The 66,124-nt window shown below is 41.9% G+C and overlaps 1 protein-coding gene across 3 annotated transcripts; it reads left to right on the plus strand.

Moving 5' to 3' along the window:
- The first annotated feature begins 23,556 nt into the window (after positions 1-23,556).
- BPGM (bisphosphoglycerate mutase) lies at positions 23,557-54,706 on the plus strand. Of its 3 annotated transcripts, none has more exons than XM_044946882.2 (4): positions 23,557-23,716; positions 37,041-37,702; positions 52,601-52,677; positions 54,082-54,306. In XM_044946882.2, exons 2-3 carry the CDS (start codon positions 37,102-37,104, stop codon positions 52,633-52,635), a joined length of 636 nt encoding a protein of 211 aa, XP_044802817.1. In that variant the 5' UTR covers positions 23,557-23,716; positions 37,041-37,101; the 3' UTR covers positions 52,636-52,677; positions 54,082-54,306. The 3 variants fall into 3 exon arrangements, 2 of the variants coding, with proteins under 2 accessions (XP_044802817.1, XP_006079931.1); XR_006552939.2 differs by lacking the exon at positions 52,601-52,677 and adding an exon at positions 46,540-46,707; XM_006079869.4 differs by lacking the exon at positions 52,601-52,677 and having other exon boundaries at positions 54,082-54,706.
- Positions 54,707-66,124: the final 11,418 nt, after the last annotated feature.

A 66,124-nucleotide genomic window follows, 5' to 3' on the forward strand; every position in this document is an offset into this window, starting at 1 on the left:
CCTATGCATAAGAATCAAGGTGTCTCAGACAGAGATGTAACTAGCAAAGAAGTGAAGAGGGAAAGAAAGAGCTGTACATGTGTGAGGTGGGTCAAGTTGGGACCTAAAATCCTAAAAGATGGATATGCTTAGCTGATTTGGGGGAGGTTTTGATGAAGGGAAGACTAAATGTGTACTGTCTTTGTCTACTTTTCCACCTCCCTTTAGGGTGAGGCTGAGTAGAATTGGATTGGAGTTTCTATAGTGATTTATTTAGTAAAAGGCTGCCACACAGTTGAGGGTTTGCCTGTAGCACTATAAACTTCCATTAGACCACTGACTGCTCAGTTGTTTTATGTAATGTTAGGAATCCAAGATGATATATACAGGGTATCTTAATTTTCTTCCCCATAACAGAGGTGAACTATGGGGGCAGGGTAGGGAGGATGTATAGGATAGACACAGCTGGGCTCAATAGAGCAGGGACCCATGAAAGACAGGTGTATGTAAATATAGGTGAGAAGAGCAAGAGATGTGCAACATAATGACAACTCTCCACGCTCAAGAAAGGTTGTCCATAGCTCACAGATCACCTAGAAAGGAATTACACCTGTTTTGTTACTTAAATAGTCCCTTTGGGCCATTGATGGATACAGCAGGGAATGATAAAAGATGCGGTGAATACATGGAGAGAGAAGGTGGTTAGAGTGGGTATGGGAGACTAGTCAGGAGCTGCAACCCCATGTACTGTAGCCCACCAGGCTCCTCTGTCCATGGAATTCTCCAGGCAAGAATACTGGAGTGGGTAGTCACTTCCTTCTCCAGAGGATCTTCCTGACCCAGGGATTGAACCCGGGTCTTCTGCATTGCAGGCGGATTCTTTACCATCTGAGCCATCGGTAACTTCAGCCAAAGTAAAATGATACCAACTTAAATAACAAAAGGGTTATAAGTACAGTCAAAAAGATATTTGAATGTTCTAAGAAAACATTACATAAAACTTAGGTGCCACAAACTTGAAAATCTAGATGAAATGAATGTTACATACGAAACATGAATTACTGATACTGACCTAAGAAAAAGAAAACTTCAGTAGACTGGTTTGTACCAGGGGTGAGAAGTGGGACTGAGGAGAGACATCTTTACATGCTTTTTACCACTTCATTCCCATCTCTCAAGCTAGGATGATTAACCAAAAGGATTCTATCAAATATTCAGAATGAAGGTAATATGTATGATATTCACATTTTTCCAAAATCAGAAAAGAAGGAATTTTCCCAATTCATCTTACAAGGTTAGAATAACCTGGGGACCAATATCTCACCAAGAATCATTCAAAACTGTAGACCAACCTCTTAAAATACATAAATAATAAAATATAACAACTGGTTGTAATGCCATATTTGTAAACTATATTGTGCCCAAATATGCTTTATTTCAGATATGAAAAGTTATTTAAATACTAGAATATGTATTTATTAATAGAATAAAAGATTTAAAAAGCAGAAGGCCAAGAGCCAGTCATTATAGCATAAATCAGAGGCTGAAGAAGAAGCCAGTGTGGGCTCCAGTCAAGATAGGTAAAGAGGATTATTCTAAGCAATGAAGAGGGACAGTGAGTCAACTGAAAAAAATAGGTTGAGTCTGTAAATTAGAAATTTGGTGATCTTTCCTGTTTTTTTTTTTTTTTTTTTTTTTTTTCTGAAGGGTCCTTCAACTATAATAGGAAGGTCCATCGCGTTGTGTGCTCAGTCGCATCCAACTCTTTGAGACTCCGTGGACTGTAGCCCACTAGGCTCCTCTGTCCATGGGATTTTCCAAGCAAGAATACTGGAGTGGGTTGCCATTTCCTACTCCAGGGAGTCTTCCCCACCCAGGAATCGAACTGACTCTCTTGTGTTTCCTGTACTGACAGGCAGATTCTTTACCACTGAACTACCAGGAAAGCAGGAAGATCCTCCCTAAGCACAAATAATTCAAGCTCTTTAGTATTCCCCATGAGGCTCCCACTGGTGTGTTACCAGTAAAGCTGGAATTTAAACACAAAATTAGTAGTATCTAATAAAATCACAGATTTATTTGTGAAGTTGGCTGGTGATGAGAAGTCATATCAGCTCAGAGATTACACCTGCGAGATGTAAAGATCTCTCAGGAGAACTCAGTTCAGCAACAGACAATTGGGTTAGATAATACATATGGGCTTTGGCTGCAGATGGCCCTGAGGAGGAAATTGGCCCTTGTCACTCATTTGGTGACCTTGGGTCATTTACTTCAACTGTCCAAGAGTCTATATTCCCATCTGTAAAGTGGGGATAATATGACATATCTCTCAGGGCTGTTATGAGCATTAAATGCGATTGTGAAAATGAAGAAGTTAAAACAAAGTCTGGCATGTAGTAAGGCATAGTAGCCCTTACCTTATACAGATTATCGTTGCATTTGTTGAAACTGAGGCTGACGGCCAACCTTTCTCGTGTGCTTTCTCCTCTGACCACCAGGGAGCACACTGAAGTTGCCCTTTCCAGGTGAGAAACACCTTAGTTCTCCAGTCTGAGACCTCAGAAATGCTCTGGGTAAGTCGCTCAGAAGAGCAAACCAACCTTCTGGAAAGGCATAAGCAAATATCTGCTTTCCTCCTGATATGTTAGTTCAGCAAGGAGTGTGCAGGATAGACGTTAAATAGTGGCTGAATAAAATATTATATATAAACATCAAGGTACACTAGATTTCTCGCATTGGGAAGCAAGGTGATTTGAGGTATTAACTTTCTTTTTCTTTTATATTTCAGAATACTTTATTACTTCTTTGAAGTACTATTCTACACGTAGTTTCATTTTCTCCCTCAAAAGGACACTGTGAGGCACACAGGGCAAAGAACAAATTTTACCTATTTAACTGGTATGAAAACGGAGGCTCTGAAAAGTTTAGTGACTCACTCAAAGTCAAAGAGGTATTTGGTGTCAGAATCTGAACCACCCAGATCCTAAGATATCATGTTCAGGAATGCTCTTTTCTTTCTTTCCCTACCTCCGTCCATCCCTGTTTCCTTCCCTCCCTTCTTTTTCCTTCTTTTCTCTTCCTTCCTTCCCTCCAGCTCCTCCCCTTTTCTTCTTCATTATGCAGTATTTCACACATACATATGTCTGATCTAAACAAAATGAATGCCAATTAATCCACCATCCAGCTTAAGAAATATGGTACAACCAATACTTGTGAAGCTCCACACATTCCACCCCTAACTGTAATCACTCTCCTGGGTTTTGCCATAATGGTTGCCTTTTCTTTCTAGTTCAATCACCTTATCATTTATGCATCCCTACAATATCTATATTGCTTTATTCTGCCTATTGATGAACTTTCTATAAATGGAATCATACAGTCTGTATTCTTTTTGGCTAATATTATACATCTGAGATTCATTCCTGTTGATATGTACAGCTGTAGCTCATTTTCATTGCTTTAGAATTCTCCATTGTATGAATATACCACACTTTATTCATCTGTTTTCCTACTGATGGGCGTTTGGGTTGTTTTCCATTATGTGCTAGTCTAAACAAAACTGCATACAACTCTTGTACATGTGCAAGAGTTCCTCCAGTGAAATTACTGACTCATGGAATGTACCTACCTACGCTTTAGTGGCTAATGAAAAATTGTTTTCCAAACTGCTTGCACCAGTTCCCATAAGCCTATGAATTTCGATTAGTCCTTATTTTCATCAACTTGAAACTGTCAGAAGTTTTAGCCAATTTCACACCTTGTGCTCATATGTTGGATTCTAAACTCTGCTCTCTAATAAAAGGAACCAGAGTTTCTTGGAGAAATGGTTGATTCCAGGGTCAAGGCAGGTAATATAAAGATGAGCTTAGAATATCTTTTCCCAGATGGTAATAACATGCTCCAAAAGCAAAACAAAATACAGGGGCCAATCCAAAGTAGCTCCTAAGTGCCAGAGCTGGAACAATTTGAGCAGTAAAATAATTATAGACTTAGATTATAATTCATAAGTATAATAAATGAGCCAATACTGATAAAATAATCAAATAAATAAATGGTAGAAATAGGACAACTCTTCCTTATGATAGAATTTGAATTAATATAAAAGGAAAGAAAAAAATAAAATCACCATGCAATACCACAAAAATAACTTGAAGACAAGTTGCATCAATAGACGATAAAATTGGTGGGTAAAAGTTTGAGGAGAAGTAAAGTCTGCATGATTACAAAAAATCTCCCCCAACATACTTTTTAATTGCAAAGGGAAAGACATGACTTTATGGTGGAGAAACTTGGCAGAAACCATATTAACACCACCAATAATAAGACATATCAACGTCATGAACCCTGTGATAGATGATGCACTGAGGATAATAGTATTTCATGGTATTCTCACATTACCAGAGAACCTCAGTCCAATCATGAAAAAACATCAGGCCAACTCAAACTCATAGACATTTGGCAAAATCACCTACACTCTTCAAGAATATCATGGTCATGAAGAACAAGGAAAGACTGAGGCTCTATTACAGACCTCAGGGAACCAAGGACAATTAACAATGAAATGCAATGTGAGAGCCTAGATAAAATCCTGGAATAGAAAAAGGACATTAGTAGGAGACTCGTGGCAAACTTTTAATAAGCCCTTCAGTTTAGCTAGTAGCGCTGTACCTATGCTAATTTCCTGGTTCTAATGGTTATAGTATGCTTGTGTCAGATGTTAACATTGGGGGAAGCTGGGTGAAGGATACGTGAAACTGTACTAATCTGCAACCTTTTCTATCAGTCTAAATTTAGCTCAACATAAAAAGTTTTTAAGATGGTTCTTCACTAGTCCAAATTTGTAAAATTGGTAACTAATCACGATGGTGTGATCACTGACCTAGAGCCAGACATCCTGGAATGTGAAGTCAAGTGGGTCTTAGAAAGCATCACTACGAACAAAGCTAGTGGACGTGATGGAATTCCAGTTGAGCTATTTCAAATCCTGAAAGATGATGCTGTGAAAGTGCTGCACTCAACATGCCAGCAAATTTGGACAACTCGGCAGTGGCCACAGGACTGGGAAAGGTCAGTTTTCATTCCAATCCCAAAGAAAGGCAATGCTAAAGATTGCTCAAACTACCTCACAATTGCACTCATCTCACATGCTAGTAAAGTAATGCTCAAAATTCTCCAAGCCAGGCTTCAGCAATATGTGAACCGTGAACTTCCTGATGTTCAAGCTGGTTTTAGAAAAGGCAGAGGAACCAGAGATCAAATTGCCAACATCCACTGGATCATGGAAAAAGCAAGAGAGTTCCAGAAAAACATCTATTTCTCCTTTATTGACTATGCCAAAGCCTTTGACTGTGTGGATCACAGTAAACTGTGGAAAATTCTGAAAGAGATGGGAATACCAGACCACCTGACCTGCCTCTTGAGAAATCTGTATGCAGGTCAGGAAGCAACAGTTAGAACTGGACATGGAACAACAGACTGGTTCCAACTGTGGGAAATTCTGAAGAGATTGGAATACCAGACCACCACCTGACCTGCCTCTTGAGAAATCTGTATGCAGGTCAGGAAGCAAGTTAGAACTGCACATGGAACAACAGACTGGTTCCAAATAGGAAAAGGAGTACATCAAGGCTGTATATTGTCACCCTGCTTATTTAACTTACATGTAGAGTACATCATAAGAAACGCTGGACTGGAAGAAACACAAGCTGGAATCAAGATTGCCGGGAGAAATATCAATAATCTCAGATATGCAGATGACACCACCCTTATGGCAGAAAGTGAAGAGGAACTCAAAAGCCTCTTGATGAAAGTGAAAGTGGAAAGTGAAAAAGTTGGCTTAAAGCTCAACATTCAGAAAACAAAGATCATGGCATCCGGTCCCATCACTTCATGGGGAATAGATGGGGAAACAGTGGAAATAGTGTCAGACTTTATTTTTCTGGGCTCCAAAATCACTGCAGATGGTGACTGCAGCCATGAAATTAAAAGATGCTTACTCCTTGGAAGGAAAGTTATGTCCAACCTAGATAGCATATTCAAAAGCAGAGATATTACTTTGCCAACAAATGTCCGTCTAGTCAAGGCTATGGTTTTTCCTGTGGTCATGAATGGATGTGAGAGTTGGACTGTGAAGAAGGCTGAGCACCAAAGAATTGATGCTTTTGAAGTGTGGTGTTGGAGAAGACTGTTGAGAGTCCCTTGGACTGCAAGGAGATCCAACCAGTCCATTCTGAAGGAGATCAGCCTGGGATTTCTTTGGAAGGAATGATACTAAAGCTGAAACTGCAGTACTTTGGCCACCTCATGCGAAGAGTTGACTCATTGGAAAAGAGTCTGATGCTGGGAGGGATTGGGGGCAGGAGGAGAAGGGGATGACAGAGGATGAGATGGCTGGATGGCATCACTGACTCGATGGACGTGAGTCTGAGTGAACTCCGGGAGTTGGTGATGGACAGGGAGGCCTGGCGTGCTGCGATTCATGGGGTCGAAAAGAGTCGGATACAACCAAGCGGCTGAATTGAACTGAACTGTGAAAAGAAATAGATATAGGTGTATGAAACAGGTGTATGAAAATAAAGGTAGAAACAGAATATCATCTGTATGCTTGATTAAGAGCCTTGTGATGAGGATGAGAGAGTGGAAAAGCTGGCTTAAAACTCAACATTAAAAAATGAAGATCATGGCATCTGGTCCTATCACTTCATGGCAAATAGAAGGGGGAAAAGTGGATTTTCTTGGACTAAAAATTCACTGTGGATGGTGACTACAGCCATGAAATTAAAAGATACTTGATCCTTGGAAGAAAAGCTACAACCAACCTAGACAGTGTATTAAAAAGCAGAGACATCACTTGTCAACAAAGGTCCATATGTTCAAAGCTATGGTTTTTCCAGTAGTCATGTATGGATGTGAGAGCTAGACCATAAAGAAGGCTGAGTGCTGAAGAATTGATGCTTTTGATCTGTGGTGTTGGAGAAGACTCTTGAGAGTCCCTTGGACTGCAAGGAGATCCAACCAGTCCATCCTAAAGGAAATCAGTTCTGAATATTCACTGGAAGGACTGATGCTGAACCTCCAATACTTTGGTCACTTCATGCGAAGAGCTGACTCATTGGAAAAGGCACTGATGCTGAGAAAGATTGAAGGCAAAAAGAGAAGCAGGTGGCAGAGGATGAGATGGTTATATAGCATCACTGACTCAATGGACACGAGTTTGAGCAAACTCTGGGAGATAGTGAAGGACAGGGAAGCCTGGCATGTTGCAGTGTATGGAGTCACAAAGCGTTGGATATGAATTAATGACTGAACAACAACAATGCTTGAAAAAGTTGTTAGATAATGTGGCTCAAGTATGAATAGGGCAACAGTAAGCTTCTTAATTGGAGAAGGAAATGGCAACCCACTCCAGTGTTCTTGCCTGGAGAATCCCAGGGACAGGGAAACCTGGTGGGCTGTCGTCTATGGGGTTGCACAGAGTCAGACACGACTGAAGCGACTTAGCAGCAGCAAGCTTCTTAATACCATCCCCAAACCTAGACAGACTGACTATACACCTAGACAGGCAGCACCAGAACCTAAGATCTATCCAGCAAGGGCAGTGCCTTTATAAATAAGGTCACTCATGCACTTTCTCTCTGAAACAAGCCAATTAAAGGAGGTCGAGGCCAGGGGCACTCAAGCTTATTCCTCTATATTTACTAATGAGGCAGTTTGTCCCCATTCCCCTGAAGGTAAGTAACCTTGAGAGCTAGACAGATGCCAGCTATATTAGGCCAACACAGTTCCTTCCACATGGTAGCAAATATCAAGCACTAGGAATAAGCATTTCCTGCAATCCTCAGCTACAGAATGTTCCAGGTCAGTGATTTTGGTAGGGGAAGATTTTATACTGTAGATTCCATTCCTTTATTGATTATGGAATGATTCAGGTCTTCTATTTCTTCTTGAGTCAATTTTAGTAACGTGTAGTTTTTATATACTTTTTCATTTAATCTGTATTTTCAAAATGTATTGTCATAAAATACCACCACCTCTGCCCCATCTCTGGAAGCAAGTGTCACCTTCTGGGCCTGGGGAGGCAGGGGATGGCCAGTGGTGAGCATTTTATCTTTTGCCACCTATGATGATGGCTATTCCTATCCCCACATGGGTGGCAAGCTGTGGCTTGACCTCACAGACAAGAAGAGAGCCTCTAATAAGAGACAGGATTGGGGAAATAGGAGATCCCAACATCTGTATGTTTGAAATATTACATAATTTAAAAATTCTAAAAAATAAAAGAATGATTAAGGGTTAATTAAGTGAAGGAGGTAATAAACACATCGCAGGTGGAAAGAGCAGCGTGTGCAAAGGCAAGGAGAAATATCATTGGAAGTATGGGTAACATGCTTGATGAAGGTGCTTAGCAAGCAATGGAAGAAGAGAAATGGGAGAATACTGGGGGAGAGGGGAAACCATGTAACTCAGACTGGGACTTGAACCTACAGTCCTTTAATTGCGATCACACACCTGGTTCCAGGACTTAATGAAGCTCAGGTTCTTGAGGTCTCATTTATAGGAAAAATTCAGGGAGAGACAAAGTTGTAGGTAAGAAGTCACATTATTTAGAAAGAAACACATTCCACAGAATGTAGGCCATCTCAGAAGGTGAGAGCGGCCCCAGGGTATGGGGTTGTCAGTTTTTGTAGGAGTGAGTAATTTTATAGGCTAATGTGTGGGAGGAAAATTCCAGCTATTTGGGAAAGGGGGTGGAGATATCCAGGAATTGGGCCACCACCCCCTTTTTGACCCTTGCGGTCTGCTTTGAAACTCTTCTTGCACCTGTGGGTATGTCATTTAGTTTGCTGATATGTAACAATGATTGTATACTGAGGTTCAAGTCTAGTGGAAGACAATTCATCTGCCATCTTGGAGCCATTTGGTTCTAGTCAGTTTATGTGGTGTCATCAGGCTATATAATTCTTTTTTTTTTTTTTTAACATTATTTATTTTTGGTTTCACGTCCCCACACCCGAGGCCAGGGGCGGCGGCCGGGAGGACCAACCCCACGTCCAAGGAGCGGTGGCTGCACGGGCTCAAGAGGGCCTAGAAAAGCTATCCCACACTGAAGGTCAGGAAGGGCGGCGGTGAGGAGCTACCCCTGGTCCAAGATAAGGAGCAGTGGCTGCGCTTTGCTGGAGCAGCTGTGAAGAGATACCCCATGCCCAAGGTAAGAGAAAGCCAAATAAGATGGTAGGTGTTGCAAGAGAGCATCAGAGGACAGACACACTGAAACCATACTCACAGAAAACTAGTCAATCTAATCACACTAGGACCACAGCCTTGTCTAACTCAATGAAACTAAGCCATGCCCATGGGGCAACCCAAGACGGGCAGGTCATGGTGGAGAGATCTGACAGAATGTGGTCCACTGGAGAAGGGAATGGCAAACCACTTCAGTATTCTTGCCTTGAGAACCCCATCAGATCAGATCAGATCAGTCACTCAGTCGTGTCCGACTCTTTGCGACCCCATGAATCGCAGCACACCAGGCCTCCCTGTCCATCACAAACTCCCGGAGTTCACTCAGACTCACGTCCATCGAGTCAGTGATGCCATCCCATGAACAGTATGAAAAGGCAAAATGATAGGATACTGAAAGAGGAATTCCCCAGGTCAGTAGGTGCCCAATATGCTACTGGAGATCAGTGGAGAAATAACTCCAGAAAGAATGAAGAGATGGAGCCAAAGCAAAAAGAATACCCAGCTGTGGATGTGACTGGTGATAGAAGCAAGGTCCGATGCTGTAAAGAGCAATATTGCATAGGAACCTGGAATGTCAGGTCCATGAATCAAGGCAAATTAGAAGTGGTCAAACAAGAGATGGCAAGAGTGAAATTCGATATTCTAGGAATCAGCGAACTAAAATGGACTGGAATGGGTGAATTTAACTCAGATGACCATTATATTTACTACTGCGGGCAGGAATCCCTCAGAAGAAATGGAGTAGCCATCATGGTCAACAAAAGAGTCCGAAATGCAGTTCAGTTCAGTTCAGTCCCTCAGTCATGTCTGACTCTTCACCACCCCATGAATCGCAGCACGCCAGGCCTCCCTGTCCATCACAAACTCCCGGAGTTCACTCAGACTCAAGTCCACTGGGTCAGTGATGCCATCCAGCCATCTCATCCTCTGCCATCCCCTTCTCCTCCTGCCCCCAATCCCTCCCAGCATCAGACTCTTTTCCAATGAGTCAATTCTTCGCATGAGGTGGCCAAAGTACTGGAGTTTCAGCTTTAGCATCATTCCTTCCTAAGAAATCCCAGGCTGATCTCCTTCAGAATGGACTGGTTGGATCTCCTTGCAGTCCAAGGGACTCTCAAGAGTCTTCTCCAACACCACACTTCAAAAGCATCAATTCTCCGGCACTCAGCCTTCTTCACAGTCCAACTCTCACATCCATACATGACCACAGGAAAAACCACAGCCTTGACTAGACGGCCCTTTGTTGGCAAAGTAATGTCTCTGCTTTTGAATATGCTATCTAGGTTGGTCATAACTTTCCTTCCAAGGAGTAAGCGTCTTTTAATTTCATGACTGCAGTCACCATCTGCAGTGATTTTGGAGGCCCCCCCCCCCAAATAAAGTCTGACACTGTTTCCACTGTTTCCCCATCTATTTCCCTTGAAGTGATGGGACCGGATGCCATGATTTTTGTTTTCTGAATGTTGAGCTTTAAGCCAACTTTTTCACTCTCCACTTTCACTTTCATCAAGAGGCTTTTGAGTTCCTCTTCACTTTCTGCCATAAGGGTGGTGTCATCTGCATATCTGAGGTTATTGATATTTCTCCCAGCAATCTTGATTCCAGCTTGTGTTTCTTCCAGTCCAGCGTTTCTCATGATGTACTCTGCATGTAAGTTAAATAAGCAGGGTGATAAGACACAGCCTTGACGTACTCCTTTTCCTATTTGGAACCAGTCTGTCGTTCCATGTCCAGTTCTAACTGTTGCTTCCTGACCTGCATACAGATTTCTCAAGAGGCAGATCAGGTGGGTCTGGTATTCCCATCTCTTTCAGAATTTTCCACAGTTTACTGTGATCCACACAGTCAAAGGCTTTGGCATAGTCAATAAAGCAGAAATAGATGTTTTTCTGGAACTCTCTTTCTTTTTCCATGATCCAGTGGATGTTGGCAATTTGATCTCTGGTTCCTCTGCCTTTTCTAAAACCAGCTTGAACATCAGGAAGTTCACGGTTCACATATTGCTGAAGCCTGGCTTGGAGAATTTTGAGCATTACTTTACTAGCATGTGAGATGAGTGCAATTGTGCTGTAGTTTGAACATTCTTTGGCATTGCCTGAGGACCCCATGCCCGAAGGGCAGCGGCCAAGAGGAGTTACCCCATGTCCGAGGTCAGGGGCAGTGGTTTTTCCTGTGGTCATGTATGGATGTGAGAGTTGGACTGTGAAGAAGGCTGAGTGCCGGAGAATTGATGCTTTTGAAGTGTGGTGTTGGAGAAGACTCTTGAGAGTCCCTTGGACTGCAAGGAGATCCAACCAGTCCATTCTGAAGGAGATCAGCCCTGGGATTTCTTTGGAGGGAATGATACTGAAGCTGAAACTGCAGTACTTTGGCCACCTCATGCGAAGAATTGACTCATTGGAAAAGAGTCTGATGCTGGGAGTGATTGGGGGCAGGAGGAGAAGGGGATGGCAGAGGATGAGATGGCTGGATGGCATCACTGACCCGATGGACGTGAGTCTGAATGAACTCCTGGAGTTGGTGATGGACAGGGAGGCCGGGTGTGCTGCGATTCATGGGGTTGCAAAGAGTCGGACACGACTGAGCAAGTGAACTGAACTGAACTGGGGCATGTGAAATCTTAGTTCCCTGACTAAGGATCGAATCCATGCCCCCTGCATTGGGAACACAGAGTCTTAACCACTGGACCACAAGGAAGTCCCTATGGCATTTTTTTTTTAAAAAGGTTGTGCTCTGTCCCCTTCTCTCCTGTTTCAGGAGGGGGTTTCAGATTCAAATTCTACTGAAAAGAAGTCAAAAGAAGCTATAGCTGCTGCCAAACCATTTAAAAAATAGAGCAAAGAGAGGTGTTTGGTAGACAGCACATATGAACTTTCATTAAGCATCCCAGTGAGAGGGAATATTTCATACTGAGCATAATAATGTAGCAGGAGCTTTACATACTCCATCCCATGTAATCTTTGCAACAACCCTGAGCTAGAGAGAGTAGATCATCATTCCTCCTTCACACTGAGGTTAACTAACTTGACCAAGATCACACAGCTAGTAAATTACAGAGCCAGGAATCTGTCCACAGGTATCTGTTTCTAAAGCCAATGTTCTTAATAAAAAAATATATATATCATAAAATTCAGCCATTTTTGGCATATAATCCAAATGAGTTTCAGTGAGTTTAATACAATTGCGAAACTATCTCCACAATCCAGTTTTGGATTCTGGCTAGAAGTCTACTCAATTTTTTTTAACACTGCTCACTTTACCTCTTCCCCTGTGTATTTAAATTTCTCACATCCCATCGACTCTTCTCACCCCTAACCCCTCCCCTCACACATTTAAGAACTCCCCCCCCCCCCCCCCACCAAACACCTTGAGTCCTCAATAATTGCACTTGCATTTGCTGGACTGTAATTCATAGTTCATGAGTTCTCTCTTACTGGGCCATGCTCCTTGAGGACAAGGACTACGTTTCACTTTATTTCTCTTGCTCCTGGTGCAGTTTATGGTCGGTACTAAAAATACTGTTAATTCTCTTTCTTCAAAACTTCAAAATTAGGAAGTTTAAGAACTTCTTGGGTTTCCCTGGTAGCTCAGCTGGTAAAGAATCTGCCTGCAATGCAGGAAACCTGGGTTCAATCCCTGGGTTGGGAATATCCCTTGGAGAAGGGATAGGCTACCCACTCCAGTATTCTGGTCTGGAGAATTCCATGGACTGTATGGTCCGTGGGGTCACAAAGAGACAGACACAACTGAGTGACCTGCACTTCACTTCAATTCAACAATGTTTTAATACAATCTCTTAAACACTAGGTGACATTCAATGACTAATTGGTTACTTTTTAGTTTGATTTGCTATTTAAGACCAGATCCTGTGTATTTCTGATGGTTTCACTTGTTTTCTCCTTCCTTTCCTATTTTTGTTCTTCTTTCTCATCTATTTTAGAGAAGGCAGAAAAACAAAGCATAAAGAAATTAAATGTTTTTAGGCAAAGAGAAATATATATACATACACACACACACACACGATTTTTGGATAAAAAAATGAATCATCTACCATAATATTTTGTTAAAGGTTGGCCTGTTATTAATATCCTGCCTAATATGGTTGGATCTGAGAACACAGGTTTTTTTTTTTTTTCCCTCAGTTTAGTTCAGTCACTCAGTCGTGTCCGACTCCTTGCGACCCCATAAATCGCAGCACGCCAGGCTTCCCTGTCCATCACCAACTCCTGGAGTTTACCCAAACTCATGTCCATTGAGTTGGTGATGCCATCCAGCCATTTCATCCTCTGTTGTCCCCTTCTCCTCCTGCCCCCAATCCCTCCCAGTATCAGGGTCTTTCCCAATGAGTCAACTCTTTGCATGAGGTGGCCAAAGTATTGGAGTTTCAGATTCAGCATCATTCCTTCCAATGAACACCCAGGACAATCTCCTTTAGGATGGACTGGTTGGATCTCCTTGCAGTCCATGGGACTCTCAAGAGTCTTCTCCAACACCACACTTCAAATGCATCAATTCTTCAGTGCTCAGCTTTCTTCACAGTCCAACTCTCACATCCATACATGACCACTGGAAAAACCATAGCCTTGACTAGATGGACCTTTGTTGGCAAAGTAATATCTCTGCTTTTCAATATGCTATCTAGGTTGGTCATAACTTTCCTTCCAAGGAGTAAGCATCTTTTAATTCCATGGCTGCAATCACTATCTGCAGTGATTTTGGAGCCAAAAAAAATAAAGTCTGACACTATTTCCCCATATATTTCCCATGAAGCAATGGGACCAGATGCCATGATCTTAGTTTTCTGAATGTTGAGCTTTAAGCCAACTTTTTTACTCTCCTCTTTCACTTTCATCAAGAGGCTTTTGAGTTCCTCTTCACTTTCTGCCATAAGGGTGGTAGCATCTGCTTTTCTGAGGTTATTGATATTTCTCCCAGCAATCTTGATTCCAGCTTGTGCTTCTTCCAGTCCAGCGTTTCTCATGATGTACTCTGCATAGAAGTTAAATAAGCAGGGTGACAATATACAGCCTTGACTTACTCCTTTTCCTATTTGGAACCAGTCTGTTGTTCCATGTCCAGTTCTAACTGTTGCTTCCTGACCTGCATACAGATTTCTCAAGAGGCAGGTCAGGTGGTCTGGTATTCCCATCTCTTGAAGAATTTTCCACAGTTTATTGTGATCCACACAGTCAAAGGCTTTGGCATAGTCAATAAAGCAGAAAGAGATGTTTTTCTGGAACTCTCTTGCTTTTTTTTCCTACTGGTCCTAAAAATAATTTTCAAGGGAAGTTTTAGCAAGCTATAGATGCCTGGCCTTCATACACTTGCTTAACATTTCAAAGGTGAAGAAACTAGGTCATTTGGCATTGTAGTTCACCTCAGCTGTCACTGAGTGACCATGGCTCACAACCACCTGAGTTTCAGCACATCATCTCTCCAAGAACCATCAAGTGGTAGAGCCTTTGCCATAACTCATAAGTCTAATAATAGTCTACGAACACCAGGTATGAGGATAGCTTTTCTTGCTAATTTTTACATCCTGTGGCCTACAACAGGTGATTTACCTATTCCCTCCTCTTATCTGACCTCACAGAGAGATGGTGGCAGAGACTAGTCAGGAGATTCAATGGGCATAACGAGGTCAACAAGTGGCTGGAACTCACTCATGGTTACCAAACTCATAACAAATTCTGTATTCTCATTATTTTTTACTTGAAAACTCACTAGTAAGTGAAGCCAGTAAAACTATTTTCTAAATTTAATTAATAAAGACTCTGTGAGGCATTAAATGGGGGATACAAAGAGCTTTGTCTCACTCAGGTTGGAGTCTCAGATCCACAGTAAGTAGAGAGAAATAGGAGAGTAGTAAACAGAAGAGTAGCTTCTCTCCTCTAGGTACAAAATAGTACCTAGAAGTAGCTAGAAATGATGGATCTCAAAGCTGCCAGAGAACATTCTGGTAAGAAGTTCTGGGACCTCAGATAGCCTCCAAAATGTTTATCACATAAGTAGAAGATATTTTACATGATGGGGCTTAGTTGAGAAGCTGAAACTGATTTCATCTGTAAATATATTATCTTTTTGCCTGCTGTTGTGATTTTTTAAATTTCTTTTTTTTCCTTGTGTGTTTCTTAACCCCCTTTAGGCTTCTTCATATTATCTCAGTTCACTGGTATCTGTGGCCTGGCACCTGTTCTGACTAAGTCATCACATGTCTTTCGCTACATAGTGCAGCCCCTGAAGCCTTATCTGCTAGGACCAGCCTTTGGCTGCCCTGGGAAGGCCTCCCAGTTGCTTGCTGTATCTGTTTTTCTCCAGAAGAAAACAAGAGAAAATTAGCAATGTTGATTTTACCTTTCACATAAGGAATTATATTGGGGCCTTCATTTATTGTTGAGACTTTAAAAAATTTACTGAGTTCTTTCCATGTATTAACTTATTTAAATAGTATAACTTTATGAGGTAGATACCCTTGTACGTGTGTGCTAAGTTGCTTCAGTTGTGTCTGACTCTTTGTGACCCCATGGACTGTAGCCAGCCAGGCTCCTCTGTCCATGGGATTCTCCAGGGAAGAATACAGGAGTGGGTTGCTATGCTCTCCTCCAAGATACCCCTATAGTGGCCCATTATATAACAGAAGAAATAAAGCAAGGGTGTTGAAAAAAATTTTTTGCCCAATATCATGTGGTTAGTACAGGATAGAACCAGGACTGGAATCCAGGCAGACTGACCCCAAAGCCCACACTCTTACCCACTGTGCTACTGAATTTCCTTTGAACCTCCAAATCATATTTTCCCCCTGCTGGATAACAACAAATCCCCAGGAACACACTTATGTTAGAGATTCAGCCTGGGAATTATGAAACTTGGATTCATCTTCTGCGCTTTAACTACCTGTAAAGGAAGAACATTCTAGGTAGGGAAAATGCTCCTGTAAAGGTCTAATGGCCATAGGGGAGAAGAAAGGCCAGTATTAGGGACAGTGGGAAGCAGCTGTGGTATTTCAAGCTGGGGGAAGGAGGGGATTAGCTGTACCACAATGACAAAGCTCACCCTGTCTAGCTAAAAAGAAGCAAAAGTGGATTCCGGGAGATTTGTTACTGATAAAATCCAGCCATGAGGCGATGGTAGCTTGGGTTAGGGTACTGCTTTGATGTGTGTGGCGGGGTGGGGGTGGGGGGCCCAAAAAGCTATCTTTTTTTTTTTTTTTTTTTTAAGTATTTATTCAGCTGCACGGGGACAGCTTGCAGGATCTTTAGTGCAGCATTTGAACTCTTAGTTGAGGCATGCACGATCAAGTTCCCTGAGGGTCTGAACCTGGGCCCTCTACATTGGGAGCACAGAGCACTACCCAGTGGACCACCAGGGAAGTCCCCCAAAAGTTGTCTTCCTGGTTAAAACTGTGATTTGATGATGCATACAGCCTTTAACAAAACATTCCAGAAATTACACTTCCAAATATGTGTTACTGCCTTCAAAGTGTCATATTGGGAGGTGATACATCCATTTTAATGATGCTGCATGGCTCTAAACAATTTTGTAAAGCCTCTTTTAGAACTTCCTTCAGAACCAGTTTATAACCAAACCAAAGAAAAAGACTTATTACTCTCTATACAGTCATACTTCATAACTCCCCAAAGCTAAGGGAACTATGTAACATTGTTAAACTGATGCAGCTTGAAAGAACTTCCCTTTATGAGTCTGACTTCCCAACATACATAGTGAGAATGCTTCAGTAAGAAAACAAGCAAATATATGGGTGGGAAAAAGGTAAATTGTATGATTCTTCATCAAAGAATGAGGATACATTCTTTAGGCAAAGAAGGAGCCAACTTGGGAAACTCAGAGGCAGAAGAAATTCTTGGACAGTCAGGAGGGAATTTTTTTTTTTAAGGGAGCAGATAACCAATAAATCTTAGGAGACTGACAACACATTTCTCACAGGGGAAAAAAAAAAAAAAAGAATGAAGTTATAGCCATCAGTTTTTAGAAGAAATAGGAGCTTGGTGGGGAAGAGTTCAAATTTCAGAACCAAGTCCAGGAATCAAACTCAGATGCTCTAATTAGCAGGTTTGCATAGATTCTCTCTGTGCCCTACTTTCCCCATCTGTAGAATGAAAACACATATGCCAGGAGTTGTGTAAGGTTTTATTAGCGGAGCCCAAGTCAATCACTCCCCCAATTTCTCTCATCTCAACACCTTTTCTTCAGGTTAAAGAATAGGAAACTTGGGGGAGGGAGGCAGGGGTGAAGGGGCAACCCTCCAGGAACCTTCAGGCTTCCCTGGCTTCAGCTTTCTTAGCTCTGCAGTGCCAGGGCACAGAGAGAAAAATGCCTGGCAACTTTATCAGCCTCTTTTCAGCAGACATTCCCAGAGCACCCTGTTATTTAAGGAAAGTAGCAGCCCATTTAAGTCCCTGAAACTTTGAAAGTAACTGAAACAACCTCAATGCACAAGAGTAGGAGACTGGTTGAACTGTAAGACGGAATACCCAAAGGTAGTCACATGATGGAATTGTAATTAGAGACTATTAAATGACATGGGGAGATGTTCATAATGAATTAAGTAAATATTGCCATGAAACAGTATATATACTATAGATTCCCCTCTTTAAAATAATTGGTTTATAGCGGAAAAATTAGAAGGAAATAAGAAATGTTAACAATTTAACATGTTAAATTTAAAGAATTTTAACAAATTCTAAGTGGTAGGAATATGGATGTTCAAAATTTTTTCCTTTATAAGCCTTGTACAATGAACATAATATTTTTAACATACAGTATTATATGTAAATCTGATATGAAATTTGAAAAACAACTCTATAGGGAGAAATTATGACCACTTTGTTCACCCTACGATGCTCCAGTTGAGACATATAATTCAGACTTCCTAATACCACAGGCTCCTGGCCGCACAGTGGGTTTGTACCCTCTTCAGCATTCACATCTTGACAGTTACCTCTCTGGTTAGCGGCAAGATTAACAAAGAAAATTCCTGTCCTATAGCCTCTGCAGGAGGCCAGATCTCCACTTGAGTAGACAGTGGGAAAGGGGAGGAAAGCATATGGCCCAGACTTTCTTGAGTTTGTAAAACAGGAGTATAGCGTGAGTAGTTAAAATACATTTTATCACTGCTAAGGCAATGGCACCCCACTCCAGTACTCTTGCCTGGAAAATCCCATGGACGGAGGAGCCTGGTAGGCTGCAGTCCATGAGGTCGCTAAGAGTCGGACACGACTGAGTGACTTCACTTTGACTTTTCACTTTCATGCATTGGAGAAGGAAATGGCAACCCACTCCAGTATTCTTGCCTGGAGAATCCCAGGGACAGAGGAGCCTAGTGGGCTGCCGTCTATGGGGTCGCACAGAGTCGGACACAACTGAAGCGACTTAGCAGCAGCAGCATAGCTGTTAAGAATAACTACCATTTACTGAACACTTCGTTTGTGCTGGATGCCTCCTGCATCATCTAATTTTCATGATGGCCCAGTAGGTATTATCCCTATTTCACAGATGAAGACACAGATAAAGAGATCAGACAATGTGCCTAAGTTCCCAGTGTGAGGAAGTAGCAGACGTAAGGTGCTTTGGAGATTGCAAAACTGTTTCAAAATGGCCTCCATCATTCTTTGCACTACTCTGTGAGATGAGCATTCTATGATTTAACTTGAGAAATGAAGGGACAGATGGCTTCAAAGGCCTTTCTGAGGTTCTTCATGATATGGGGAGATGTTCATAATGAATTAAGTAAATATTGCCACGAAACAGTATATATACTATAGATTCCCCTCTTTAAAATAATTGGTTTATAGGGGAAAAATTAGAAGGAAATAAGAATTGTGATTGATCCCAAAGGCCATTTCCAGTTTTTGGCTTCAGTAGAGGAGTTGTGTACTGACTGGATCAATGGTGAAGCCAAACATTTTGGGTATGTTACCCCAGATGATGAGAAGCAGCTTGTAATCTGACCTTGAAGAAGGCACGGTATGGCAGGAGACCAGCAAACAACCAGATCATGGTGGTAAGATTGCTAAGAAGATAATCCTGTACAGAGGATATAGGACCAGCTACTTTGGAGCTTGCTGGAAGAAAGGAGAGAGCTAAAGCAGAAGAGCCTAGGTTCTTGAATGAATTTGATGATTGGTGCACCAGCTCAACCCTACCTGTAAAAGGTAGTGGCTCCATTCACATAGCGGTGAAATTATTTTGGCCCAGTGTGTAGGTTACTATAAAACTATATTTTATTCAGGTCCTGAATAAGACACTCTGCTACTAATTCTTAAAGTACTATATGTGCTAATACTGACTTTTTGATATACTCACATAACAGAAAGAAAGACAACATGGCTATAATAATTCACTGCATTTTCATTTCTTATTTGAGACAACACCAAACGTTGTTTGAAGTAGTGAACTGGTACATTGAGTTATTTACATACTATCTATCAGATCAGATCAGATCAGTCGCTCAGTCATGTCCGACTCTTTGTGACCCCATGAATTGCAGTATGCCAGGCCTCCCTGTCCATCACCAACTCCCGGAGTTCACTCAGATTCATGTCCATTGAGTCAGCGATGACATCCAGCCATCTCATCCTCTGTCGTCCCCTTCTCCTCCTGCCCCCAATCCCTTCCAGCATCAGAGTCTTTTCCAATGAGTCAACTCTTCGCATGAGGTGGCCAAAGTACTGCAGTTTCAGCTTTAGCATCATCCTTCCAAAGAACATCCAGGGCTGATCTCCTTCAGAATGGACTGGTTGGATCTCCTTGCAGTCCAAGGGACTCTCAAGTCTTCTCCAACACCACAGTTCAAAGGCATCAATTCTCCGGCACTCAGCCTTCTTCACAGTCCAACTCTCACATCCATACATGACCACAGGAAAAACCACAGCCTTGACTAGACGGCCCTTTGTTGGCAAAGTAATGTCTCTGCTTTTGAATATGCTATCTAGGTTGGTCATAACTTTCCTTCCAAGGAGTAAGCGTCTTTTAATTTCATGGCTGCAGTCACCATCTGCAGTGATTTTGGAGCCCCCCAAAATAAAGTCTGACACTGTTTCCACTGTTTCCCCATCTATTTCCCATGAAGTGATGGGACCGGATGCCATGATCTTCATTTTCTGAATGTTGAGCCTTAAGCCAACTTTTTCACTCTCCACTTTCACTTTCATCAAGAGGCTTTTGAGTTCCTCTTCACTTTCTGCCATAAGGGTGGTGTCATCTGCATATCTGAAGTTATTGATATTTCTCCCGGCAATCTTGATTCCAGCTTGTGCTTCTTCCAGTCCAGCGTTTCTCATGATGTACTCTGCATAGAAGTTACATAAGCAGGGTGACAATATACAGCCTTGACGTACTCCTTTTCCTATTTGGAACCAGTCTGTTGTTCCATGTCCAGTTCTAACTGTTGCTTCCTGACCTGCATACAAATTTCTCAAGAGACAGATCAGGTGGTCTGGTATTCCCATCTTTTTCAGAATTTTCCACAGTTTATTGTGATCCACACAGTCAAAGGCTTTGGCCTAGTCAATAAAGCAGAAATAGAAGTTTTTCTGGAACTCTCTTCCTTTTTCCATGATCCAGCAGATGTTGGCAATTTGATCTCTGGTTCCTCTGCCTTTTCTAAAACCAGCTTGAACATCAGGAAGTTCACGATTCACATATTGCTGAAGCCTGGCTTGGAGAATTTTCAGCATTATACTATTTATTATATAAGAAGTAAATGCTCATGACTGGCCTTAATGAAAGTAAATTTTCAAAATTTTTGTTGTTTAGCTGTTAAGCTGTGTCCGACTGTTTTGCAACCTCATGGACTGTAGCCTACCAGGCTCCTTGGTCCATGGGATTTCCCAGGAAGAATACTGAAGTAGATTGCCATTTCCTTCTCTAGGAGATCTTCCTGACCCAGGGATTGAACTCACATCTTCTGCATTGGCAAGTGGGTTCTTTACCACTGAGTAACCAGGGAAGCCCCAAATTTTCAAATTAGTGATCTTGGCAAATTTTTTTTTTTTTGATCTTGGCAAATTTTCAACTTAGTAATCTTGACTTTTTTTTTTTAAATTGCTTTTTGTGTGTGTGTGTGTTAGGAGAGAGGGAGAGGCAACAGAAGAGGAAGCATTTTCCCAGAATCATGAATTAGCAACCTTGGATCCTTGTCACTCCAGTATTCTTGCCCAGAAAATCCCCTAGACAGAGGAGCCTGGTGGGCTATAGTCCATGGAGTTGAGAAAAGTCGTGTTGGACTGAGCATGCACGTGCAGATCCTTGTCTAGGCTCTGCCCTCAGCTAGCTAAGTAATTCTGAATAAATCTCTTAATCTTCAGATTACTCACCTGTACAATGAGATTCTAAAAGGCAGGTGATGTTTGGTGTTGTTAATATTCTGTGTGACAAGCTAGCATTCCACAGGTATCCATAACAACAGTAAATAGACTTTAAGTCCAGAGTAAGTATCCCTAAATGTCAAATGCTATAAGACAGACATTTGTGAATGGCTGTCTTTATTCTCCAGGGTATGGATGGTGGGCACTCTAGAGAGCTTTGATGTCAACCTGTAGGAAAGTTTCCCCTCACTCTGTCCTCACCTGGTGTGGAGAAAAGGAAGAGGAAGTGGGTAAGAGTATAGGATTTGGAAGCTACATTCTTGGGAGTCTGGGCTGGAAGTCACCTCCTCCAGTTGCTCAGACCTGACTTCTAGTTAATGACAAATACAAGCTGAATTCAACTATCCCTGGATGTTATCAACCCCTTGCTGGGATTTGTCAAGCCTTGGATTTGTGCTCTCCCAGAAGGATCTGTTCTTTGAGATCCTAGGAGAAACTGTTATGCTCTAAGGATAAATGAGATAATAGAACTAACTACAAATGCTTAGGTCTTAATTCAATATAGTGGATCACAGAGTTTAAAATGTGGAAATTACCTTTTCAAATGTATGTTTAATTATTCTGAGGATCTGGTTGCCTGTCAGATATCTACTGGACTTGTTCTGAGGATGAAATAGGAAAAACTCAAAAAGAAGACACTAAACACTAGGAAGGACAGCTTTCAGAAATACAGGAAGGGAAATTTCCCATGTGGTCAGGCAAACACACCAATCCTTACTATCTTTCTTGCCCACCTAAAAGCTCTGACAGTTATGCTTCAGAGACTTGTGTGGTGGTTCAAGCTTACTTAGAAGTTTACAGGGCCCTATGCTAAGCTTCTGGAGAAGGCAATGGCACCCCACTCCAGTACTCTTGCCTGGAAAATCCCATGGACGGAGGAGCCTGGTAGGCTGCAGTCCATGAGGTTGCTAAGAGTCGGACACGACTGAGTGACTTCACTTTGACTTTTCACTTTCATGCATTGGAGAAGGAAATGGCAACCCACTCCAGTATTCTTGCCTGGAGAACCCCAGGGACGGGGGATCCTGGTGGGCTGCCGTCTATGGGGTCGCACAGAGACGGACACGACTGAAGCGATTTAGCAGTAGCATGCTAAGCTTCGGGTATTTTCATAGGTTCTTCTTGTTCAGTAATTGTGGCCTCCAAATTTATAACTGTCATTTCACTCCATGCTCCCTTCATCTGTCCTCTAGGCTCTCAAGTGCCTTCCACGAAACATTTTTCTACCTCCAACCAAAACAGTGTAAGAGGACTGCCTAAGTGAAAGCGATAGTCGCTCAGTCGTGTCCTGACTCTTTGCAACCCCATGGACTGTCCATGGAATTCTCCAGGCCAGAATACTGGAATGGGTTGCCATTCCAGTCTCCAGGGTATTGTCCCAGCCCAGGGATGGAACCCAGGTCTCCTGCATTGCGGGCGGCTTCTTTACCAGCTGAGCCACAAGGGAAGTCCCTGAGTGCCTACGGGGAATCTACAAAAGTATTAGGAGAGAGTGAGGACCAGTTACTGCCCATAAGTCGGGCACTTTAAAGGCTTTTACTTTAATCACCGTTTAGGATTTAAAACACCAGGAAAGCAGGAGCTTTCCTCCGCGAGGAGTGCCCACCTTCATCCCCAAGCTGCAGTTTCACATGAGTGATCACCTCATCACTTCAAGATTCCGTCGACACTTCACTAGCTTGGCAGATAGTTCCTTTTCGACGCTTTCAAGCACCCCAGCCTAAGAGTTCCTGAGGTTTACCTATTGCCCAGGCGACGCGCCGGGTTTTGTTTTTCTACTTCCCCGCCGGAACAAGCCCGCCCACTAGCGTCAGAGCTAGCTCCTCACTGGTCCAGAAGTGTGCTCGTCTCCTCAAAGAGCCAATCAGAGCCTCACTTTCTACTCAGGGGATTTGAAAAACGGAAAAGACCTTGACCTGTTCCTGGGAGTAGGGCGGGGGTGTGAATGATTGACAACTCGACTCTCCAATAGTCAGAGCCTTAGGACCTGCCCCTTCTGGCTCCGGGGCTAGAAAAGAGAGTCGATGCCGGGCCGCAGTGATGAGCCCTGGGAGACGCTGGCTGTTAGGTTTTCCGAGGAGCGGCTGCTACTGGTGGCCTTTTTGCAGGTGAGTGGTTGCTGTTGTTAATAGTGCTGTTGCGAAGGTTTTCCATTTGTCAATGATGTGGTGGTTTATTTCAGCGCGCTGGAGGGCCAGTTTCTTTCCTCCCCAGGTTCAGTCTGTGGTGGGAGTCTGGCACTCGCACGCCCACCCCTCAAGCCCCGACCCTCACTTATCCCGCAGGTCCCGTTCAGCTGTCCCTTTCTCAGAATAAGCCTGTCTAGTCTGCCAACGGAAAGGAGGACCCCGAGTTGTTTATTCTAGCCGTCAAGAAACCTAGAATAAACAGAGAGTTGAAGGGAGTGATAACTCTACTCCCCTGGACGTCTCAGGTACCGGGTGTCAGTCAGCCCCGTTCATCGTAGGACTCCCCCTGAAAGGGCGCTTCGGTGTGTTTTCAGGGCCTTGGCGCTATATTGAGGGCGATGGCAGACTTGGCCCTTGAAGGCTCAGTAGATAGAAAAAACCTGAACGTCATGAAAGGAGAAAGGTAAATATCTGCAGTGGTTTCATGGAGGGTTCAAATCTGGAACTAAATCACAGGTTCTTTGAACCACTACAAATGAAAAAGTAAGTGTATTTCTTCTTCTTTCCAAGGCATGAGCGCCATGTTACTGGAGAAAGAGTAGGAATGCCGAATGGAAGTGAAATTCACAGTTGAGTTTTGAGGAATAATTGGTTGTTGGCTAACTTACTATAACTCTCATTACCTTACCGCCTCCCAAATTATGGAGGCTTAATGGCTTATAAGTGGTATCAGAATGTTAACTGCCCACTTTGGGGGGGGGGGGGGTCGGAATCTGATGCAATCTTTCACCAGTAGTTTCTAGGGTTTTCTATAATGAAAGCAGAACACATGTCATTTTGTCTTTTAAAACTGCCTCCCCTGAGGCCAAGGGACTAGGTATGTTCCATCCTTGTATTCGTATGCACCTCACATACCACAGATGCTACTCAATTGTGGTGGGGTTTAGAGAGGCATAATTCAATCAAATGGTGTTGTGGAAGGAGCTCTGAGTTGGCAGTCAAGACACCTGGGTTTAGTCTTGAAGTTGTGTGATCTTAGTGAAGCGAAAGTCACTCAGTCATGTCCAACTCTTTGCAACCCTGTGGACTATACAGTCCATGTAATTCTTCATGCCAGAACACTGGAGTGGGTAACCTTTCCCTTCTCCAGGGCATCTTCCCAACCCAAGGATCCAACCCAGGTCTCCCACATTGCAGGCGGATTCTTGACCGGCTGAGCCACAAGGGAGGCCCAAGAATACTGGAGTGGGTAGCCTATCCCTTCTCCAGGGGATCTTCCTGACCCAGGAATCAAACCAGATTCTCTTGCATTGCAGGCAGATTCTTTACCAACTGAGCTACCAGGTGTAATCTTTCAATTCTCTGACTGTTAACTTCTGCCTCTTTAAAAAGTGGATGTTGCATTAGATTATTTCTGAGGTCTATGCCTGTGTTCAAAGTCTGTTTTAAACTAAAGATTCTTAAACATTTTCCACCACAAGTACATCTGCAAAATCTCATTACAGTAAATTCCTAACCAGTCTGTTAGCAAACAAAAGCTCCCAGCTACAAGGGTTGTACCTGGTTCTTTTGTGTCCACATTTAAACCAAACCAAGTGGGTCATTGTAGAAAATTTGGTCGTTGTCCAGAATGAACATTGTACAGAAGTAAAACAGAAAATGTCATCCTTTATTCCACTACTCAGAGACAGCTGCTGTTGGTGTCTGGGTAGATCTTTCAGTCTCTCTTCCTCTTTTGCCTTCTATGGTTGGTTGAAATTAAGTGGCACATTTCATTTTAAATTTATATTAAGTAATGACATCTAAATTCAGCCACACCTTCATCTTTGTCTTATGCCTAGAGCATAGAGGACACGCCAGTGTCTGAACTGATGATGGGTCACTTGAACATCCTTGGAATGAAATCTGGTGTGAAGGGATATTTGTATGGGAAAATAGGACTAAAAGTATCACTGAATAACAAAACTCTTTAACTGAAACGTGGCCACAAATATGAAAAAAAAACATAGTTTATAAAATGTAAAATAAATGTTAGCCACTTTACCAAAGCATGTGAATTATAGAATATCACTTAGTATTTGGTATGCTTCTAGGACTGTATCTAACCATCAACACCCCTGCCCTGAAACACATACAACATTTGATTGCATTCCTCCTTCCCCTATCTAATTTAACCTTTTCTCCTTACCCCCACCCTCATTATATTTTATCCCCAGCTTTTGTTTCTGCTCAAACCATCAGCAAGGTAGGATCACTTTCAAGGGCCTGAGGTCTGTATCAGTCTTCATGTGTTAGTCAAAGTCTGCGCCATTCAACCCAGAATACCTTGCATTCTTTGGTAGGGTGCTTCACCATCATCTCATTTAGTATTCCTCATAGCCCCTTGAGAAACAGTAATTTCATTATCCTCATCTTTATGGACAAGAAACCTGACGTGCAGCAGATAACTTAGTCAAGATGACACTGTCATTGAGTAGCAGAGCTGGGACTAAAGTCTAGGTTTCTTCACTTCACACTTTTGGGATTTGGTGGAAATGGTTTGTTTTGACACAAATGCTACTACTGTAGGGGAATAAGTAACCAGAGATAGGAAGGAGACGTCTTGAATGGGTATGCCACACATGAGTGATGCCATGCCAGCTGGAACAGGCCACATGCCCCACGCACACACATCTCGTTGCTGGACACTTCCCTGTGAATAAGGGTCTACCTGCTATGGTTTGTTACCTCTGTAACATGGGGTCAGTCAGGGCTGTTAGCAGGTATAGAGTTGGAGAATGACAGGGTAATAGTGTCTGGAAAACACCTATAAGTAATAGAGTTTGCTCCTGGTAAAACAGTTGTTCTTATAATGCAAATACAAATGGAAAAATTACCATCAAGCTTTTGGAAAAGTAATAGATGAGGAACAGGAGGTACTTTTGGATACAGGCATGTTTGAACTTTTCATATTGAGCTGGGCTTGGAGAATCTTAGGAACTGAGCTCCAGATTTCATTTCCCTTAAGAACTGTTCCTTTTTATCAGAAACTTGATTAACCTCTCTTTTTCCTGTCCTCAAGTCTAGCCAGTCTGTCTTCTGTAGAGCTAGATCCCTAATGCAGTGGGGGTTGAGAGTCATTCAAAGCTGCATCGTGAGGATTTAGACCTCCAAGTGGTGCAAACATGGAAACACCCAAATGGTCTAGGGTAGCATTTGAATATTTATTATCGAAGAGAAAGCTTTGGATCAAAGCAACTCTGGTTCTGTATTCCTTATTTTATATTGCTTCAACATTCTATCATTGATCACATTTCTTACTCAATTTTTGGAAACAGAAAACAAGCTGAGACTGGACTTTATCCTATAATTTTCCCCACCTGTTCATGAGTTGCCAGTTCAAGTTCACTTGAAGTGTGAAGCACTGTGACAATTTATAAAGATGTCTAATAAAAGTAAAGCATGTCAAAATGACATATTTTTGAAGTTGGTTAACAAGATGAATAATTTTTTTCCTTATTCTGTCTTGAACCCATTATTAAGTAATTTGATGAAGCAAAATAAACTACTCAGACTGATGTAAATGTGCTCAGTATTGTCTTATGTGAAGGATTAAAAACAGTTATGAATGGGATTCCATTATTCAAAGTACTTGCAGTGCTGGCCAAGAATAAAATAAGGTGATTTTAATAATGTAGGGATTATCCTATGACAGGATGCTTAAATGTTCAAAATGCTGATGTGATTAGTAGATCTGAGTAATCTCAGCTAGACCAGGGTTTAGGAAGCTAAGACCTTCTGGCCTACTATCTTTCCAGCCCACAAGCTATGAATGGCTTTTACATTTTTTTAATGGTTGAAATAAGTCAAAGAATAACAATATTTCATATGCATGGAAATTATATGAAATTCTCATTTCTTTATCCATATGTAAAAGACAAAAAGTTCCAATATGTTTATTGGAACATAGCCTTATTTGTTCATATATGCATTGGTTATGACTGCTTTCAGCTACAGTGGCAGAATTGAGTGATTTTAAGAGCGACCATATCACTCACAAAGCCTAAAAAATTTACTCTTGGACCTTTTACAGAAAAAGTTGCCCCCCCCCCTTTTTTTGCCTCCAGCTAAGCTGGAGTGTCTCTCACATCATTGCCTTCATCCCATTTCAACAGCAATTATGCTGCCCCAGGTCTTCATTAAATGTTGCCAGAATAGTTGCAAAAGATTCATACATTTCTCTTACTTGTAAATGCTGCCTGATCCTCCTAAAATACACATTATTAAAGCTTTAATGATGTCCCAGTACTTGCAGAATAACTTATGTTCTTTGGCACAATGTCCTTTCAAGGCCACTGTTCAGCCTTATCTTTCTAGACTGCTGTCCTCCTACTTCCTTATTATACCCTATACTTAGTATAGGGTGATCATATAATTTTCTAGATGGGACTTTCAAGTGTGACAGGGGCCCTATAATAATTATGTTGGGGAAACAGGTCTAAAGCAAGACTGTCCTAGGCAAACCAGTTTGAATGGTTCTCCATAAATACCCATTCCCTTACCTCTACTCACTCTTCCCTTAGACCAGAATTCCTTTTCTTTTTTCTATAAATCTTAAACATCTTTTCAAATCCAGCTTAAATAGTGCCATGTCCACGAAGCATTATTCAAAAAAAAAAACAAAAAACAAAAAACAACTCCTTTTCCGTCTCCCTTATACATCAAGTGCTTTCTCGTGCTGTGGATTACTTTCTGCTGTTGTGATACACACACGTCACTTTTCCCCCATTAGTCCCTTGGAGGCATCATTCAAGTTTGATTCTCTGTTCCTCTCAGGCCTAGCTTTATGCCATGTTCAAATGAGATTTGCAGCATATGTTTGAAGAATGAGTTGTTTGACCAGACTGGGCAGACTGATGAGTATCTGGGGCTGTCAATGGATACATCATCCATTTTAATGTAATTAAAGTCATGAGAAAAGTTGGGTTTCCCGGGTAGGAAGACAGAGCCTTGGGTGCCAATATGGTAGTAAAGCAGAGTGGGTCAGGGCATATGTATAGGCACTGCGGTCCAGGCTGGCCTGATATTGAACTCCTGCTCTGCCACTTACAGTCTTTGTCCTCTTGGGCAGGTTAGCCTCTCCTGAGTTTCTGCATCTATAAAATAGGAGTAATTGTAGTAACCTGTCCATAGAATGGTGGTTGAGAATTCAAATCGTCCCAAGCACACGATGAGCACTCCAAGAAAGGTAGCGGCCATGGCGTCATAACTGGCTTCCCTGGTGGCTCAGATGGTAAAGAATCTGCCTGCAGTGCAGGAGACCCAGGTTCAGTCCCTGGGTAGGGAAGGTACGTGATGATACATGCTTCACCATCCTAGTACTGTTGCCAACGGGTGGGCAGCACCAGGACGTAACAGTAGAAGAGGTGGGAGAAATGCAGCCCTGAAGTCTTAGAAGAATTTTTCTTCCCATGATGGAAGTGCTTGGCTTCAGAGGGGTCAAAGCAGTGGGAGTCCTGAGTGAAGATGGTCTCCACTTACTAAGAAGTGACTAATCAGCAGTCTTTTGAGACTGTTTCAGTAGAGTGGGCAAGGTACAAGGTAGGTGTCAGACGACTAAAAAAAATAATGGCCAGAAGGAAGGGAAAAACAGCCAAGAGGAAGGGGCAGGAAGAGGAGATGCAGAGTCATGTAAAAGATATGTTTGCTTAGTATTTTTTTCCTTTGAGCCACATCATATTTTAAAAAGGAAGGCACCCTGAAGTGTGGTCACTCAGTGACCTGTGTGGCCCCTTGGGGGTATGAAGTAAATCACTGACTAAAATCAGCGCTTAATTCAAGTGCCAATAACCCTTGTTGAGAGGATAAATGAGCACCTTTAAAAAGAATAGTTTTTAATTCTTAGCATGGCCCCTCTTTCTAAGTTGGCGGTGTCTGGTGCCTGATTCGACATTGTGCCTTGAGGTTCTCACGAGCAGTCACATGCTGAGCCCTCCTTTATACTCACCTTGTTTGTGAGCATCTCATGAAATGTCTGCCTGGGTTGGAAAGACAAGCTGTGACTGGAGATGCTCCTGTGAAGTGAAGCCAAGTGAGCCTACATGCTCACACCCAGACTCGCAAGTCTTCCATGATGAGGTAGAAAGAGCATGGGTGTCAGAGGCACAGGGCCTGGATGACAGCTCCAGTCTCATTTAGTGCCTCTGTGTTTTTGAACAAATCAGTCTCTTTTCTCTGTGCATATTGTTAAGGCCATTTAGGAACGTACTAAACTGTAACAGATACAAAAATATGATGGATGATTGTTCTTGGCTCTGCCTTTGCCATCAAATACATTGGAATTCTTGAGTTAAATCTTCCTAACATCTTGGACCTGCCAACTAACTGTTGATATGTTTTTTTGGCCATACCGTGTGACATGTGAGATCTCAGTTCCAACCAGGGATGGAACCCACACTGCCTGCAGTAGAAGGGTGGAGTCTTAACCACTGGATTGCCAGAGATGTTCCCCGCTGACTGTACTATGCTTTGGCAGTTACCACAAAAACTATTGGACTTCCCAGCTGGCATAGTGATAAAGAATCCGCCTGCCAATGCAGGAGATGTCAGAGATGTGGGTTCAATCCCTGGGCTGGGAAGATCCCCTGGAGTAGGAAATGGCAACCCCCTCCAATATTCTTACCGGGAAAATTCCATGGGCAGAGGAGCCTGGCATCCAGCAGTCCATGGGGTCCCAAAGAATTGGACGTGATTCTGAATACTCATTGCACCACGCTTAGCCTTATTACACAGTCTAATCATTTTTGCTTGTCTTTGATTCAGTCAACACACCTACTAAGTACCTAGTATGTGTCAAGAGTCATGCTGGGTTCCAGAGATAGGCAGTGAGTCATCAGCTCTAATGCAGGTTACAGGGCACATGGACGGGGAACAAGCGATCCGTCACAGTGGCCTATCACAACTGTACCCAATGTCATAAAGCAGGGGGCCTTGGGAAGGCACCTCACCACTTTCAATGGGTGAGAAAGAAGGACATACACAGAAGTCTGAAAGCATCATCCTTAAACCAGCAGCATCAGCATCACCTGGAATCTTGTTATACCCACCCCAGACCTACTCATTCAGGCTGTGGAAATGGGGCCCAGTAATCTGAAACAGTTCTCTTGGTGATTCCAATGCACATCAAAGTTTGAGAAACCACCAGCCTAGAGGAAATAACATTTAAACTAAGCGCTATAGTCACACCATTCAATATAGTAACCACTGGTCATGGGTGGCTATTGAGCCCTTGAAACTTGGCTAGTTCAAAGTGAGTTGTGCTTTAAGTATAAAATGCAGATCAGGTTTCAAAGACTTACTAAGAAAAAAAAATACCTCATTAATTATTTTATATAGATCATATGTTAGAATGATAATCCTTTGAAACTAAAGGGTTAAATAAAATGAATTATTAAACTTTCACCTACTTTTTTCTGCTTAATATGACTTTTAGAAAGTTTAAAATTACCAACTTTAAAAAGCTGATTATATGTGGCTTGAATTACATTTTGATTGGACACAGCTGATGACTAGTGGGTCCAAAAAGCAGAGTGGGATTGAAGTGGCAGACTAGTGGGTCCAAAAAGCAGAGTGGGATTGAAGTGGCAGTCGGAGGGGAGGTGATGATGGGTAAGGGTTCTGTGTAGAATACAGAGTATGCAGAGTTCCTGAGGCCAGAAAGAACATGGTATGTTAAGGAAATAAAACCAAAGCCTTACTGGTCACATTAAGGATTTTGAGTTTTGTCCTAAGATCAACAGGAAGTAATTTGAGGGTTTTAAACAGGGTACTCAATTTTCAGGAAGTTTGTAGCTAATACATGAGGGTAAGATAACTACGGCTGAATATTGCACAACTCTCAGAATCAAAGCTCCCTGCTCCTGCCCAGAAGATGGTGAGGGTGGAGGCATTTGGTCAGGCGGTACCATCAAGAGGGAAGGAGCAGAACCCTGACCATCAGCTGCCTCCACCCCAGCATATGAGGCAGAAATACCCCTGCTAAAGGGAAAAGCAGACACCTGCGAATAGTTTTGTGCTCAGTTCATTTTCAGCTTGGTCAATGTTGAGAGCTGGAGGAAACATTCCAGAAGAGTCCAAAGTTGAGTAGGAGTTTGATTACAGAGCTGGGACTCTGCAAGGCACTGGCAAAGGTTTGGTGAAGGGAGGGTCGGATACAAGGGAGCCTGGCATATGTGGGGATTAGCAGGTCTGTCCTTTGAAAAAGTGCACTGGACAACCACAGAGAAAGGGCCCAGATTAGAGCCTGGAGGCCTGGGCTCTGACCAGCTCCAGGAGGTGGGGGTGGGGCTTCCCATTCACCTGTGACCTGGAGGAACTTCCCCTTTAAGTCACAGGTCATACACTAGCAGACTCAAGCTACCCTCAGACAGGTCTTGTTTAGCTCATGTTTTTTTAAATGTATTCTAGTTAGTTGCTAGTATTTGTATCAGATATCACATGAAATTACATTTCCAGTTCTTTTGAAAATTGGAAAATTGAGGACCTCAGTTCCTCAGTCTCACAGAGAAATGGGCTGGAGCTAAGTAGTAGTTACTCCTTTCATTTTTCCTATGAGCTTTTAAGCTGAAATGATCATGTTACCAAAAAGAAAAAAAAAATTATTTATTCTTCAAAACAGAATCCACAAGTTTTTTCTGGTCTGAGTCTTGCATTCTCTCCAGTCTTCTGTTTCCAGCAGCCCTCAGCTTCTCTTTGTTCTCCAGAAAAGTTCTAGAATGGTACCCTTAGCTCAGTGAGACTAGATTATACAGATGCTCCATCCATGTGTCAATGTGCATGAGTTGCATCCATCAGAGAAGCACATATGTTCTCTGCAGTTCAGCAATGTTCCCACTATCCCTGCAGCCCCACACAGATCTTCAGCCTCTGCCTGAAACTTTAAATGAAACTGCAGTGTTGTATTTGTTGGTAAACACTTGGCATACCAGCTCCCACAGATTGAATCATAAAGATTGCAAACTTTAAACCTCAACAGCTCCTTTGTAAATATCCAGCCATTAATTAAATGGCAAAGGTCAGTTGATAGCAAGGAGGAGAGAGGGAAGGGACTTCCTTGACCTGAAGTAGATGCTCCAGTTCAGTATCTTACCCTGTGTTTGCCCTCTGTGCACCATAATAAGGGGCTGGTGTATTTGTAGAGTCTTTGTGGCTGTAGCACTATTTCTCTGCTCCAGTGTATATATTTTGAGAGGGAAGAAACAGAAAGTGTCTTATTTCTTAAAGTAAACAAATAGAGCTGATTAAAATACTGTAAAGCTTCGTGATAGGTGCCTGAGTGTTTATGATATTGCTATGCTTTTTTCCCCCCTCAGAATAGTTCATCATCAAAAGATGATGAAGAGGGGCATCTGCCTACAATATTTGTGCATCACACTCTTCATTTGAAGTGAAAAATAACTTCTTTGCTATAAGGAGCTTCTTGCTTGACAAGACACAGTAAGGGCTGAGGTAGAGAACCATTGACAGCTTCTCTTTTCTCCATCCCCCTCCACCACCACCACCACCACCAAAAACAGAGCAGTAAATAAAATGTTGCATGGGCATGAATCCAGTTTTTGATGGGCCAGAAGCTTCTAGCACTTAGTGGATTGGGGTGGGCTGTTCAAAAAAACAATACCCAAGTGTCTTTCTTTTGCTGATTAAACACACATACACGTTCTCATCCATGTGAATTCATTAATTGGTCTCTCCCAGCACCTTAGAAGTAGCTTGTTCAAGTGAGGGGCCCTAAAGCTTGAGCTTCATTCGTTTCATGAATACTCCACTTCCAGGTACCAGTAATCACCTAGCCAAACACTGCCTAGCTGCCTTTCATCCCATTTTGAGTTTTCTGCCCCTTGATGCCCATCTGGGTTGAGGGGAGAGGCATTGTTCTCCCTCTGGAAAGTCTCAGCTCTGCAAGGTACCTTCAGCTGCGTCCTGAGCCCAGGCTCTTCCAATAACCTGATGCTTCCCTGTTGCAATGCACTAAATGAAGGTCAGACTTCACTGACGCCCGATGAGAAGGGAAGGTCATAAACCTAACTGCTGTCACCTTTCAACCACTTGCAGATCATCTCCATCTGCTTCCTCCCTTAGGTCCGCTCTTGACCCTCTGAAATTGGAAGCTTTGTTGTAAAGACTTTCCCCCCACTTCAGAATCTCTCGGAATTAACTAAAGAAAGGAAGAAATTAGATCCAGATTCCAATTAACTTCATCACTGATTATTATATAACTGTGGGCGAATCACAGTTTAAGTGGGACAGAGTATCTCCAGTTCATGGAAGTTGCCAAGAATGGCAGAAGACCAGGCCCTGATGTTTGTATAATCTGTGCCCCCTGGTGTGGAAAGTGCTGGGTGCACAAACCGAGTAGCATTTGTCAGTGTGGATGTGTCTGGTAAAAGGCCAGCAAGGCAGGCTGGTGCAGCCAGGCTGCAGATTTTCTCCAGGGGACTGAGTGGGCCCAGATTTCTGGGCTAGCAGCTTCAGCTAGGGGGTTCAGAAACACTCCAGGGTTGCCTGTCCCACCTTACTAGAGTCTTCCTCTGTGATGTGGCTGGCATGGATAGGACAGCTGAAGGGTTGCGAGGAGGAGCTGTGGCCTCCCTATCTGTGTGCTCCTCTCACTCCTGCAGACCTGCTTCTGGTAATCTGTTCCTACAGGCAGCATCTCTCAGCTGCTTGATTTGATAGCTGGTTTTGTATCCAGATTTATTTCTGCCAAAAACTGTCATCTTGAGTCAGGTGAGAGATTATTTAAGTGACTACCATATTGAATGCTAAGGTTGATTGAAATCATCTTCAGTTCAGTTCAGTTCAGTCGCTCAGTCGTGTCCGACTCTTTGCGACCCCATGAATCGCAGTACGCCAGGCCTCCCTGTCCATCACCAACTCCCGGAGTTCACCCAGACTCACGTCCATCGAGTCAGTGATGCCATCCAGCCATCTCATCCTCTGTCATCCCCTTCTCCTCCTGCCCCCAATCCCTCCCAGCATCAGAGTCTTTTCTAATGAGTCAACTCTTCGCATGAGGTAGCCAAAGTACTGGAGTTTCAGCTTTAGCATCATTCCTTCCAAAGAACACCCAGGGCTGATCTCCTTCAGAATGGACTGGTTGGATCTCCTTGCAGTCCAAGGGACTCTCAACAGTCTTCCCCAACACCACAGTTCAAAAGCATCCATTCTTCGGTGCTCAGCCTTCTTCACAGTCCAACTCTCACATCCATACATGACCACAGGAAAAACCATAGCCTTGACTAGACGGACCTTTCTTGGCAAAGTAATGTCTCTGCTTTTGAATATGCTATATAGATTGGAATTGAGATTGCCGGGAGAAATATCAGTAACCTCAGATATGCAGATGACACCACCCTTATGGCAGAAAGTGAAGAGGAACTACAAAGCCTCAATGAAAGTGAAAGTGGAGAGTGAAAAAGTTGGCTTAAAGCTCAACATTCAGAAAACAAAGATCATGGCATCCAGTCCCATCACTTCATGGGAAATAGATGGGGAAACAGTGGAAACAGTGTCAGACTTTATTTTTCTGGGCTCCAAAATCACTGCAGATGGTGACTGCAGCCATGAAATTAAAAGACGCTTACTCCTTGGAAGGAAAGTTATGACCAACCTAGATAGCATATTCAAAAGCAAAGACATTACTTTGCCAACAAAGGTTCGTCTAGTCAAGGCTATGGTTTTTCCTGTGGTCATGTATGGATGTGAGAGTTGGACTGTGAAGAAGGCTGAGCGCCAAAGAATTGATGCTTTTGAACTGTGGTGTTGTAGAAGACTGTTGAGAGTCCCTTGGACTGCAAGGAGATCCAACCAGTCCATTCTGAAGGAGATCAGCCCTGGGTGTTCTTTGGAAGGAATGATACTAAAGCTGAAACTGCAGTACTTTGGCCACCTCACGCGAAGACTTGACTCATTGGAAAAGACTCTGGTGCTGGGAGGGATTGGGGGCAGGAGGAGAAGGGGATGACAGAGGATGAGATGGCTGGATGGCATCACTGACTCGATGGACGTGAGTTTGAGTGAACTCTGGGAGTTGGTGATGGACAGGGAGGCCTGGCGTGCTGCGATTCATGGGGTCGCAAAGGGTCAGACACGACTGAGCGACTGATCTGATCTAGGTCGGTCATAACTTTCCTTCCAAGGAGTAAGCATCTTTTAATTTCATGGCTGCAGTCACCATCTGCAGTGATTTTGGAGCCCCCCAAAATAAAGTCTGCCACTGTTTCCCCATCTATTTTCCATGAAGTGATGGGACCGGATGCCATGATCTTCGTTTTCTGAATGTTGAGCTTTAAGCCAACTTTTTCACTCTCCACTTTCACTTTCATCAAGAGGCTTTTGAGTTCCTCTTCACTTTCTGCCATAAGGGTGGTGTCATCTGCATATCTGAGGTTATTGATATTTCTCCCGGCAATCTTGATTCCAGCTTGTGCTTCTTCCAGTCCAGTGTTTCTCATGATGTACTCTGCATAGAAGTTAAATAAGAAGGATGACAATATATAGCCTTGACGTACTCCTTTTCCTATTTGGAACCAGTCTGTTGTTCCATGTCCAGTTCTAACTGTAGCTTCCTGACCTGCATACAAATTTCTCAAGAGGCAGATCAGGTGGTGTGGTATTTCCATCTCTTTCAGAGTCATCCTGGTATTGTTTAAATGTTGAAACTTAGATTTTTTTGTGTGTGTGGTGTAGACTATGGCATTGAAGAGCCAGTTTTCTCTACTCGGTGATTTACATACCAGCTGAATGTGGTTTATTGAATTAGCATGTTTAATAACTTCTATAATAAGATGAGACTGTAAATATTTCTTTCTTCACCAGAGGGAAAACAGAATGAGAAGGTGTTCCTTCAATCTTGAATCAGCTTCTCAAAGCTGGGAATTCCCAGCTACAAGTCATCATTTTAGACACGTACAACTCATTCTATTAAATCGTCTCTTCTGTAAGCAGGAACTGCCTTTTTATTTGATGGAAATGTAGCATGCCATTAGAATGAAGTGTTCTGTTGTTTTATGTCATCCAATTAACGTATACTATCTAACCATCAGAAAATTTAAGTCAGCTAACTAGGTTCCATGTAATTATCTGTAGACTCTGCCCGTATGTGCCATAGTGTGTATGAGTTGCTGGATGCCTGATGTCAAAACAGTTCAAGGAAGCATTCCAGTATATTTTAGAAACTGGCTGTTGGAAAGTTGTGCTTCCACTCCCAGGTAGTCATTTGAATGAAACATATAACTTTTATACTTCTTGTTTCTTCTCCATCTAGATATATTGTTGTCACTGAACTCTGGCCCTTTGGAAAGCCCTAGAGAAGCTCAGCCATCAATATGTCCAAGTACAAACTGATTATGTTAAGACATGGAGAGGGTGCCTGGAATAAAGAGAACCGCTTTTGTAGCTGGGTGGATCAGAAACTCAACAGTGATGGACTGCAGGAAGCGCGGAACTGTGGGAAGCAACTCAAAGCACTAAACTTTGAGTTTGATCTCGTGTTCACATCCATCCTGAACCGGTCTATCCACACAGCCTGGCTGATCCTGGAAGAGCTGGGGCAGGAGTGGGTTCCTGTGGAGAGCTCCTGGCGTCTCAACGAGCGTCACTATGGAGCCTTGATCAGTCTCAACAGGGAGCAGATGGCGTTGAATCACGGTGAGGAGCAGGTGAGGCTGTGGAGAAGGAGCTACAACGTGACCCCTCCTCCCATCGAGGAGTCCCATCCTTACTACCATGAAATCTACAACGACCGGAAATATAAAGTGTGTGATGTGCCTTTGGATCAGCTGCCACGATCCGAGAGCTTAAAGGATGTTCTGGAGAGACTCCTTCCCTATTGGAATGAGAGGATTGCTCCTGAAGTTTTGCGTGGTAAAACCGTTCTGATATCTGCTCATGGAAATAGCTGCCGGGCACTCCTGAAATATCTGGAAGGTACCATCTTCATGCTATTACTAACCAGGTCTTAGTCTAGAAAGAACATGGTTTCTAAACGAATAATGCACAGTTTACATTATAGACTTTCCTTCCCTATCACCTTCTGTCACTTTAGCCATTTAAGGATTGTTTTGTTCTATCAGAAATCCTGGGTATTTTATGTTTGTATTATTTGCTCTAACCTCAGGAAGCCTCAGAATCACCTGAAGGGAGGGAGCATTTGGACCACCCCTGGTTTCTGGCCCCATTCTTGGAGCCTGTAGGCCCGGGGTGTGGCTCCATAATTTGCTTTTCCAAAGAATTTCCAGGTGATGCTGATACTGCTGCTTGGGCTTCTCCAAGTGCTTGAGAAGCACTGATTTAAAAGATTATGTGTCTTTTGTAGTAACCAGGTAAGAGGAGGCTGGGGAGGGAAGAGGTTTCTGTAGAAATGGTATGCAAGGTACTTTTTTTTGTTGTTGGTTGTCTAGTGTTTCACGATAAGTAAAATTATATAGATTTTAGTCTTGCTCATGTTCTTCCAGCTTTAAACAACCATTGCTGTATTTTCAGACGTAGTTTTCCTGGATAATTGTTTTGTTCCAGTCTTCTCTTTCCAGACCAGATTTAGTCATTGACTGGGAGAAAGTTCAGGAGAAGGAAAAGAAAATGATGGCTTATTAGAGATAATCAGTAGCTTTAATTTTAATTCCTTGATGTTGTGTTGTAGAAAGTACTGTTGTTACCTATCTCTTAAGTAACATGAACTCTTCGGAGGACTCGAGCTCACCAGTTTGGGGCACCGTGATTGCACTGTAACATCTTCAGGGGTTTTCTCTCTCCTTTCTCCCTTCACTCAACAATCCCATTGTTCAGTCGAGTCCGACTCTTTTTTCGACCCCATGGACTGCAGCACTCCAGGCTTCCCTGTCTTTCACCGTCTCCTGGAGCTTGCTCAAACTCACGTCCATCGAGTTGGTGATGCCATCCAACCATCTTGTCCTCTGTCGTCCCATTCTCCTCCTGCCTTCAATTTTTCCCAGCATCAGGGTCTTTTCTAATGAGTTAGCTTTCACATAAGGTGACCAAAGAATTGGAGCTTCAGCATCAATCCTTCCAGGACTGATTTCCTTTAGGATTGGCTGGTTTGATCTCCTTGCAGTCCAAGGGACTCTCAAGAGTCTTCTCCAACACCACAGTTCAAAAGCATCAGTTCTTTGGTGCTCGACCTTCTGTATGGTCCAACTCTCACATCCATACATGACTACTGAACAAACCATAGCTTTGACTATATGAACCTTTGTTGGCAATGTCTCTGCTTTTTAGTACACTATCTAGGTTTGTCATAGCTTTTCTTCCAAGGAACAAGCATCTTTTAATTTCATGGCTGCAGTCACCATCTGCAGTGATTTTGGAGCCCAAGAAAATAAAGTCTGTCACTGTTTCCATTGTTTCCCCATGTATTTGCCATGAAGTGATGGGACCAGATACCATGATCTTAGTTGTTTGAATGTTGAGTTTTAAGCCAGCTTTTTCACTCTCCTCTTTCACCGTCATCAAGAGGCCCTTTAGTTCGTCTTTGCTTTCTGCCGTAAGGGTGGTATCATCTGCATATCTGAGGTTATTAATATTTCTCCCTGCATTCTTGATTCCAGCTTGTGCTTCATGCAGCCCAGCATTTTTTTCATGATGTGCTCTGCGTGTAAGTTAAATAAGCAGAGTGACAATATACAGCCTTGATGCGCTCGTTTCCCAAATAATCCTGATGGTTGTGTGTTTTGTGTGATGGGCTCTGTCTGGTGTTTTCCTGTCTCTTGTCACTGTCAGCAGTTAGCTCACTGGCATTAGAATGTATTTCTCCAACATCCTCTTTTCATTCTGCTTTGCTTTTCTATTCAAGGCTGTGAAAAATGAAAAGGTTGACATTGCACATGAAATAAATGAAAATAGGTTATTGTTAACAAAATGAAGTGATCTTTATGAGATTTTAATGTAAACCTTTAGCATGTGTTTTTTTCCCCTCTAATTTTTATAACATGGCCAAGAGCCAAGTCATAACTCGTATACCTGACATCCATTCCTTGTGCAGAGATCTGAAATCTATAGACTTTATTAGCTGTTAAAAACTTTATTGGCCAGGCATGGTGCTTGATCTGTTTATGTGTGGGTATGTGTGTGTATCTTATTTACTCAACTGTATAAAGAGTTTTATTCTTCCTTGTTCAGAATAGTCAGATATTTGATTAAATATGTATATATAACTTCATCATTACTGGGTTTATTATAGTACTTTATTGTTTGAAGAAGAGTTGAGGCGCCTTTCAGAAAAACAACAAACCAAAATTCAGAATTTCAAAGTTTCTTCCAGAAGATATATTCTCTTCTCCCCAGACTAATTTCTTTTTTCCAGAGATGGAATTTAGATCTTTCTGTGGGCAGATTCCCTTCGTTCAAGAAACTGCCATCATCTCCTTATGGATCCTCTTCTCTTCCCCATCTCAGCTTGGAAATCCTCCTTTTAAAGACAATTTCCTGCTGTCTGGTACTACTTACTCTTTGCCTGTCTTAATGTTTAGAGTGCTTAGATTATTCTACAGCCCCAACAGTAGCTTACTCTAATACCCCCTTCTATTAGTGCATTGGTAATTTAACCATTTGTTATTATTCTTTTTTGAAAAATATAGGAAGGCTTAATAAATGGTGGTTAGGAGGAGTGCCATCTTGGTGGGGTTGGAGACAGAATTACTTGTCAAGGGCAAAGTAACACACAGAAGAGCTGACTGTATTTGAGGGAGGTTTTGAAATCACTAATAATTTATTGAAAACAACCAAATGATACAGCTTTTTGAGAAAACAATCTGGCAGTTCCTTTACGGTGAAACAGTGATCCAACAGTTCTACCCCTAGATACATTCCTGTATTCATTTCCTAGGGTGACTGTAACAAAGGGCTGGTAACTGGGTGGCTTAGAAAAACAGATAATAATTGTCTCACAGTCCTGGGAGCTGAAAGTCCTAAATCAAGTATTGGCAGGGTCCTGCTCCCCCTAATGGCTGTAGGAGAGAATCTTGTCTTGCCTCTTGCATTTTCTGGTGTTTGCCAGAAATCCGTAACATTCCTGGTTTGTAGATGCATCAGTGCAACCCTCCATCTTCACTTGGGGTTCTACCTGTGTGTCTCTGCATCTTGTCCAAATTTTCCTGTTTATAAGGATACCCAAAATATTGGACTGGCGCCTAACCCAGTGACCTCATTTTAACATGATTACCTCTATAAAAACTCATTTCTAAGTGAGATCACATTCTGAGGTGCTGGAGGTTACCTTCAACATATGTTTTTGGGGGAAATACAGTTAAGTGCATAACAATACCTAAGAGAAATGAAAACATATGTCCAAACAAAAACTTGTACACAAACTTTCAAAGCAGCATTATTCATAAAAGACAAAATGTAGAAGCAACCCAAATGCCCATCAGTGGGTGACTGGACAGATGAAATATGTAGTATGTCCATACAATTAAATATTATTCAGCATTAAAGAATAACTAGTGAACATGCTATAATGTGGATGAGCTTCAATAACATTATTACATGAAAGACCGCAATCACAAAGGATCACATATTGTAGGATTGTACTGGTATAAAATCTCCAGGATAAGCAAATCTATATAGACATAAAGTAGATTGTTTGTCTCCTGGGACTGAGTTGGAGGGGAAAAGGGTGGAGTGAAGAGTGACTGCTTATACATGCAGGGTTTCTTTTTGGGGTGTTGAAAATATTCTAAAACTGATTGTGGTGATGTTTGCACAACTCTGAATATGCTAAAAGCCATTGTATACGTTCCATGGGTCAGTTGTATGGGTCAGTTGTATGTGAATTACTAAAGCTACAAAATAATCAATGAGATTTAAAAATGAGAGGATTTGATATAGCCCTGAAAAGCAGTAGTTAGGGGCAAATACATGGAAGTGACAGGTAACAAAGGAGAAGTGCATGGATGTGGAGTATAGAATAAATAAAAAAATTAAAACACGGCTTTGACCATTGGGGCAGAAATGGATTTATAGGCATTACTGAGGCTTCCCTGGTGTCTCAGATGGTAAAGAATCCACCTGCAATGCAAGAGACCTGGGTTCAATCCCTGGGTTGGGAAGATTCCCTGGAGAAGGGAATGGCAACCCATTCCAGTATTCTTACCTGCAGAATCCCCATGGACAGAGGAGCCTGGTGGGCGACAGTCCATGGGGTCACAAAGAGTCCAGACACGACTGAGTGAGAAATTAGTGGGCATTTGTTCTTAGGCTTCAGTTAACTTTTCTTGTGAAGGGCTTTCTTCCTTTAATATGGATTGTATGGAACTAACTTACCTTTCAGTGGAAACAGTGTCAGACTTTATTTTTTGGGGCTCCAAAATCACTGCAGATGGTGACTACAGCCATGAAATTAAAAGATGCTTGCTCCTTGGAAGGAAAGTTATGACCAACCTAGATAGCATATTGAAAAGCAGAGACATTACTTTGCCAACAAAGGTCCGTCTAGTCAAGGCTATGGTTTTTCCTGTGGTCATGTATGGATGTGAGAGTTGAACTGTGAAGAAAGCTGAGCACTGAAGAATTGATGCCTTTGAAGTGTGGTGTTGGAGAAGACTGTTGAGAGTCCCTTGGACTGCAAGGAGATCCAACCAGTCCATTCTAGAGGAGATCAGCCCTGGGATTTCTTTGGAAGGAATGATGCTAAAGCTGAAACTCCAGTACTTTGGCCACCTCACGCGAAGACTTGACTCATTGGAAAAGACTCTTATGCTGGGAGGGATTGGGGGCAGGTGGAGAAGGGAATGACAGAGGATGAGATGGCTGGATGGCATCACCAACTCGATGGATGTGAGTTTGAGTGAACTCTGGGAGATGGTGATGGACAGGGAGGCCTGGCGTGCTGCGATTCATGGGGTCACAAAGAGTTGGACACGACTGAGCTACTGAATTGAACTGAACTTACCTTTCAGAGATTAATGAAGTAGGAGCAACTTTAAATTTTAACTCCTATCCCTATCACTGTAAACAGGCTGTATAAAAAATGTTTTCATTTGGGGAATAACTGATTTAAAACAGCAGTGTTCATGCTCAAAGAGGTCAGTTATACAAAGAATTGAAGGTATGTGTAGAGAATGGTATAAGGCTGGCAGGTGTCTGCAGGAGAAGAGAAGGGAGGTATATGGAAGGGAGATAGGGAAGGTAGAAATGGTAGGGTTGGTAACCAGGAAGTATGGCAGGCATTCAGGGGGAAAAAATTGGCAGAAAAACCAGAATATACCATTAGGCACAAGCCAATAGCTGGGGAAGCAAATGAGTGAAGATTGCAGTTTGTCCATAGGAAGTCTTTTTTTTTGTTAATTTAATTATTTATTTTAATTGGAGTCTAATTACTTTACATTGTTATGGTGGTTTTTGCCATACATTGACATGAATCAGAGGAAGTCTTAAGAATGGTTTGTGATCTTGGCTCCCTGATCTTTGGGAGGAGAACAACTTTGTTCCCTTTTGGTCTATAGTACCCCCTGGTGGTACTGTTGTTAAGATTCATCAAGGTTCTTTGCTGTTGCTAAGATTCCCTGTAGTAACTTCCATGCCTAACATGGAAGAAAATGACTTCATGTGCTGGAAATAGACTGGACTAGATTTTAGGATCACATCATAAATTATTTGTTATCTCTTGTTTTAGGAATCCTCTAAATGCTAATTCCCTCTACTAAAATTTCTCTTATAGTGTATATATATATTTTTCTTCTTACAGTGTATATTGAAAAATAAGATCCAAGTATTCTATGCCACAGCTCCAAGAATTAAGCATAAGTCACTTTTTAAAGATCAGAAGAAAGTGTTTATTTCTTCCATGTCATTTCTGATAATTTAGTGAGATCATAGCCCTTTAAAAAATTTATTGTAGATGTATATGCTCACTGGAATAGGAATACCAACATTAGTTATTTTATATGTCATTAACCTTCATGAGTTCATGTATGAAGGCTACATGTGTCGTGTTAGTCGCTTCAGTCATGTCCAACTCTTTGTGGCCCCATGGACTATAGTTTTCCAGGCTCCTCTGTCCATGGAATTCTCCAGGCAAGAATACTGGAGTGGGTAGACATTGTTTTCTCCAAGGGTTCTTCCCAACCCAGAGATCTAACCAGGGTCTCCTGCTTTGCTAGTGGATCTTCTTGGAAGGTAAGGAAACCTAATTTTCATGTGGTACTTGATAAATTCTCAATCTAAAAAAAAAAAACATTCTATTGAATTTGGAAAATATCTTGATTCTGGGAAAGATAGAAGGCAGGAGAAGGGGATGACAGAGGACAAGGTGGTTCGATGGCATCACCAACTCAGTGGACATGAGTTTGAGCAAGCTCCCGGAGGTGGTGCAGGACAGGGAAGCCTGGCGTGCTGCAGCCTGTGGGGTCACAGAGGCGGACACAACTGAGCTCCTGAGCAACAACAAATTGAATTCAGATACTGACTTTCCAAGATTCCAAAAATTAAGTGAATCTTGCTTATTTAAAGGGTTTCCCAAGGGGCACAATGGTAAAGAATTCGCCTGCCAATGCAGGAGATATAGGAGATGAGGGTTCAATCTGTGAGTCAGGAAGATCCCCTAGAGTAGAAAGTGGCAAACCCGCTCCAGTATTCTTGCCTGGAAAACTCAATAGGCAGAGGAGTCTGGTGGTCTACAGTCCATGGGATTGCAGAGACTCAGGCATGACAGCAAGAGGCACACACCCCCTTACTTTAAGGGGAAAATACAAGATTTTTCTAATAGAAAAAGATGACTGGCCAATTTATTTGTGTTTATTGTGTTAAAAAAATGTAAAGGACTTCCCTGGTGGTCCAGTGGTTAAGAATCTGCCTGCCAGTGGAGGGGACATGGGTTCAATCCCTGGCCCAGGAAGATTCCGCATGTGGTGCGGGCAACTAAGCCCATGCACCACAACTGCTGAGCCCATGTGCCTAGAGCCTGTGCTCTGCAACAAGAGAAGCCACCACAATGAGAAGTGTGTGCACCAAACCTAGAGAGTAGGTCCCACTTGCTGCAACTAGAGAAAGCCCTCACGCAGCAGTGAAGATATTTTTTTGAAAAATCATAAAATTTGCCATCTTAATTGCTCATTTATTTTTTCTGTGAATTTATATTACTATACATCCCCCTGTTTTTGACTAATGTCTATTACCCTAGTACAGTTATTCACAGCATCTCCTTTCACTTTCTAAAGTGCCCCATCTTGGATGATAAATTATATGGTCATCTTATTATAAAGGTTATTCACCTGTATTAAGAATGAATCTTTGAAATGGGTGTGACCCAATTCCATATTCCCTATAAGTACAAAAGTTGCTAAATTCTTTGCATTGGTCACAGAGGTAAAAATGAATGTTGTTGTAGACTGATCTGATTCCTAGTCCTGTTTTCTAGATATGTTTATGTAAAATTCTCCCCTTCAAACAGGATCTTTCAAGGAAGTGGGCAGTTTTCCCCCATACTGTTCTTAAATTGTTTGACACACTTAAAGCATCTTGCCTTCAGTTGGGCAGAGTACGGTAACTGAGAGAATCGATGACAGCATACTGTCTTATAGAAATACCTGATTGTAACTTTGGATTGGAAAGAGTGATAAGCCAGTCACGGAACTAATTGGGAAATTGGTCTGCCCTGAAGTCTCCAAGGGCCTTAAGATCTTTTGACTAACAATATACATGTGTTACTCATCTACTCTAGATTGTACATACCCCGATAATGGAGAAAGTTCCTAAGATGTTATTTTGTTTCTCAAATATTTGGTGCTAAGTCGCTTCAGTCGTGTCCAACTCTGTGTGACCCCATAGACGGAAGCCCACCAGGCTCCCCCATTCCTGGGATTCTCCAGGCAAGAACACTGGAGTGGGTTGCCATTTCCTTCTCCAATGCATGAAAGTGAAAAGTGAAAGTGAAGTCGCTCAGTTGTGTCCGACTCTGTGCGACCCCATGGACAGCAGCCCTCTAGGCTCCTCTGTCCACAGGATTCTCTAGGCAAGAATACTGGAGTGGGTTGCCACTTCCTTCTCCTGATTCTGTCCTAAAGTCGGTCAAATCCTGCCTGTGGGAAAGAAGGCAGGTGCTGTTGAATTAAAGTAAAACCCAGACAGACCTCACGGCTTAGCCATGACCATGATAAGTGAACAAAGCCCAAACCCAGTTCAGTAAGTCTCCTCTTACCACCTGCTGCTGCTGCTAAGTCGCTTCAGTTGTGTCCAACTCTGTACAACCTCGTAGATGGCAGCCCACCAGGCTCCTCTGTCCACAGGATACTTACCACCTGACCTCTTTTAATTTTTTTCCTGAAAAGTAGCCCTTCCCTTGATCTGTTCTGTTTGGAATACTGTTATGAGAAGCTGACTTGAGTATCTTTGGCAAGTAAAGTATAAAAAGGTAATTTCATGCAACTAATTGAGTCTTACATTATTATGGTTTTACATTGTGGTCTGTGAATGACACTCCCTGGTACAGCTATACGAGATGGACCTTTTTTGAGTGCGTTCTGTGGGCTAAACACAGTTCTGGGCATTTTGCATACATGTTTCTGGTAGGAATTAGAACAAGTGTTTGAACTTACTGGAAAACTGTGGTTTGCTATTTTGTTTTGCTTTGTTTCTATGTCTTACTCTGCTATTTAGTATAGCCAAGTCATGTTTTTTTTTAATTTTTAAAATGTATTTTTGGCTGTGCGGGGTCTTTGCTGCTACATGGGCTTTTCTTTAGTTGTGCGAGAGGGGGCTGCTCCCCAGTTGCAGTGTGTGGGTTTCTCATTGCGCTGCGTCTCCTGTTGCAGAACACAGGCCCAGGGGTGCGTGGGCTTCAGGAGCTGCAGCACGTGGGCTCAGTTGTGATGCATGGCGTTAGTTTTTCCACTGCATGTGGGATCTTCCCAGACCAGGGATTGAACCCATGTCTCCTGCACTGGCAGGTGGACTCTACCACTGAGCCACCAGGGAAGCCTGTAAGTCATGTTTTTAAATTTTCATTTGAACAATCATTGATTGTTTTCATTTGTTTTGTTTGTTTGGTTTTTTAGATTTCACATGTGAGATCACATGGTATTTGTCTTTCTCTGCCTGATTTCACTTAGCGTAATACCCTCTAGATCCATCCGTATTGTCACAAATGGCAAGCCATCTTTTTTATCACTGAGTAATGTGTCATTGTGTATATGCACCACATCTTGTTTATCCATTAATTTATCAATGAATAGTTAGGTTGCTTCCATTTCTTGACTATTATAAATAATGTTCCAGTGAACATTGGTTTGCGTGTATTTTTTTTTTTTTTGAATTAGTGTTTTTGTTTTCTTTGGATAAATACCCAGAAGTGAAATTACTAGAGCAACCCACTCCAGTGTTCTTGTCTGGAGAATCCCAGGGACAGGGGAGCCTGGTGGGCTGCCGTCTATGGGGTCGCACAGAGTCGGATACTACTGAAGTGACTTAGCGGCAGCAGCAGCAGCATAGTGGCTCTATTTTTAATGTTTTGAAAAACCTGCATATTGCTTTCCATAATGGCTGCACCAATTTACAGTCCTGCCAACAGTGCACAGGGTCCCCTTTTCTCCACCTTTGCCAGAAGTGGTTATTTGTTGCCTTTCTGATGATAGCCACTCTGAGAGGAATGAAGTAGTATCTCACTGTGGTTCTAGTTTGCATTTCCCTGATGTTTAGTACAGCTGAGCATCTTTTTATGTGTCTGTTGGCCATCTGCATTTCTCCTTTGGGAAACATCTATTCAGGTCCTCTGCCCATTTTTTAATCAGGTTGCCTTTTTTTTTTTTTTTTTAATGCTGAATTGTTTGAATTCCTTGTCTACTTTGGATATGAACCCCTTATCGGATGTATCACTTTGCAGGTATCTTTCCCCATTCAGAATGCTGGCCTTTGGTTTGTTGATAGTTTCCTTCTCTGTGCAAAGGCTTTCTGTTTGGTATAGTGACATGGACTGCTTTACTTTGAACTTTATAGTAGTTCTTAATTCCTTCAAAAGAAAGAAGACTTAAATATATGAAATACTATATAGTAAGAAAACCTCTATATGAAGGACTGCTTTATTGATTTTTAACAGCATAAACAACTACCCATGCTGTACTAAGAAGTCAAGATTACAGCAGGGCCCACCTCTCACCAGCTACTACCACGATGACTCCTAGCCCAGGCTTAGTATCTAATAGCTCCCTGTTCCTTCGCATTCCAGACGGGTGTGTGTTTCTTTCTCTGTGGTTGGCAGAGCCACTTCCTGTTTGTTTCCTGAAGGCCCACATTGGAGGAGAAGCGAGGTAGTGAACTGAAGCATTGGATGTAGTCTGCATGTTACCAGCGGAAGTGGATTGTTTAGTCTGGGTTCAAGAAAGGACTAGGCAGTTTCAAGTTTGGAGTAAAAGTGGCATGCAAGATAGGCTTGCCCCACTGAAGAACTGTGGGCAGCTGCACACGTAACAAGGCAAAGAAGTGAAATTAGAGACTTAAGGAGGAAAGGTCAGCTGGGACTTGCTGTGGGGACAGGGACTGACCAATCACCTTTGGCATTTTGTGGGATATTTTCAGAAGTAGCAAAGTCAGGCCTCTCTTCTGTGAAGCAAATGCTTATCTAGCGGTATGGTTACGCTTTCTCTTATTGATTTATAGAAACCTTCCTTTTTTAAAATTGTAAAGTATTTAACTATAACATTAAATGTAGGATGGATTCTACTCTCTGCCTTATTCTAAATCAGAGGCTGTTATGTTATCATCATGTTACACTACTCAAATAACCAATTTCTAATTCTCCCCTGGCCAGTCTTTTAAGTTGTACATGGATAGCATTCAAACCTAAAAGAAATAAAATTAAAAGTAGGTGGAACATATATGAAATTCAGAATCTTGTGTCAGCTCTTATTTTGGCAATAGAAGAATACAGAACTCGCATCACAAGTCCCCGTCAGTGGGGTTTTAATTGTGACTGATGTGATTGGGAAAAGGAAGCAGGGCACGGCTGGCACCTCACATTTGTATAATTTGATCGGAGTTTTGCCCTCTTTATCTAATTCCCAAAAATATGCATCATGTAATTGGGGTTTCCCAGGGCTTCCCAGGTAGCGCTAATGCTAAAGAACCCACTTGCCAATGCAGGAGACACAAGAGACATGGGTTCGATCTCTGGGTCAGGAAGATCTCCTAGAGGGGGACATGGCAACTCACTTCAGTATTCTTGCCTGGGAAATCCCATGGACAGAGGAGCCTGGCAGGCTACAGTCCACGAGGTCACAAAGAGTCAGACACAACTGAAGCAGCTGAGCACGTACATGCACGTTGTCCTGTATAGATCTGTCTCCCTAAACATCTTTTCTCTTGTTTCCTGATATTCAAAGATTTTGGGCAAACACTTTGGAGAAAACCAAAGAAAATATATAGAAGACAAATTTAATTTCAGTTGTTTGCTGTTCGTGCACTAAATACAAATGACTTTTTCTTCAACCTTTTTGACCGTCTCTTTTTTTTTCCTTAAAAAGGTAATAAAGGAATCACAATCTTTAGTGAGAGCTTCAACAGTAAGGGACTAGATTTAATTTGAAAGCTTAGAGAGTTCAGGTTCATTCATTTCGGCCATGTGCCAAGGGTCCATTAAGTCAGGTGCCGTATATTCTTGGTACAAGGATGCAGCACCTGGACTTGGACATGCAAAGTCTGTACTTCTGAGGCACACTGTGAGTCTCCGTTTCGATCTCCTGAAATTTGGCCGGTACTGTACCTCCGACATAGTCCTCTGAGGACTATATGTACAGACTATATGTCTTAGAGTTTTTGTTAACATTCTATTCCTAACAGCCTTTACTTAATTCATATAGTTGTAATATCAGATCATTAAGCTAAAAAAATTTCTGGATTCTAGCAGCCAACACATGATAAAATTCCTTACAGTTGAACAAACATTACTAAATTCTTGCATAAGGCCCCATTCAAAAGCATGAGCATCACAAGAGTGGCTAAAACATTGTCTTACAATCCTGGTGGGAGAAGTGAGTATTTGCTCAGCCACCGCTGATAGAAGGCAGAGGGGTAGTGCTGTATATCTGTGTGGGGATCTTCATGACTGTCCATGGTTCCTGTTCCTGCTCAGTGGTCAGGGGAATCATTGTAGATACAGTCTTGATTTTTTGAAGTCGGTCCTGTGTGCAGAGAAGTAAGCTGTTTAGATTTCTTCCCATATTGGCTTTGAGTTACTCCTTTGACTTACTATCAAACTTTCATTGTTTCTTAGTTGAAATATCCCAGTCATTAAAATGGATTGCAGTTAACTTTCAGATGCTCCTATGTGGAAGATTCAAGAATTAAAGACAACAGTCGGGAGTCGGAGAAGGGGTTGATGCAGGATTAGATATTTCCCTTCAGAACATTCTTAGATGCCGTTTAAAACAATCTAAACCCATTATCAGATGGAGAATGTGATATCTGGCCACTCATTATAACTTTCATATGATGTTCCGGTTAATGCATTTGTAATATGATATTGCATAATATAGTATTGATTTAGTTTGATTTAATCCAATGCAGATGCATTTTTTAGCCTTAGGAGTTCTGCTTGCTTAACTCTCTTAGGATAAAGAATGTGACTTATGCCAAAATTGAGTAATGAGTAATGGCTTCATTGTGGTTTTTCCTAATTTGCTTTTTTAAAATGTCAGTCACTAAGTCTGTTGACTGATTATTAAGCGGTCTAAGTATTTTAAATATTTGTAAGTAATTAGTCTGCTCTGTGAATGGCTTGAGTAGTCATTAAAGTGGAATGTCAACTTTATTTATTGGAAATATTTCTATTTTTGTTGAACTCTCCTTTCTTTATAGGTGAAATATTATAGTTCCTGTGGCCTTTGTTTACTTTGCTCTTTCATTTGGTCCCACACAAAGCCGGGTTGTTATCTAAGCCATAAGCATGAGCTTGAGAGTAACGCTCTTAAAAATAACACTTGTTACACCTGGTAGTTTTGAGGCCATGGTCAGATGAGTTCCATGTGTGCCCCTTGACCCTTGCCAAAGACCTAGGATTTTCTCTGAGGTCACATCATAACCCCTAACCCTGGCCCATGATAATACCCCTGTGTTAGCTATTTCAAGGGGATCAGACAAGTCAGTTCATCCCTGTTATTGTTGTTTAGTCACCAAGTTATGTCCTACAATTTTGCGACCCCATGGACTGTAGCGTGCCAGGCTCCTCTGTCCATGGGATTTCCCAGGCAAGAATACTAGAGTGATTGCCATTTCCTTCTCCAGGGGATCTTCCCAACCCAGGGATCGAGCCCTGGTCTACTGCACTGCAGGTGGATGCTTTACTGCTGAGCCGCAGGCGAAGCCCGTTCATCCCTGTACTAGTCTTGAAAACATGAGACCTCTAGGTTCTGGAGTCCAGTTAGCACCCAGCCCTTCACAAGGGCAGAACACGGACATAAACATTCTCCTCTTTCCTAGTACTGAGGTGGAAATAGCCATCGACGAATCAGATGACCAGAGCTGAAGTCCTGGAATTTGGAATTTTTTTAAAAGTCCAATTTTACTACCTTAACTGTCTTGTGATTTGAACCATAAACTTCTCTGGATCTGTTCAGTAGTTTTTCAAACATCTTTCTAGAGATATAATTCACATGCCATACAGTTCATCCATTTAAAGTATATAATTCAGTGGCTTTTCACAGAGTTATTTATTTACAGAGTTGTCCATCTATTAGCACAGTCAATTTCAGAACATTTTCATTACCCTCAAAAAAAAAAAAAAAAACACCCCATTCCTGGCTGTCACTGCACAGTCCTCCCATCACCTCTGGCCCTAAGCAACCACACATCTATTTACGTCACTGTTAGACTTGCCAGTTCTGGCCCTCATGCGTGCTTAGTTGTTCAGCTGTGTCCGACTCTTTGTGATCGTTTGGATTGTAGCCTACCTGGCTTCTCTGCCTACGGGATTCTCCAGGCAAGGATACTGGAGTGGGTTGCCATGGCCTCTTCCAGAGGATCTTTTTGACCCAGGGATCAAACCCACGTCTCCTGTGTCTCCTGCATTGGAAGGCGGATTCTTTATCTGCTGAACCATCTTGGGAAGGCACCATTTGGTATAAATGGAACCATGCAGTATATACTCCTTTGTGACGGGCTTCTTTCACTTAGCATACTGTTTCCAGGGGTCATCAATGTTTAGCATGTATCAGCACTTCATTCCGGAGAAGGCAATGGCACCCCACTCCAGTACTCTTGCCTGGAAAATCCCATGGATGGAGGAGCCTGGCAGGCTGCAGTCCATGGGGTCGCTACGAGTCGGACACGACTGAGCGACTTCACTTTCACTTTTCACTTTCATGCATTGGATAAGGAAATGGCAACCCACTCCAGTGTTCTTGCCTAGAGAATCCTAGGGACGGGGGAGCCTGGTGGGCTGCCGTATGTGGGGTCGCACAGAGTCGGACATGACTGGAGTGACTTAGCAGCAGCAGCAGCAGCACTTCATTCCTTTTTATTACCAAATAATAATCTATTATCTGGATCTACCACATTTAATTCATCCATTCATCAGTTGGTGGACTTTTAGGCTGTTTCCATCTTTTATCTGTTATGAATGATGCTGCTCTGAGGGTTCGGATATGGGTTTTTGTGTGGACATATGTTTGCATTTCTCTTGGGTGTGTACCTAGGAGCAAAATTGCTGGGTCCCATGGTAATTCTGGGTTTACCTGTTTGAAGAATTGCCAGACTGTTTTCCAAAAATTCCACAGGATCTTCTTATACTCTTAATTTACAATGTATTAGGATTTCAGTGTCTCTATATCCTTAGCGGTCACCTGGCTCTAAACCACGTCATGTTGCATTCTGCTCTGTCTCCAGGGGTTGCGTACGGCAGCTGCTGTGCGTCCAGCTGACAGATCTGACCTGACGGAGCCTGAGGGCTCTTAAAATCCAAGGCAGTCATCTCCCAGCTAAACAGCTGGCTGTCTGGTCTGAATTTATTTGTTCTTGCCAGCTTTAGTTTGGAGTGGTAATCTTAGGTAGGGTTGCAGTGTGAGGGTGGGGGCTTCGCAGGGCAAAATAATGTGTTAAATCTTCAACCTAGAAGAGAATTCCTAGTGGAGAAAGAAGAAATACTTTTTGTGCTGTCCTTCGTCATGTTTCTCTTTTTAAGTCTGTTCCTTCTACCTCACACCCTGTGTAATGGTGGTAGAGAAGAGTGTGTGTTTCTTTTTTTAATTAGAGGCAGGGGAGGCCCAGAGAGGGCCTCCGAGTTATGACCATTGGTTAATAAAAACGACAGAGTGCATTGATAACTAACTGCCACTAACTTATTCTGCCATTCTCACCTTCCAAGTAAAGGAGGACCCTTGAACTTGCCTCAGAACTTGCTCTCCCTACGTCCTTTCTGTTAATATAGCACAGAAGCATATGGTTAGAGTTTAGAAGTCTATATAATAAATGTCTGTTTTTAAAGCAGATAATTTGAACACTTTCAGTTACCTTTTAATTAGCTTAACTCCATTTCTTCAGGTCTCCTGTCTTCTCTTTGTCCATTTTGAATCAGAAAAACTTGAAAAACATTGTATACTAATTACAGACACCTAGGTTTAAATCCAGGCTTTGTTTACAGCCTGTGTGATCTTGAATTGTTTGCTTAACCTCTCTGTGTCAAAATTGTTACATGGAAAAATAATAGTGCATATCTGATTAAACAAGTTAACACACATAAAGTACTTCGAAAAGTATCTGGCATGTGGAATGTACATTAGCTATTTATCGTTTAAAGCACTCATTAAAAAAAAAACAAAAAACAAACCCATAACCACCACAGCTGCTACTGCCCTTGCTACAACCCCAGCTCTTCTGGTCAAAGTTGAACAACCTATGATTCAGGTTACTTAAAAAAGATCTGATGGAATTCCCTGGTGGTCCAGTGGCTAAGGACTCCATGCTTTCATTGCCAAGGCTGTGGGTCTAATCTCTGGTCTGGAAACTCACATCCCACACACACCTTGCTCTCCCAGCAGTTGGAATGTTAAAGGGCAAGAGGACGAGACCTGTCAATCATTTAGTTAGGAAACAACCAGCAACAGGTTGCCCCAAAACATATTTTCCTAAGATTTGATGTAATGTAAATTTCTGTCTCATCTTTCTTTCTTTCTTTTTTTTTTTTTTTTTTTTTAAATCTTCTGGGATGTCCTTGGCTTCCAGTGATCATAGCTGGAATCCTTCAGTATCTGGCATGGTTCCAAACACACAGTTAATGTGGGACTAAGTAAATGTGCACTTAAATATGTAACCAGAGCTTCCTCCTGGGTTGTCTTTAACACCTTGTTTCTTCCCCTCTTGATCTCCAGGTATCTCGGATGAAGAAATTATCAACATTACTCTTCCTACTGGGGTCCCCATTCTCCTGGAACTGGACGAGAACCTGCATACTGTTGGGCCTCACCAGTTCCTGGGCGACCAAGAGGCTATCCAAGCAGCCATTAAGAAAGTTGACGATCAAGGAAAAGTGAAACGAGCTGACAAATAAAGTCTTTCCCATGTAATGGCTAGGAATAGCTGCAGAAGGAATGGCATGCGGTGTGTTATGAGTGCTCATCTCCCTTTTTTTTTTCTTTTTTTTTCTGTCTTCCCACCTGATTTTTCCAGATCTAGGCTGTGGGGTAGAGTTTGTAGAGGTAATTAGGTCTTAACGTTGGCCCAGTTAAAGGCTTTAGGATGCCCAAATGCTTATGTCATAGCCTTATGTGCTAACCCCGGCCGGCCTCCTTTTAATTAGTCACTAAGTTAATCACCAGTGGGGCTTAATCAATGTCCTAAGTTTCTGAGATGGAAAAGCAACAAGTGAAGGTTAAGTTCAAGGTCGTCCTCATTCAGTAAATCAGTATTGAGTCACTATTGACAGACCTTCACTTCAATAAGACGTTTGTATTTATAGAAAATTTCTGGGATGATAATAAAGGATATTAGATAATATGCTCTACTTAAGTATTTATTACTAGTCTTTTCCTCAAGGAAAAGGGGTACTCTGATAGGTAAGACCAGAGGCCCATTAAATGGGAGAGTCACAGATGGATTCTTCCAAAGCAGCCAGCTACAAACAGCAAGGCCTTTTGCTCGTCTCTAATCCAGAGACATCCTGTTTGACATCTGGTGGAATTCCTCTCTAGCTGCTGGAATTAGCAGCATATAGACAGCCATAGCTGTTCATGTTCTCTTTTGTTTTTAAACATTAATCTTGGGCTCCTTAAAATTGATTTAAAAATAAGTTCTGTGTCTGAAAATGGTACCTCCAAAGTATTTCCATATGATTTCTAAGTATTAAGTACAGGCTACTGAATTAGTCTCTGCTTTCATCTTCCTGTAACACAAAGAGTTGTACTTGTTTCAACACACAGACGTGCTTAATTCTCTATAAATTGAAGTTTGGGTCAGGGTGAAGTTAGAATATAGTGGGTGTAATTTCATTCACTTGAACAGGGGAAATGGTATACTGGCACTTGTCAATGGACATTTGTTCTTTATCTGCTGAGGGCAAAACATTATGGTACATAGTCTACAGTACTCAGGGTAGACCACACACTGATTGATTGATTGATTGCTCATCAATCTTAATGATACAGGATGTCTTTAGATGCTGTAGACAGGTACATCATCATTTCTTTAAGCTACTGCTACTGCTAAGTCACTTCAGTCGTGTCCGACTCTGTACGACCCCATAGACAGCAGCCCACCAGGCTGCATTGTCCCTGGGATTCTCCAGGCAAGAACACTGGAGTGGGTTGCCATTTCCTTCTCCAATGCATGAAAGTGAAATGTGAAAGTGAAGTCACTCAGTCATGTCCAACTCAGCGACCCCATGGACTGAAGCCTACCAGGCTCCTCCATCCATGGGATTTTCCAGGCAAGAGTACTGGAGTGGGGTGCCATTGCCTTCTCCGTTAAGCTACTGCCTTATATCAAAGCAAGTGACATACGTTTCAATGATAGAGTCGTCTTAACAGTTTACAACTATAATAGCTATTACAGGTATCACGAGTTTTTCATGGTTTTCCATTGGTGGGTTAGTTTATTTGTATCCATTTTGTGGTAAAATTGGCATTAGAAGGAAACTAATTATAAAACCCTTGCCACTGCTTGGTCTCCACTGATCCTTAAATCAAGATTTAGAGGGACTTTCCTGGCAGTCCAGTGGTTATGACTCTGAACTTCCAATGTAGGGGACACGGGTTCCATCCCTGGTCAGGGAACTAAGACCTCACGTGCTGTGTAGCGCAGCCAAAAGATAAAAAATAAAGAAGACTTAGAGCATCAGCTGATAAAGATGGCTGAAAAGAACATGGTTTGCTCACAGCTGGCCACATCTGCAATGCATAAGGACGTGGAATGTGGCTGCTTGACATTCCTGACCAACTACTGTCTTTTCTGCTGCCGTCCTTCTTTTCAGTCCTGTTGCCCAACCAAATAGCACTCTTTATGATAATTCAGAGATCAGGGTCACAAACACAACTACCGTCTTCCTAGAATTCCAAACCTATGGCTAAACTTCAACTCAGACCATTTTTGAACAGCTTTATCTCTGGAACTGGCATCTGAATTTTCCAGCCCAAGTGGTGACCATGTCTTAAAGCAGCTCAAGATCCCAGATTTGGATTCTTCCCTCATCCCACCTCTAGACGTCCACCTCCAGAGGACCCCCAGCAGCATGACTGCTCCCTTGCACAAAGCTGTGCTCACACTTAGTCACTTGGGAATCTCACAGACTTCCTCAGAGAGGGATAATTGTTGCTGACACGTTCTGGTACAATTTTGGTTTTATTGTTTTTGAGATCTTGGCTGAAATAAAAGATATTTATGAAAACTTGATGTACAATTATCTTTAACAACTTTAGCATGTCAGCCTCGAGACCACCTAGTGAACCTGTTTTCTTTGCACGGTTTACAAAGTATTCAGGATTTTTGATGTAGGTACCTCGAAGTATGCCTAACCTGGATCCTTGGTATCCTCTGTACTATGTCAAGCTGGGACCACAAAAAGGGGGAATTTTTTAAATCTAAAAAATGATAGCTTATCTAGAAATTTGGTCCTTGGCAGGCCAGGTTTGGCTTGCCTTGGAAACACCTAGACAATTTTTTTCTACCCAGGCTGTAATGCTTGTTATATGCAGGTCCAGTGTGGTAAGATAATAGCCATAGCAAGATGCTATGAATTTTCATTTTTAAATATCTCAAATGAATCCTGTATCCCAGTACATTGAGACTTTGTTTTTCTGAAAAAACAAAAATTCTGCCTCAGGAAAAAAGGTTCTTAAATCATCCAGTACAAATTTGAGCACTGAATTAACAGAGCATCCTCAGTGAGGATACGTTACATCATGTATATTTCCTTGATAAAGATGTGCAAGGAAAATTTCTTAACATGATCTGGCTATTTCCATGCTTAACCAGATTCTTTTGCCCCAAATTTGCAGACTATTTCTCATCTTGGGTCATGACCACTTTTATTAAAATGCAGCCCTTTGTGTGCACATTAATGGCAGTGGTTATTTGTCTTCTAGCCTGGGAAGCCTCCCCAGAGGCTCTGTAGCTTTGTTGCCAAAATGCTTTTTTTGGTTAAAGCCAATCCCTGTTGGGCTGCAATTAGCCAACTTGGTGGCCAGAAGCAGAAATCCTTCAGGAAAGAAAAGTCAGAGATCACGTATGTTTACCCCCTTCCTACCATGTAGTTATAATTTTTTATTTTCCAGCCCCTCTCTGTTTATGACAGAATGAAGTAGGGGAACCGGCTTTACTGGACAGAAAGTTCATCATCCCCAGCATCATTTTTAATTCATTTTTATGCTCTTAAAAGTGCAAGTCTGTCTTCAAAGTTCAGGTTCCCTCTCACCTGGAAAGTCTTTCATATATTTCTCTTCCCTCAGAAAAACAAAATTGCCTCAACATTTCAGACTCTGATCACTTTTCCTGCTTTTGTCTTCTGCGTGGTTGGATTTTGCAAGTTTGGGGCTCACTTCTATAGCACTACTCGTCTTATAAATCATGCCTTGCCTCTCCGCAGATCTGACTGTGGCAGATGCTATGTTATGCTGTATCCTGAGGGTTTCCACATTGGACTGTGAGGGAAATTTTGTCCCAAGGGAAATATGAAATGGCCATACTATAAGAATATTTTAATCATGTAATCTCCCTCTAGTGCCAAAGCTATTTAGCAAAATGATAGGCAGAATTAAAGTCACTCTTGCCCACAATAGGCGAAATTTTATTCATTGGAGGATAATCTCACTATATAGACTAGCTTTTAAGACGTGGAATTTAAGTCCAAAAAATGTAAGTTCCTTAGACAAAAATCGTAAGCATGAGCCAGATTGTCATCATCATGTTTGACTTTCACATAATAGAGCCACATTTTATTTGCCTTTTATTTAGTTGCGGCTAGCCATTTAAACTTATGCTTACTCTGATTTAACAGGAATATATTTTTAATATCTTTTTATTATAAAACATTTTAAACATCCACAAAAGCTGAGACTAAATAGCACAAGCAATACTCATTTACCGATCACCCACTACCACTTCATTAACTTTGTTGTTGTTTAGTTACTGAGTCATGTCTGACTTTTTGCAATTCCATAGCCCACCAGGCTCCTCTTCTTCCCAGGCAAGAATGCTGGAGTGTGTTGCCCTTTCCTTCTCCAGGGGATCTTCCCAACCCAGAAATCGAACCGGTGTCTCCTGCTTGGCAGGCAGATGCTATACCACTGAGCTACCCGGGAAACCTTCACTGACTTGTGACCACCCTTATGTGGGTCTTCTCACTCTGCCCACTGGATTGCTTTGAAACAAATGCTGAATGTCAAATAGGATAGATTTTGAGAAGGAAAACTCCTTTAATAGTCTTCAACCAGTTAAAATGGAAGCGCCAGTAATTTCTTCTGATATTTGTCCATTTTGGTACTCTTAAGAAACAGCCATTGCTAAGTTGTCCAATTCAGATCCTAAATACAGTTGCATTATCTGTCCTTGCTCTTTAGAGAGCTGTTAGTCTGTTCTGTGTGACTTCTGCAGGATAATTTGGGATGATTTGGTAACACTGATGTTAAATTCAAGTATTTAAAGATGAAAGTGTTCCTGAGACTGTTTTAAAGAATTAAGTAATTCTGAATTTCATTAGGTTTAAAAATTGAGCATATTTGTTGATGTTATTGTAAATTAGGTTACTCACAAAGGGAGAAGAGAGAGAAGGTGGAGGAAGATAAAGACCACCATGTTACTAGTTTTGAACTGCAGATATTTGTATGAATGTGTATATAATTTCTTCTCCCTTTCCCCCACCCCAAGCTCTGGCTGTGTGCTCTGAAAGGGCCTGGAAGCCATAACCTAGTAATAATGAACACACCTAGTTACCTTGATCTTGTTTTCTAAATATTGTTTCACAGATCCAGCGATGTTTGGGAAAACACCGTTGGTTCCAGGTTGGAAGCAGATAAAGTGAGCTTAGAACACCTTGAGTCAGAAAAGAAGAAAATGCCCAAAGACTGGTAGGACATAAACATTGGCTTCAGGTGACAAATTTGGGGCAGTTTGAGATTAAAGAATAACAGTGATGGATTATAAAACCTTTGTCTTAGTCTGTTCAGGCTGTTGTAACAAAGCACCACAGATGACTTAAGTAAACACTTCTCACGGTTCAGAAGGCTGGGAAGTCCAAGATCAAGGCACTGGCTGATTCAGTGTCTGATAAGAACTGTCTTCCTAGTTTTCAGATGGACGTCTTCTGGCTGTGTCCTCACATGGTGGAGAGGGAGGGGGCTCTGGTCTCTTCCTTTTAGAACACTATTCTTATCATGGGGGATCCACCCTCATAACCTCATCTAAACCTGCTCACCTCCCAAAGGCCCCACCTCCAAACACCATCACCCCCGGAGAGTAGGGTTTTACCAATTAGGTTTGAACCTTAATTGGATATTTTGATTAAAAGTTACAAAAGACATTTTAGGGGCTGAAAAATTTAAGGGTGAGGTGTCATGATGCCTGCAATTCTCCTTCAAATGGTTCAGCCAACACAGTGTTCATACATATTTAAAGAGACACATAAAGCAAATTAGTAAATTATAATTGATAAATGGAGGAAAATTTATAACGCTGTACTATTCTTCCAGCTTTCCTGTAGGTTTGATATTTTTCAAAATAGAACCAAAGAAAAAGTAATAGGAAACACTGATAAGCAACCAAAACAGCCTCGTATTGAAAACATGTTTTTGCTATATGCAATGACTGGATAAATGCGCCTGGTTTCTGTACTTTTTATTTCTTCTCGAAATTTCAGTCTTTATTAGTAAAGGAAAACCTTCTTAAGTCTATATTGTCAAGAAACAAATAGTTGTATGCTTATTTTACTTCTGCTATATCTAGTGGTACAGTTACATATCGGACCAACAATTATTAATACTTTCTCTGCTAATACAAGTCAGAAACAGGATTATGATTGCCATCACCTTGTAGCTGAAAAAACAGAATTTCTTTCTCCTGATGCAAAACCTTGGGCTTTAATCTTTTCCTGCCTGAGGCTGACATCCCTTCTTAATGACACCTGTTTGACTCCTAAAATCCACTTAATCTCTGGGCCTCCATTTCCTTGGAATTTAGCTCCCTGAAGCAATCATCTCCCATGTCCCTTGTTTCACTCAGCTCAATGTCATACCTCAGCTTGAATACGTGTGACCTCGAAGCAGCTCTGGTCTCTACTGCTGCTCCATGCTTCCTTCTACTAAGACTGCTGGGGGTCAGTAGCCTGTAATGAATGCTTCTGATTGGCACTAAAAACCAGCCTTTTATTTATATTGTGGTTGGCCACTTAAGCCTTAAGTCTATTCTTACTTTAAAAACAAGGTTCATGAAAACAATCCCTGTTTTCATGAAGGAAGCTCTACCTTTTCAAGATAGCTTCATCTAATTCTCCGCAATGCCAAGTTCTTAAAAACTTGAGCATAGACCAGAATGCAACATAAGCTTGTGTCCAAAGAGCCAGTGCATCACTTCCAGTCTGCAGAAAACAGATGCCATCTGATAGCAACTGCAGCAACCGTAGACCGAGATGTTAGGTGGTGCCTTTCTTTCCCTGAAGCACTTGCACCTGGAGGAGCTATTTTGCTTCAGAGTTTTTACTCAAGAATTTCTCATGAATTCACTCTAGCCACACAGATACTGAAAAGGGCACATTAGCCAACCACATTGCCTTGCATCCACTTGAGAGGAAATTTCATTTGATGTAATATTGACCTAGTGTTAGTCGCTCAGTTGTGTCTGACTCTTTGTGACCCTATGGGCTGTAGTTCACCAGGCTCCCCTCCAGTCAAGAATACTGGAGTGGGTTGCCATTCCCTTCTCCAGGGGATCTTTCCAACCCAGCGCTGGAACCCAGATCTCCTGCATTGCAGGCAGATTCTTCATCATCTGAGGTTAACCTAGGTGGAGAATAAAACACAGCTGGAGTTTGTATCAGTCAAATTAATTGTGTAAAAATCTCTTTTACAGAGAAGACTTTGGAGTATTTAAACCTGGACCTTGGAGCAGAGAGGGTCAAGACCATTATATAGTTGTACACTCATGATTGAGGTCATTTAATCCATTCTGACACTTTTTCTATAGAACATTCACTGGAGTTCTCCAGGCAGCTACTAGCCATTGGTATAGTAAAATACTAGTCAGTATTTTTATTTCTGAAGCACCCCAGGATTATGAATTGGATTGTAGGAAACATTATTTGTAGCTGGAATTCTAGGTACTCTCCCAAGAGTCTTGGTATTTTATAATCTTTATTTAATCCTTATTTCTGCACCTAGACACTGGGGGTCAGTATTTATTCATAAATGCCTCTCAATTTGACTGTAAGCCTAGATCTGGCTACTTACAAAAGGTGATGTCTAGAGAGTCCTGGAGTTGATTGTGGGATTTCTTTTCTCTGATTATGTAACTACAGAGCCCAGCCTAGGTAAACATAAAATGTAAATATAAACATTGTGGATCCCTGTAGGACTGTAACCAGAGAAGGAGGCAGACAGTTTTCAATCTGAAATATAAACTAACACCAGGTCCTTTTCATTTCTGGAGACTTGTCTGGCAACATTGGTCCTATGGGTGCACTCAAATGCTCAGGCAGAATTTGGCCATCACCCTTAACTTTCCTTCTGATTACTTATTTTTTGTTGATTCTCTCTCCTCCTAGCTGTCAAATTCATCTCTATCCCCACCACTCACACCTTGAGTCACATCCCCACCTTTTCTCTCGTTATGAGACTCACATGCTGCCTTCTGCACTAAGAAGGCATTTTTCTCTCTCTAGACATTTAAGCAGTCTTCTAGATGATCTGCTTTTGTTCTACTTCAGTCCTCTTCCAGGTGATCTTTCAAAAGGTCTACCACACAGTACTTCACACAAACTTTCAGGGACACCAACATTTTTTAAGCCTCTGCCTTTGTACTCATTTCTCCTCCATCACCACTCCATCTTTTTATTTCCTGCCTAATATCTGCTTATCTCTCAGGGCTCTTAGGCTCTCAAGGATCCCTGTGATTTACCTGGATCAAGATTTACCTGTGCTGGGTCTCATCTGTTCCTTTGTCTTTTCCCTTGCAGGAGAATGGAATGAATTTCAGTTCAGTTCAATTCAGTCATTCAGTCATGTCTGACTCTTTGTGATCCCATGAATCACAGCACACCAGGCCTCCCTGTCCATCACCAACACCCAGAGTTCACTCAAACTCATGTCCATCGAGTCGGTGATGCCATCCAGCCATTTCATCCTCTGTCATCCCCTTCTCCTACGCCCAATCCCTCCCAGCATCAGGGTCTTTTCCAATGAGTCAGCTCTTCACATGAGGGACTCTCAAGAGTCTTCTCCAACACCACAGTTCAAAAGCATCAATTCTTCAGCGCTCAGCTTTCTTCACAGTCCAACTCTCACATCCATACATGACCACAGGAAAAACCATAGCCTTGACTAGACAGACCTTTGTTGGCAAAGTAATGTCTCTGCTTTTCAATATACTATCTAGTTTGGTCATAACTTTCCTTCCAAGGAGTAAGCATCTTTTAATTTCATGGCCGCAGTCACCATCTGCAGTGATTTTGGAGCCCCCGCAAAAAAAGTCTGACACTGTTTCCACTGTTTCCCCATCTATTTCCCATGAAGTGATGGGACCAGATGCCATGAGCTTAGTTTTCTGAATGTTGATTTTAAGCCAACTTTTTCACTCTCCTCTTTCACTTTCATCAAGAGGCTTTTGAGTTCCTCTTCACTTTCTGCCATAAGGGTGGTGTCATCTGCATATCTGAGGTTATTGATATTTCTCCCAGCAATCTTGATTCCAGCTTGTGCTTCTTCCAGCCCAGAGTTTCTCATGATGTACTCTGCATAGAAGTTAAATAAGCAGCCAAGACAATATACAGCCTTGACGAACTCCTTTTCCTATTTGGAACCAGTCTGTTGTTCCATGTCCAGTTCTAACTGTTGCTTCCTGACCTGCATATAGGTTTCTCAAGAGGCAGATCAGGTGGTCTGGTATTCCCATCTCTTTCAGAATTTTCCACAGTTAATTGTGATCTACACAGTCAAAGGCTTTGGCATAGTCAATAAAGCAGAAATAGATGTTTTTCTGGAACTCTCTTGCTTTTTTGATGATCCAGCAGATGTTGGCAATTTGATCTCTGGTTCCTCTTCCTTTTCTAAAACCAGCTTGAACATCTGGAAGTTCATGGTTCATGTATTGCTGAAGCCTGGCTTGGAGAATTTTGAGCATTACTTTAGTAGCGTGTGAGATGACTGCAATTGTGTGGTAGTTTGAGCATTCTTTGGCATTGCCTTTCTTTGGGATTGGAATGAAAACTGACCTTTTCCAGTCCTGTGGCCACTGCTGAGTTTTCCAAATTTGCTGGCATATTGAGTGCAGCACTTTCACAGCATCATCTTTCAGGATTTGAAATACCTCAACTGGAATGCTATCACCTCCACTAGCTTTGTTCGTAATGATGCTTCCTAAGGCCCACTTGACTTCACATTCCAGGATGTCTGGCTCTAGGTGAGTGATCACACCATCGTGATTATCTGGGTCATGAAGCTCTTTTTTGTACGGTTCTTCTGTGTATTCTTGCCACCTCTTCTTAATATCTTCTGTTTCTGTTAGGTCCATACCATTTCTGTCCTTTATCAAGCCCATCTTTGCATGAAATGTTCCCTTGGTATCTCTAATTTTCTTGAAGAGATCTCTAGTCTTTTGCATTCTGTTGTTTTCCTCTATTTCTTTGCATTGATTGCTGAGGAAGGCTTTCTTATCTCTCCTTGCTATTCTTTGGAACTCTGCATTCAGATGCTCATATCTTTCCTTTTCTCTTTTGGTTTTCACTTCTCTCCTTTTCACAGCTATTTGTAAGGCCTCCTCAGGCCCCCATTTTGCTTTTTTGCATTTCTTTTCCATGGGGATGGTCTTGATCTCTGTCTCCTGTACAATGTCATGAACCTCCATCAGTAGTTCATCAGGCACTCTGTCTATCGGATCTGGTCCCTTAAATCTATTTCTCACTTCCACTGTATAATCATAAGGGATTTGATTTAGGTCATATCTGAATGGTCTAGTGGTTTTCCCCACTTTCTTCAATTTAAGTCTTAATTTGGCAATAAGGAGTTCATGATCTGAGCCACAGTCAGCTCCCAGTCTTGTTTTTGCTGACTGTATAGAGCTTCTCCATCTTTGGCTACAAAGAATATAATCAATCTGATTTCGTTGTTTACCATCTGGTGATGTCCATGTGTAGAGTCTTTTCTTGGGTTGTTGGAAGGGAGTGTTTGTTATGACCAGTGTGTTCTCTTGGCAAAACTCTATTAGCCTTTGCCCTGCTTCATTCCGTACTCCATGGCCATATTTGCCTGTTACTCCAGGTGTTTCTTGACTTCCTACTTTTGCATTCCAGTCCCCTATAATGAAAAGGACATCTTTTTGGGTGTTAGTTCTAAAAGGTCTTGTAGGTCTTCACAGAACTGTTCAACTTCAGCTTCTTCAGAGTTACTGGTTGGGGCATAGGCTTGGATTACTGTGATATTGAATGGTCTGCCTTGGAAATGAACAGAGATAATTCTGTTGTTTTTGAGATTGCATCCAAGTACTGCATTTCGGACTCTTTTGTTGACCATGGTGGCTACTGCATTTCTTCTAAGGGATTCCTCCCCACGGTAATAGATATAAGGGTCATCTGAGTTAAATTCACCCATTCCAGTCCATTTTAGTTTGCTGATTCCTAGAATGTCGACGTTCACTCTTGCCATCTCCTGTTTGACCACTTCCAGTTTGCCTTGATTCATGGACCTGACATTCCATGTTCCTATGCAATATTGCTTTTTACATCATCGGACCTTGCTTCTATCACCAGTCCCATCCACAACTGTTCTCTGCCTCACAAAGCTGGGTGCCAGCAAGGTCATGCACACTTACTCTCCAGAATCCCCCAAATTTATCTCCCATGAGCATTAAACTGTTCAGTTTTTGTAGATATATTCTTTAAAATAGTTCTTGTCTAGAGATATTTGATCTTAAGCTGTACTATGCTTTGTGGCTGTCTTCCCACTGTGTGAATTCATGGAAGCAGAAATGGAAACCCTGCTGCTGGTGGAGTGGAAAGCAAGTGAGGCTGCGTAGCCCTTCAACTCAGAGCATTTCTCCATAGGCAGCTGCTATAATGGTGAGAAAACAGGTTAAGGAGCTATGTTCTTGCTTTTTATTCAAATTATAGAGTTAAATATGTCAGTCTAAATATGTTAAAAATAAGTAAACTCCTTAATCCTGCAATCCAGAGAGCTATTTTTTTTCCTTGTATGAATTTTCACATAGATATATTCTTAATTTGTATTCAATTTTGTATTCTCTTCTTCATCATAAGCATTTCTCCATGCTTCATAGACTTCAAACAATAGTATTATATAGATAAATACCATTGCATTATTTGGATAAAATTTAAACATCCCAAAAGGAGGCAATTAGATGCTTTCAACATTCTGCTATAATAACCAATTCTGTCCCTATAACTTCTCTCCCAGACTGTTTTTGAATGTTTATGAGGTCCAGTGAAAGAGCACAGTGGAGGCCCACATGCTTTTTGTCCAAATATTTTAAAATATCAATCAAGCTAACAGACATTTTATGTACCTTGACAAATATACCTTCATAACAAAAATATTTCTAAATATGTAAAGGTATTTTTTTAATATAACTGAAAGCCACCACACATCAGGAATGGTTATGGAAGTCTTCTCTGAAAAGAAGAGTGGTCCAATGGCCTAAGACCTTGCTGCCACTGAAGAGCTTCAGCTACATAACACACAGTCTCCCCAAAGCAACATTTAC

The sequence above is a fragment of the Bubalus bubalis genome, chromosome 8 (genome assembly GCF_019923935.1).
Source record: "Bubalus bubalis isolate 160015118507 breed Murrah chromosome 8, NDDB_SH_1, whole genome shotgun sequence".
Lineage (NCBI taxonomy): Eukaryota > Metazoa > Chordata > Mammalia > Artiodactyla > Bovidae > Bubalus > Bubalus bubalis.

Bases quoted from the DNA above. Each gene is read 5' to 3' on its own strand.
- BPGM (XM_006079869.4), top strand. From the start codon at position 37,102: ATGTCCAAGTACAAACTGATTATGTTAAGACATGGAGAGGGTGCCTGG. The intron at 37,703-54,081 runs GTACCATCTTCA...CTTGATCTCCAG, and splicing joins ACTCCTGAAATATCTGGAAG to GTATCTCGGATGAAGAAATT.